General features: G+C 43.5%; 1 protein-coding gene across 4 annotated transcripts; it reads right to left on the bottom strand.

Annotated features, from left to right (window-relative positions):
* Nucleotides 1-17,796: 17,796 nt before the first annotated feature.
* HNRNPR (heterogeneous nuclear ribonucleoprotein R) lies at nucleotides 17,797-67,361 on the bottom strand (the record flags this gene model as incomplete). 4 transcript variants are annotated; one of them, XM_084652424.1, is made up of 11 exons in its annotated part: nucleotides 17,797-19,021; nucleotides 19,201-19,322; nucleotides 26,473-26,622; nucleotides 33,511-33,716; nucleotides 36,821-36,956; nucleotides 44,160-44,336; nucleotides 53,188-53,301; nucleotides 55,989-56,096; nucleotides 56,521-56,639; nucleotides 58,979-59,147; nucleotides 67,204-67,347. In XM_084652424.1, the coding sequence occupies 11 exons, from the start codon at nucleotides 67,279-67,281 to the stop codon at nucleotides 18,412-18,414; spliced, it is 1,989 nt and encodes a 662-aa protein (XP_084508550.1). In that variant the 3' UTR covers nucleotides 17,797-18,411. The 4 variants fall into 4 exon arrangements, with proteins under 4 accessions (XP_084508550.1, XP_084508553.1, XP_084508552.1 ...); XM_084652427.1 differs by having other exon boundaries at nucleotides 17,798-19,021; nucleotides 58,979-59,144; nucleotides 67,204-67,359; XM_084652425.1 differs by lacking the exon at nucleotides 58,979-59,147 and having other exon boundaries at nucleotides 17,799-19,021; nucleotides 67,204-67,361.
* Between the last annotated feature and the right edge of the window lie 4,728 nt (nucleotides 67,362-72,089).

The raw sequence follows: 72,089 nt of genomic DNA, 5'->3' as shown, positions 1-72,089 counted from the left end.
CTGAGCAGGGAGAGGGAGGCATCAGCAGCAGAGGGGCTGAAGCCCCAGCCCACAGCTCTGGAAGCAGCAGATGGGCTGAAGCGCCAGGCTGGAGCCCCACACCCCAAGTATTTAAATAAATATTTAAATAAATGGTATTCTATTATTGTTTAATAGTGTGATTAAAACTGCAATTAATTTTTTTAATCTCACGATTAATTTTTTTAAATTGCTTGACAGCCCTAATTAAAACCCTACATATTATCTGTATTCCCTGTTTCCCAGTGTGATGTCTTCTACATTGAATTATCCAGTATAAAAGGCAGTAAATAAGTGAGTCAGAGCAGAGTATTGGGAATTATGAAACCCAGATTCTATATCAAGTTGACAATGGTCCACAGCATACTGGGCAACACACTAAAAAATGTTGTCTATTTCCCCATTTCTAGAACGGAGAAAATATATACCCACCATTATCAAGGATTTAAGACCTGCCAGAGGAAATATATTCCAGGAGTATTATTGTTAGCCTTGGCTGTTGCCATGAGCTCCTTTTAAAGTTCCAGTTTTATTTTCAAATGAGTCATAAAAGAGCATGTCTTATGCCCTCCCAAAGTGCAGTTTATTTAGCCTGCAGAAGAGAAAAAATGAGGGGAAAATTTGATAGCTGCTTGCAACTACCTGAAAGGGAGTTCCAAAGAGGATGGATCTAGACTGTTCTCAGTGGTACCAGATGACAGAACAAGGAGTAATGGTCTCATGTTGCAGTGGGGGAGGTTTAGGTTGGATAATAGGAAAAACTATTTCACTACGAGGGTGGTGAAGCACTGGAATGGGTTACCTAGGGAGGTGGTGGAATCTCCATCCTTAGAGGTTTTTAAGGCCAGGCTTGACAAAGCCCTGGCTGGGATGATTTAGTTGCGATTGTTCCTGATTTGAGCAGGGTGTTGGAGTTCATGACCTCCTGAGGTCCCTTCCAACCGTGATAGTCTATGATTCAGTTGTTACTAAGAAATCAGTCTTAAGGGACAATCCTTGTGTGGTCTGATGCTCACTTGGGAGTCTGACTCTCCTGGAGACATTAAGGCCTTTTCTAAATAGGAGCAACTTAGTGCTTAATTAAAATATGTTTAAAAACAACTTAGACTGGTTCCTAAAACCCCTATGTAGGAGGTCTTAAATGGATTTAAAGCTTGCTTAAATGGGAGTGCTGCCTATTACCACATTACACTCAGCTGATATAAGGTATTTAAAACCCATTTAAGAACATCCACACTAGTGCTTGCAGTGGTTTAACTAAAATTTTAAATATAACTCTCTAATTTACACTGATGCAAGTTTGCAAGTAAGCTAGTGCCTCCCAACCCTTTGAGTGGGAGAGAAAGATAGCCTCCATGGCAATCCATGACACGTCCACTCCCAGTTCTTTATTCAAGCCTAACTTAACTATATCCAGTTTGCAAATTAATTTCAATTCAGCAGTCTCTCGTTGGAGTCTGTTTTTGAAGTTTTTGTGTTGAAGAGTTGCCACTTTTAGGTCTGTAATCGAATGACCAAAGAGACTGAAGTGTTCTCCAACTGGTTTTTGAATGTTCTAATTCTTGACATCTGATTTGTGTCCATTTATTCTTTTACGTAGAGACTTTATTTTACTTTACTTTATTTTCCACTGCATGCATCCGATGAAGTGAGCTGTAGCTCAGGAAAGCTTATGCTCAAATAAATTTGTTAGTCTCTAAGGTGCCACAAGTCCTCCTTTTCTTTTTGCGGATATAGTTTAACACGGCTGCTACTCTGAAACCTGCACTGAGAACACTCCAACATGGGAGCTGCAGGGCTGAGCAGAATTTTCCCTGCAACTGTGCTTTCTGGCTGCGGTGATGCTGGGCACAGAACTAAGAGCAAGACGACTCAGCTGTGGTCTCAACGCTCCCCCCCACCACTGGCATCCCGGTAGTATGAACAAAGGTGTATGCAGAGTCCCGCAGAGAGGGGTGGAGAACAAGTTAAGGTACCTCTTTACACACACACAAAAAACCCTCCACCCAGAATGGGAGGTAAAAAAAATTCTTTCCCCCCAATGGCTATTAGCCAGGATGGGCATGGATGGTGTACCTAGCCTCTGTTTGACAAAAACTGGGAGTGGGTGACAAGGAATGGATCACTTGATTACCTGTTCTGTTCATTCCCTCTGGGGCACCTAGCATTGGCCACTGTCGGAAGACAGGATACTGGGCTAGTTGGACCTTTGGTCTAACCCAGCATGGCCATTCTTATGTAAGGAGGAAACACCCTAACGAGAACGAAGAGGGATGAGAAATGGGAAAAGGGACAAAAGCTAGTGAAGGGGTACAAGGACAGAATAAGCACTAGAACACACCCTCCTCCAGAACCTGGAACTGAACTGACAAGTCCCAAGTCTCTATCGGCAGAAATGCGGGGTCTCATCCTATTCAGATTCACAGACGATAATGGACTACTAATGCTACTAATTACAGCATTAGCTCAAGCAATAGAAGTTTTTTTTTGCGAAGGGCAACAAAAATGATTAGGGGTCTGGAACACATGACTTACGAGGAGAGGCTGAGGGAACTGGGATTGTTTAGTCTGCAGAAGAGAAGAATGAGGGGGGATTTGATAGCTGCTTTCAACTACCTGAGAGGTGGTTCCAGAGAGGATGGTTCTAGACTATTCTCAGTGGTAAAAGAGGACAGGACAAGGAGTAATGGTCTCAAGTTGCAGTGGGGGAGGATTAGGTTGGATATTAGGAAAAAAATTTCACTAGGAGGGTGGTGAAACACCGGAATGCGTTACCTAGGGAGGTGGTAGAATCTCCTTTCTTATAAGTTTTTAAGGTCAGGCTTGACAAAGCCCTGGCTGGGATGATTTAGTTGGGGATTGGTCCTGCTTTGAGCAGGGGGTTGGACTAGATGACCTCCTGAGGTCCCTTCCAACCCTGATATTCTATGATTCTATGTTTGTGCTGTTGACCCAAGTTGGGAATCAATATGGCTCCATGTGATGGAATATGGTTTTTTTCAGTCTGCTTCTGTAAAAGTAAGGAAATTCCATCCAAAAAACTACATTAAAAGAATGTTATGGTTGCAAAGTCAAGCACTCAAAAGTTAGAATGCCCAAATTAAGATTGCCTGTGCAACTTTAATTCAGCCCCGTTGTGCATATGCATTATGGTACATCTTGAATTATATGATACAACACTTTTTGCCACAGGCCTCCAGCCTTATCCAGTCTATGGCATGACTTCTGCTATGGAAATGCATTAGGACTCCAGGACTCCTGCCTCACTTGTCTCAGAAACTGGAAGGTGCACAGCAGATGAAGCAATAGATAGTGGGAATAAAAGGATGGAATAGCTATGGCTGTTGAATGCTGCCTTGGGGAACTGGATTTTACCCTGTCCCTGCCAGAGAGTTCTGAATAAATCTCCAGCATGTCACTCAAACCAAACTTTTCACAAACGGTTGCTAAGTGCATGTTCCCAATGAGAAATGCCTAGGCCCACATTTGCAGAAGTGCCAACCATTCCCAACTACAAACTACCGCAATGGGATCTGTGCTTTGAGCATATGAAGTGCTAGAAAAATGCCAACTATTCTGAAAATAATCAGGCCTTAGATGCCTTAAGTTGGACATTAAAAATCAGTGGACACTTGACAGTGCTGACTTTAATCTCTATGCGTCAGTTCCCCATCTGTAAAATGGGAATATGACCACCAGTTTCAGAAGGCTGTTGTGAAGATAAATTCACTAAAACATGTGCAACGCTTATACTAGGGGCACTTTAGAGATTAACAAATTTATTTGGGCATAAGCTTTCACTCCATGAATCTGATGAAGTGGGTTTTAGCCCACGAAAGCTTATGCCCAAATAAATTTGTTAGTCTCTAAGGTGCCACAAGGACTCCTCGTTGTTTTTGCTGATACAGACCAACACCGCTACAACTCTGAAACTTATACTAGAGTTAGCAGCATAGAAACATTCATGAAAAAGTTACAGACTTTGTATTTTAGTGCAGGGGGTTTGGGTGGTGTGCAGAAAATAAGGCCTAGAGCCGCACATGGAAAGAGGAGCATGAAAAGTACTGAGTAACTACGCATTCACGGAAACTAGCAGGAGTCTTCAGTTTGGATGAGCTATTACTAGCAGGAGAGTGAGTTTGTGTGTGTATGGGGGTGGGGGGGGGATGTGAGAAAACCTGGATTTGTGCAGGAAATAGCCCAACTTGATTGTCATGCACATTGTGTAAAGAGTTCTCACTTTGGATGGGCTATCACCAGCAGGAGAGTGAATTTGTGTGGGGGGGGTGGAGGGTGAGAAAACCTGGATTTGTGCTGGAAATGGCCCACCTGATGATCACTTTAGATAAGCTATTACCAGCAGGACAGTGGGGTGGGGAGGAGGTATTGGTTCATATTCTCTCTGTATATATAAAGTCTGCTGCAGTTTCCACGATATGCATCTGATGAAGTGAGCTGTAGCTCACGAAAGCTTATGCTCTAATAAATTGGTTAGTCTCTAAGGTGCCACAAGTACTCCTTTTCTTTTTGAGTATTAACTCAGAATGCGCTCACTGACAGAGACTGCTGGTATTATTTCTCAGAAACCATGTGTGGCTCCTGTAGTTATTTCCATTGTGGCTTGCTGTAACTATGTCCTCCACGTGTCAGGTATGGGAGCTACTAACCCACCATTTTGACCGTTCCCGTGATTACACATGATCCTTTGACTTGCTTTGTCTCCAAAAGATTGTCCTACAAGACTACACTTAACAGGTCCCATAACCTTTTATTCCCAGCTCTACACAGCCTATTTGGGGTGCCATGTTTGAAAACAAAAACAAAAACTTGCAGTTGTGTTAACTTGATAAAGGAAAAGTATTTTAGTAAAATGATTTGGATTCCAAGGCCAAAAGAGACCACTGTGATCATCATCATCATGAAAACAGCACCACTCATGCTGCAAAAAACCACGCTGAAGTATAAATACACTAGTAACTGCTTGTAAAGTGACATCTCCAGTCTATGTTTGCATTTGGAGTTGGAGTATTGCTTCAAATCTGTAGCTCCAAGGAATACAACCAGCCACCACTTGTGGTTTTTGACATTGTTTTACTACGATAGCTGTAAAAATTGGCACAGACTTCAACGATGTAGAATTTGATCATACTACATTTCTGCTGTAGGCTATTAGAACTATTAATCTCTAAATGCATACAACTTTAAGACAAGGGGAGTTTATTATCTGCATGTTGTGTGCTTGCTACTTGAGTGTAGTATATATTGTGGTCTGTTTGGAGAGGCTGTGTGCTGAGCCTACCGGCCTGCTAGACAAAGCTGAGAGCTTCTTAATGAGGCTTTGATCCCTAATCCATTTAGTATGCATTAACTGTTAATCAGGGGCAGGGCTACTCAGTAAGAAAACAGGGGTTTAAAAAGCCAGCTCCTAAGTGATCAGAGGAGCTACCAAACAGGGGATTTGTGCAAGGGAGTTCAGAGAGGGAGTAAGACAATAAGGGACACCTAACATTCTCCACACTTAGGCCAATAAACACCAACCAAGAAAAACAAAAAAAACTGCAGGAGTGAAAAGAATGCAGGCAGAAGTCCAGAGTGGAGGCTATCCAGTTTATTGCACTGAATGTGGCAAGTATGATTACATGCCTTATATATGCATTCAGTGCAAGAAGCTCATGACCCTCTGAGACAGAGTACAGGCTCTAGAGACTAAAAGTGACTAAACTGAACAAAAGGAGTTAGAGAGGTAGAGAGGAAACTTTCAGGGACACAGTGGAGGAGTTCCACCCCCAGTCTGACAGCCTCTGTGCTGCTGAGGATGAAAGTCTTGAGGTAGAAGATCCTCAAACTGGAGTGGAGGGAAATGATCCCATTGTTGGGATACTCCTTCCAGATGATGTTTTGGTATCCTCTCACATTGAGGATACCCATCTTGCGAATGGAATCCCATTTATCAGGAAGAGACAGGCAATAGTAACAGGGGATTTGATCATTAGAAATACAGGTAGTTGGATTTGTGTTGATTGGGAGAACTGCATGGTGCATTGCCTGCCGGGCACTGGTTGTGGAACTCTCAAAACATCTAGACAGATGTATGTGCAGTGCTGGGGATGAGCTAGTGGCCATGGTAAACATAGGTACCACTGACATAGGAAAAGGTAGGAGAGAGGGGTCCTGGAGGCCAATTTTAGGCTGCAAAATAAGAGATTAAAAGTCCAGGACCTCCACGGTGGCATTCTCTGAAATGCTTCCAGTTCCACCGGCATAGTGAGAAAGACAGGCAGAACTGCAGGGGCCCAATGCACGTCTGAGATAACAAACTTGTATCCCTTCTCCCAATACTATTAGGAACTGGGAAACCTTTGGGGAAAGGAGAAACCTATATAGGAAGGATGGGTTCCACCTAAACCAAAACGGAACTAGATTACTGGCATTCAAAATAAAAACAGTGGTAGGAGGAGTGGTTTTTTTGTTTGTTTGTTTTGTTTTGTTTTTTAAAAGGGCTAGGGGAAAGGTGCAGAGAAGCACATGGTTTAGACAGACATCCAATAGAGGAGGATATATTAACAGGGATTCTCTATACCCTAGTAAAGAGGAGAGGACAGAAGTTGATAAAGTAGAGGTACAAACTGAACAGAAACAGTCAAATGAAAAAAAGTCTCATTCAATTACATCACATTAAGGGACACAAATATTGACCAATTTTGTAACTGCATGTATACAAATGCTAGAAGTCTAAATACTAAGATGGGTGAACTCGTGTGCCAGATATTAAATGAGGATATGGAGATAGTAACACAGAAACTTGGTGGAATGATGACAATCAATGGGACACTAATACCAGGTACAAATTATACAGGAATGATGGTGTGCCAACCACCTACTAGCGTATGTGAAAGAAAGTCAAATATAGTAAAAATCGAACTATGACATAGAATCTCTCTATATAATAAATTCCATGCTTGAATAAGAAGAGTATAGCAGTATGAACACTGACCACCTGACCAGGATGGTGAAATGCTCAGGTAAATGAGAAAGGCTATAAAAACAGAACACTCAATAATAATGCAAGATTTCAAATATCCCCATATTTACTGCATACATGTCACTACAGGACGGGATGCAAAGATAAAGTTTCTTGACACCATAAATGACTGCTTCTTGGATCAGCTTGTCCTAGAACCCAAAGAGGGGCAATTTTTGATTCAGTTCTAGATGTAGCACGGGGTCTGGTCCAAGAGGTGAATATAGCTGAACCACTCAGTAGTTGAACATCCTTGTTGGGGGGAAAAATACTGAAGAAGCCCACCACAGTAGTATTTAACTTCAGGAAGGGGAACTACACAAAAATGAAGCTAGTTAAATAGAACTTAGAAGGAACAGTCAAAAGAGTGAAATGCCAGCAAGCTGTATGGAAATTTTGAAACCACCATAGAGGTGCAAATTAATTGTATACCCCAAATTAAAAAGAATAGTAAGAGGACCAAATAAGAGTACTTATTAGTTGGAAGAGACATGGGAGGAAAAAGACCTGGGTGCACTGGTTGATCACAGGATGACTATGAGCTGCCAACTTGATGTGGCTGTGAAAAAGGCTAATGGGATTAGGAAAGCCTTAGTACCATAATATGACATGGTGAGACCTCATCTGTGTGCATTTCTCGTCTCCCACGTTTAAGAAAGATAAATTCAAACTGGAACAGGTTCAGAGAAGTGTTAGGATGATCATCAGAGGAACTGAAAACCTACCTTATGGGGGGAGACTCAGAGCTTTGCAAACTTAGCTTAACCAAACAAAAGCTGATGGGAGACATGATTGCTTTCTCTAAATATATCAGAGGGATAAATACCAGGGAGGGAGAGGAGTTATTTCAGTTAAGCACCCAAGTTGCCACAAGAACAAACAAATACAAACCGGCCATCGACAAGTTTAGGCTTTCAGTTAGATCAAGGTTTCAAACCATCAGAGGAGTGAAGTTCTGGAACAGCCTTCCATGGAGAGCAGCAGGGGCAAAAAACCTAACTGACTTCAAGATCCAGCCGGATAAATTTATGGAGAGGATGATACGATGAGACTGCCTAAAATATGTAGTCTATCTACACCTGCTAGAAGCAAAATATCCTTAACAGCCAGAGATTGGGCATTAGACAGGGAAGGTGTGACATACTGTACCTCAATAGCACCCTATACCCACATCTTCATCACTTAAATGTTTATGATATTTTGTACAAAGAATGCTTTGCAAGGCACCATATGAAAAGTCATGATTGCTGAAACTCATTGTTCTGTCAAAATGCATATATCAACATTGCATATGGAATTATGAGATTTTGCTATATGGTGGTTATTGAAATATGCTGAGTCTCAGAGATGCCCACAGCTAGCTCCCCAGTTGCAACAAGGGAGGTGGCACATACTTAGATGTTAAGAGACCCTCACCAGCCATTGACCAGCAGGGCATAGTAAACAGATTTACAATTCAACAGAATTACTCAAGCTCCACACAATAGGGATAGCTTAACTCTCTGACTCAGCAAGGCCCATCCAGACACCTGATGCTTGACTCCATGTTTGAGCTTGTTATTTTTCCAGGCACATGAAGAGTATAAAATAAAATAAGGGACAGTGGCATCATGAGTCCACCACTCTCCGCCTCCATCTCAACAACTGGAAACCAAGATCTTTTGGAAAACAAAGAGAAGCCTCAGCGAACTGAGGAGGGATGGTCCTAGCTAGAATGCTTTCTAGTTAGTATGAACTGTGAATAGAATTCTTCCTGCAACATCCAGTAGGGTGAGAAAAACTGCTTGATTCAATCTTGGTTGGTCTGATACCATTCAGAATATAGACTGGGATTTTACCTATTATTTCTTATGTAACGAACTATGACCTCTATGCATAACACTTAAAATCTTTCTGTGGTTAATAAAACTTACTTTAATGGCCTATCTTTACCAGTGACTTTGTCTAAAGTGCTTGAGGAATCTGCTCAGATGACAAAGGCTGGTGCTTGTCCACTATCTTTTGATGAAGCAGTGAATGAATTAATGACTTTATAATTGTTCAGTAGAAGGTTTTCGGCAGTGTAAGATGGTACATTTCTAGGGTGCAACGCTGGGGGTATTTGCTTGTATTTTTCTGTGTGGGGTTCATGAGTGGATTAGAGAGCATTCATGCAATTCAGCTGGGCGTGTCCCAGCAGCATGTTGTTGACTACGTGATCACAGCACCTTGAAGGGTTTACTGCTTGACCCTAGCAAAACCATCATGAGAGAGCGCCCAGGCTGGAAAGTCAAGAGACTACAGCGGTCCCACAATTCCAGATTGTCCCCTGGGATCTGTCACAGACGATTGATGCGCTGGGCATCACAAAATGGGGAAGAGATGGCCAGCCCTCTGTGGAGATAGAGGTGGTTAGGGACTATTTAGAAAAGCTGGACGTGCACAAGTCCATGGGGCCGGACGAGTTGCATCCGAGAGTGCTGAAGGAATTGGCGGCTGTGATTGCAGAGCCATTGGCCATTATCTTTGAAAACTCGTGGCGAACTGGGGAAGTCCCAGATGACTGGAAAAAGGCTAATGTAGTGCCAATCTTTAAAAAAGGGAAGGAGGATGATCCTGGGAACTATAGGCCAGTCAGCCTCACCTCAGTCCCTGGAAAAATCATGGAGCAGGTCCTCAAGGAATCAATTCTGAAGCACTTAGAGGAGAGGAAAGTGGTCAGGAACAGTCAGCATGGATTCTCCAAAGGCAAGTCATGCCTGACTAATCTAATCGCCTTCTATGATGAGATAACTGGTTCTGTGGATGAAGGGAAAGCAGTGGATGTATTGTTTCTTGACTTTAGCAAAGCTTTTGACACAGCCTCCCACAGTATTCTTGTCAGCAATTTAAGGAAGTATGAGCTGGATGAATGCACTATAAGGTGGGGAGAAAGCTGGCTAGATTGTCGGGCTCAACGGGTAGTGATCAATGGCTCCATGTCTAGTTGGCAGCCGGTGTCAAGTGGAGTGCCCCAGGGGTAGGTCCTGGGGCCGGTTTTGTTCAATATCTTCATAAATGATCTGGAGGATAGTGTGGATTGCACTCTCAGCAAATTTGCGGATGATACTAAACTGGGAGGAGTGGTAGATACGCTGGAGGGGAGGGATAGGATACAGAAGGACCTAGACAAATTGGAGGATTGGGCCAAAAGAAATCTGATGAGGTTCAATAAGGATAAGTGCAGGGTCCTGCACTTAGGATGGAAGAATCCAATGCACCGCTACAGACTAGGGGCCGAATGGCTAGGCAGCAGTTCTGCGGAAAAGGACCTAGGGGTGACAGTGGATGAGAAGCTGGATATAAGTCAGCAGTGTGCCCTTGTTGACAAGAAGGTCAATGGCATTTTGGGATGTATAAGTAGGGGCATAGCGAGCAGATCGAGGGACGTGATCGTTCCCCTCTATTCGACATTGGTGAGGCCTCATCTGGAGCACTGTGTCCAGTTTTGGGCCCCACACTACAAGAAGGATGTGGATAAATTGGAGAGAGTCCAGCGAAGGGCAACAAAAATGATTAGGGGTCTAGAACACATGACTTATGAGGAGAGGCTGAGGGAGCTGGGATTGTTTAGTCTGCAGAAGAGAAAAATGAGGGGGGATTTGATAGCTGCTTTCAACTACCTGAAAGGGGGTTCCAAAGAGGATGGCTCTAGACTGTTCTCAATGGTAGCAGATGACAGAACGAGGAGTAATGGTCTCAAGTTGCAGTGGGGGAGGTTTAGATTGGATATTAGGAAAAACTTTTTCACTATGAGGGTGGTGAAACACTGGAATGCGTTACCTAGGGAGGTGGTAGAATCTCCTTCCTTAGAGGTTTTTAAGGTCAGGCTTGACAAAGCCGTGGCTGGGATGATTTAACTGGGAATTGGTCCTGTTTCGAGCAGGGGGTTGGACTAGATGACCTTCTGGGGTCCCTTCCAACCCTGATATTCTATGAGTCTACTACAGAACTCTTTTCCAGGTGTCTGTCTGGTGGGTCTTGCCAAGATGCTCAGGGTCCAACGGATTACCATATTTGGTGTCAAGAAGGAATTTTCCCCCAGGTGAGATTGGCAGAGCACCTGGAGATTTTTCACCTTCCTCTGCAACGTGGAGGTGGTCACCTGCAGGTTTAAACTAGAGTAAATGATGGATTCTCTGTAACTTGAAGTCTTTAAATCTTGATTTGAGAACTTCAGTAATTCAGCCAAAGGTAATGGGTCTATTACAGGAATGGGTGGGCGAGGCTTTGTGGCCTGCTAAGTGCAGGAGGTCACAGTAGATCACCACAGTGGGTTCCTTCTGGCCTTAAAGTCTGAGAGTCTGCCACCAAGGCTAATCAAAGTAAAAGAAATGGTTAGAGGCAAAAAGGCATTGTTTAAAAATTGGAAGTCAAACCCTACTGAGGAAAATAGATAGGAGAATAAACTCTGGCAAGTCAAGTGTGGTAGCAAAAGTCTCAAAAAACTAACAGCAAAAATTTTTTAAAGGACGTTAGAAGCCAGAAGCCTGGCAAACACTCAGTGGGGCCACTGGATGATCACACTGCTAAAGGAGCACTCAAGACAAGGTCATTGCAGAAAAGCTAAATGGATTATTTGCATTGGTCTTCACTGCAGAGGATGCAAGGGAGATTCCCACACCTGAGACATTTTTACATGACAAATCTGAGGAACAGTCTACAGAGAACTATAAAATCATGACTGGTGTGGGAAAGTAAATAAGTGTTATTTACTCCCTGTCATAACAAGAACTAGGGGTCACCAAATGAAATTAATAGCCAGCAGGTTTAAAAGAAAAGGAAGTATTTCTTCACACAACACAGTCAACCTGTGGAACTCTTGACAGAGGATGTTGTGAAGGCCAAGACTATAACAGGGTTCAAAAAAGAACTAGATAAATTCATGGAGGATAGGTCCATCAATGGCTATAGACAGAATGGACAGGGATGGTGTCCCTAACCTCTGTTTGCCAGAAGCTGGGAATGGGTGACAGGGGATGGATCACTTGATGATTACCTGTTCTCTTCATTCTCTCTGGAGCACCTGGCATTGGCCACTGTCAGACAACAGGATACTGGACTAGATGGACCTTCGGTCTGACCCAATATGGCCATTCTTATGTTCTTAAAAGTGCCTGACTGAAGTGTCAATAGAGGTGGTTTTGGAACAAACTGATAAATTAAACAGTATTATGTCACCAGGATCAGATGGTATTCATCCAAGCATTCTGCAGGAACTCACACATAAAACTACAGAACTGTAACTTACACTTAAATCAGTTTCTGTACTAGATGACTAGAAGATAGCTAATTAAAGCAGATTTTCAAAAAAGGCTCCAGAGGCAATCCCGGCAATTACAGGCCAGTAAGCCTAACTTCAGTACCAGGTAAATTGGTTGAACCTATAGTAAAGAATAGAATGATCAGACACAAAGATGAATACAGTTCATTGGGGAAGAGTCCACACGGCTTTTGTAAAGGGAAATCATGCCTCACCCATCTATTAGAATCCTTTGAGGGTGGCAACAAATGTACACAAAGCTGATCCAGTGAATCTCTCATACATGGACTTTCAGAAAGCCTTTGACATGGTCCCGCACCAAAAGCTCTTAAGCAAACTAAGCAATCTTGGGATCAGGAGGTTTAAAACAAACAAAAGGAAGCACGTCACAAAATGTACAGTCAACTTGTGAAACTTGTTGCCAGAGGATGTTGAAGGCCAAAACTATAACTGTATTCAAAAAAGAATTAGATAAGTTCATGGAGGATAGATCCACCAACGGCCATTAACCAAGATGGTCAGAGATACATGGGTGTCCCATGGCCTCTGACTGCTAGATGCTGGGAGTGGATCACTCAATTGCCCTGTTCTGTACATTCCCTCTGAGGCATCTGATATTAGCCATTGTCAGAAGACAGGATACTGGGCTAGATGGACCATTGGTCTGACCTAGTATGCCCATTCTTATGTTATGCAGGGAAACAGGTATTGCACAAGCCAAGCACAGTACTAACAGGTACTGTACAGGATTCCCACCTCAATCTTGTCAATGAACTTCTATCTTGACATGCAGCACCTTCTATAACTCGTTTCCTCAAAGTTTTGCCAACATACCTCAACTGTGTCACAACACTGTATAGTCGCAGGCTTTCCACGAACAATGCCCATCTGTTCTAGACTGCACGCTGGTTTCGCTAAGTGGTTAAATGTTACCAGGACAGTCCCTAGTTGAGACTTCAACTCATTTTCAGGTGTCTAGGTTCAACAGGGACGTGCACTATGCTCATGCCACCTCTATTTTAGTAAGGTCTCTCAAAACTATGGTTTTGAGTTTAAAAGGCCTAGTGGGAAAAATTATTAATCAGCTTTCTGAGACTGGTGAAGAACCATTTCATATGCTTCCTTAGCTTGTTCCTGATGTACCCAAAATAAGCTTGTTTTAATTCTGGATACACTTTTGAAGTACCTAGAGCCTCCTATGTCTCTAACATCTATAGAATAGTTTGTTTTCAAATATTACACAATACCAAATAATTTGGAAGAGAAAAAAGATCATTTAGCTAAGAAGTCACGCTCACCTCTTGGATATAGACATGATGGATTTAACTTTAAGCATTACCTTTACATTTGGAAACTCTCCGTTGAAATGCTGGCTCTCGACAAATGCTTATAATAAGGCAGAAGAGCCTGGCTCCTCCCTCCACCCCCAAAAGCCCTTTCATCTTACTGAAGAAAATTAGAAAGAAAGTTCTCTTACCGACAACTCCAATGGTTAATGTCCCCTGCGAACCCCACCTAGCAAGTCGACATCATGACATGTCAGGTCAGGGCAGCCTCAACCACGCTTCCCTGATAGTCAGGTAATAAAAGGAAGGAGTTAAAACAGGAAAGTGACACTTACAGGTTTCTGGATAACATCAGAAAATATGATGCAATATATTCTGACTTGTCACTCAGAGCTTCTGGTAACCTCCAAACAAGATGTTAAAATATTTCTCCAGAGGGGCTCAACTACTTTAAAATTTCACAGGTTCCTGACCGATACTCAGTTATTTGACAGATACACCTTGCCCATGTAATCTTTTGCTTTGAAAAAAAAAATTAAAAAAAAAAATACTACGATCAAGATTTTCATTTTAAAGATTAAGATACTCTTTTCTACCCAATAGATTTTAGATGCTAAATTAAAATATACCAGTTTGTCACTGTGGACTTTGTCCAGACAGATTAAGTAAGCCAATTTGTTACACACAAAGCAGCTTCACACAAGTCTTAAGTTAACAGAAGCTCCCTTTTTTTTTTTTTTATATAAAGAGAAACAGGAAAACACGCATCACCCAGTGCACTCTTTCTATAAGGCTCTTGGCCACTCTCACAAATAGTTCACTCGAGTGATTGAGAGCCCAATTTTGTAAGCTGTAGTCATGTAAGTAGCCTTACTCACACAAAATTGTTCTATTTAAATCAATGGGTGAGCCGAGATTACAGATAGGAAATTTTCAGGATTTGACCTATATATAGGAAACAGTAAGAACCCAACCTTGTAGTACTTCACCAAGCAACAACTCCTGTTGAAATGATAGGAGGTTTAGTTTGCATTAGGACTCCAGGATTGGGTGCTTAGTGTAGTACTACTTCTATACTAAGGTGTAACGTTCCCTCACGATACTTTGCATTTGTTTTATTACTAGCCTTATAGCAAGAGTGTTTACTGTATTTTTTATTATTCAAATACAACAAATGGGCTTAGATAATGGGGTCCAAATGCAGAGGGGGCAAAAATATAACCAGGTGTTTATAAATACAAAATCGCATTATTGTGGCTATCTCCTAGATCTTTTGGATTAAGAATTTTGAAAAAATGCTTAAACAGTATGCTTGCTGAAAGATTGTCATCTTGTATCAATATATAATAATGAAATTGAGTCCTGCTAGAATAAATTACAGTACTAGAAAAGACATTTAGCTCTTTGTAAATGAAGACTAACCTTAATGAATTGTTAAAAAAAAAAATTAAGAATTTAACCTTTTCGATGCGAAATTAAGTCTACCAGAACATAACTGCGTTAACATTTTTGCTCAAAAAGTTTTGGAATTACTAGAAATCTGGCAACCTAATTTTTTTTTTTTTTTAAAGTCAAACACCTTCATATCAATGCAGACATTTAAGCAACTGCTATAAATGAGTGATCAAATAATTATAAGAATCCCATTTCATGGCTCCCCCACCAACCCCAGAAGGACACTTGCACGATTGAATTTAAACATGGGTGTGTGAGGTGAAACCCATTTTCAAGATGAAAAATCCTGCCATACATTATTTTCTAACAAATTATGCAGAAGGAAAGGTCAAGACACAGATGTGCAAGAGTAATTTTTTTTTTTAATTTTATTTTATTTACTATTTGGTTCTGTCAAAATGGTACTGGAAAGGTGGTATAAAATTCTTCCTTTGTGTCTGTCACTGAACATGTTATGTTCTTCCATTTTATTATGGTATATTTATGGCAGTATCTTTTGGTGCAGTTCTCTAACTTCAATGTATAATACCACTGATGCGCTAAACTATGGGGAAGAGTCTTCTAAAAAATACGGGTTTTATTTAGAGAGTTTTTGCAAGGTTTAACTGGTGCATTTGGGCATCTACAAGTTGCATAAAGAAATCAATGCAGCTTGTAAATCTTGCAAGTATCAAAATTAACAATTTCATTTTCAATTTGTGTAAAACAGATTACTTCACTTCCAATGTCTATCAAAGCATTAGAATAACTTGTATTTTGGTGTAAAGGTATCCAAAGATGCAGCTTTGTAGTTCAGGCAAACAGTTTTAATGTTATTTCTGTTCCTTGCTATTTTTTGTAACAGATATTAGAGTAACTTTAGCCTTTGTCCCCAAAAACAAACATTTTGACACTTTCCCTCTGTCAAGGGTCTCTAAGCAGTCTGAACTGACCATTAAGTAAAAGTTCTGTTCCTTCCAGGGAGGGAAGGCAGTACTTTAATTTGATTCCAGTTTAGTTTAATCTATACCAGATTTCCTCCCCCCCCCCCCCCATCTTTATAATTTACTAAAATGAAAATACTATTTGGGGATGTGGGATTTTGTTTGGTTACCACAAAGAGATACATCTTTTCATGACAATTACTTTAACTACTTTTTTAGTTTAAAGGTGCCACAAGTACTCCTTTTCCTTTTGCGAATACAGATTAACACGGCTGCTACTCTGAAACCTTTAACTACTATGAAGCCAGACTCTGATAGAAGAGGTTACGATGTATGCTCATGTATTAATAGAATTACAAAGACAGATAGTCACCACAAGCAAAAACCTGCAACCCTTACATAGGCCATACTCCCACTGACTTCACTGCTTGAATAAGGACTACAGGATATGGCCCAATGATTTAAGGCAGGTTTGTATGGTTTTGGGTTTTTTTAAACTGGCATACCATGACTAGAATGAAAGTTAAAAAATGCTTTATGGACTGTTGCATGGCTGATGTTTTCATTGGATCTGTACCCTTTAAGTTAGTACATTGACACAAAGGGCAAACTCATTTTGAGAAGCAGGTATACATTTTCTCACTCCAGTTCAGTCAGGTCAGAAGCCATAAAACCCATGCAAATGTCTACGAGACTCACAAAAAACAAAAACGGTATGTGAGGGAAGAAATAGTCTCTATATTCTGATCTAATACAATTGTTATGAAAGACACCAAACAGCACCGAGAGGCAAAGGGAACGTGTGCCCACTGAAGTTTAATGTCCCCAACAATTTGTGTAATATAGTTTGATCAACATATCTGAGGGAGAGTGTTAATTTGGACATTCCGAAGGTCCGGGAATGATTTTTTTTTTTTTGGTAACAGAAGTTTTAATCCTTTTGTTTTTCTTTCTTGAAAAAGAAGTGTTCACTGGGGTAACAGCACAGCCCAACAGATACAGAATACTCCAAAAAAACATAGCTAGTAATCACCCAGAAAGATGGTGACTAGCATTTTTTTAAATTTAACCCTTTATTAAAAGGTATGAAAATTCTAATGCAAACTGTTCACAATGGCAGATCACTGAAATGCCAGCGACGGAATTAAGCAGAATGTAGAGAACATGTTTGTGTTGTCTGTAGCAAACTCAGTCTATATTGCCACAGCACTTTAACTTACAAGTCTCGACCTTGTCATAAACATTAGCACAAACAAATTTAACCATTTCACCTAAACTAAGACTATTGGGACAGACTGTCTTCCTACATGTTTGTATACCATATAGTACAAAAAGGACAGATACCTATTTCGGGGCTGCTAGAGGCCCCCACAATACATAATAGTAACAAAAAGGAACAGGGGCTAAAAAAATTGCAGTCTCCAAATTCCTTCTCCATATGAGATAATTAAAATTAATAACTGTTAAGCTCTGCAAGAACATTCAGATGCATTTGAACCCTTTCAAAAAGCAAAGTAGTAAGTATCAGAACTAGATGTGATTAGGTTATAGAACACCAATTAAATAACAGTGCCCCCCTTTGGACTATTTGTAATTTCGCCTAGCTTTCAGTCTGATGTCCACAATGCTATATGTTGGAAAGCACAAGAAATTTGAATGAATTTGATCACTCACATAGGCAGTTATACTTTGAAAACAATGTTTCTTCCAAGAATTACCAATGAAATAATGTTTTAGGACACAATTGAATTTGAAATAGGTAATGTTTTGAATAGATTTTTGAGTTTTATTGAAATCTTACATGAACAAGAAATTGGAAATACAATCACATCAAGGAACAAATTGCCACGGCTTTGACGTTTAAGCCAAACAAATTTTGTAGGGCAGATTTTCAAAAAGGTGTGAAGTTATAACAATTTAAAAACACAGTTAACCTACTTCTAGGAATGCAAAACATACAATCATGTTATTTTCAATACAAGAAATCTTAATTTTTTTTGTTTTAATTTCTTAAAACTACTAAGACAAAGCACTAGCTTTTACTTTTATGTACAGCATACTCCTATTGTAGTCTACCCAAAATCCGAAAAAGGAAACTGTCCAAAACCAGAGGTTCTGCAAAATCATGATTGAACAGTGTGCCCATCCTGCTTTTAAACTGCTAAAATGAAGCCTAAAACAATAAAAGCACTGAAACCCCAAATGGAGTTTGGGAATTCTGCAAGCCCAATAATGTCCAAGTGCGTTTATGAAAAAGGAAAATAAAAGACTCGAATATATACACAATAGAGTGATTCTTCAGCCCAATACAAATGGCAGCCAATTGCTACTGAAAGATGAAACATTAAGCCAATTTTTTTTTTAAAGGATGTAGAGCTATAGCCAATTCTATGTTGCCAATATCATTCTCAAGCCCTCCTCACTTGTCTACTTCCACTGTTGCCCATAAGTATCCTGATAAAATTCCTGGTTGTCATTATTGTAACCATAGTTACCGGCATAGTCACCACCTTGCTGGAGCGGCTGCTGAGCGATGGGTTGGGAGCCCCAGTTCTGCTGGTTGTTGGTCTGGCGGCGCTTGGAATCAGGTTGGTTGTACCCATCTGCCTTTCTCTTGCCTCCTACGTTGCCCCCACGGTTGCCCCTGGCTCCACGAGCACCACGTCCTCTCTGCTGCTGTGCAGGACCCCCTCTCCCACCCCTGGCTCCTCTTGGTGGTCCCATGGGTGCCCCCCTCTGTGAATAGCCAGCTCTACCTCTTGGTGGTGGTGCTCCCCGCCCCCTAGGTGGTGGTGGAGCACCTCTCCCACCCCTTCCTCCTCCTCTTCCTCTTATAGCATAGCCATCATCATAGCCATAATAGGGATCTTCATAGCCACCACGGTAGTCATGATAGTCGTAACCATAATAATCATCATAATAATCTTCATAGCCATAGTAATCTGGGGGATAGCCATATCCACCTCTCCCTCCACGACCTCTGCCTCTAATAGGAGGTGGCATACGAGGTGGAGGGTAGTAATAATAGTCTTCATACCTAATAAAAAAAGAAACATGCATTAAATTTGTCTTGTAAGTCTCCTAAACCACCGTTACTTTCTGCTTAAGTTTGACAATATATGGGCTGGGGAAGGACTGCCTCTGTTAGCTTATGTTCTGTAGCAGCATGAAGTTCTGCTATTTGTACATTACAATACTGCAGAAGTGAAGACTTACGCAGTGCTTCTGGAGGCTTGTCTGGCAGCCTGGCGTTCTTTCCTTTTCTTATCTGGTGGTTTAGCTAACACTATTTCAATTTCTTCCCCCTCTATCTCTTTTCCATTCATTTCATTCATGGCCTGTATGAAAGTCAGAAAAACACATTTGAGTTTACTTCCAGTCATCAGAAAAAATTTAAGTCTTTCTAAAAATGTTCACTAGTGTTCCAAAAAAGATGCAATTGAAATTGAAGAGGAAATATAATAAATCCTTTCAGAGATTTCACATTGCAGGATACGTTGAACAAATTAACAGAACTGTCACCCCAAATGTTAACTTCTACATCTATTATGAATTGTTAGGTTATTTGAGCCACCAGAAGTTAAAAACTTCCTTCAACACTCCACTCTTACACTAGTTATAAGGATGACATGTCAATACCATTCTAAATTTTTCTATCATTAACACTGAAACATTTGTTTTGCTCTCCTTGTCTTCGTATGATAAAGTGAAAAACAAAATGAAATTTAAGAGCCCCTCAATAAGAAACCTGATCTTTGCGCAGTCTAGAACTTACTAAAAAGTGAGAAGCAACTGAACTGTACGTTGCATAGACACAATACTCCTATTTTCCTTAAAAAAACATTTCAGATTGGTGTCAGAGTAGCAGCCGTGTTAGTCTGTATCCACAAAAAGAACAGGAGTACTTGTGGTACCCCAGAGACTAACAAATTTATTTGAGCCTAAGGTTTCGTGGGCTAAAACCCATTTCATCGGATGCATGCAGTGGAAAATACAGTAGGAAGATATACCCACCCCCCCATGAAACAATGAGTGTACACTGTAACAAGAGTGATCAGTTAAGGTGAGCTATTACCAGCAGAAGAGGAAAAAAAACCTTTTGTAGTGATAAAAAAGATGGGCCATTTCCAGCAGCTGAGCAGAAACGTGTGATGAACCGGGGGGGGGGGGAGGGGGGGGAGGGGGGGGGAGGAATAAACACGGGGAAATAGTTTTACTTCCTGTAACGACACACCTACTCCCAGTCTTTATTCAAGCCTAATTTAATGGTGTCCAGTTTGCAAATTAATTCCAATTCAACAGTCTCTTGCTGGAGTCTGTTTTTGAAGTTCTTTTGTTGTAATATTGTGACTTTTAGTTGTAATATTGTGCATTTGCTCCAACCCTCCGACAGAGACAAACATCTACAAGATCTCTATCAAGCATTCTTGCAACTACAATACCCACCTGCTGAAGTGAAGAAACAGACTGACAGAGCTAGAAGAGTACCCGGAAGTCACCTACTACAGGACAAGCCCAACAAAAAGTAACAAAACGCCACTAGTCATCACCTTCAGCCCCAAACTAAAACCTCTCCAGTGCATCATCAAGGATTTACAACCTATCCTGAAGGATGACCCATCACTCTCACAGATCTTGGGAGACAGGCCAGTCCTTGCTTACAGACAGCCCCCCCAACCTGAAGCAAATACTCACCAGTAACCACACGCCACAAAAACACTAACCCATGAATCTATCCTTGCAACAAAGCCCGTTGCCAACTGTGTCCACATATCTATTCAGGGGACACCATCATAGGGGCTAATCACATCAGCCACACTATTAGAGGCTCATTCACCTGCACATTTACCAATGTGATATATGCCATCATGTGCCAGCAATGCCCCTCTGCCATGTACATTGGCCAAACCGGACAGTCTCTACGTAAAAGAATAAATGGACACAAATCAGACGTCAAGAATTATAACATTCAAATCCCAGTCGGAGAACACTGCAATCTCTCTGGTCACTTGATTACAGACCTAAAAGTCGCAATATTACAACAAAAAAACTTCAAAAACAGACTCCAGCAAGAGACTGTTGAATTGGAATTAATTTGCAAACTGGACACCATTAAATTAGGCTTGAATAAAGACTGGGAGTGGATGTGTCATTACACAAAGTAAAACTATTTCCCCACGCTTGTTTTTCCCCCCTACTGTTCCTCACACGTTCTTGTCAACTGCTAGAAATGGCCCATCTTGTTCATCACTGCAAAATGTTTTTTCTCTCTCCTGCTGGTAATAGCTCACCTTAACTGATCACTCTCGTTATAGTGTGTATGACAACACGCACTGTTTCATGTTCTGTGTGTGTCTCTTCCTACTGTATTTTCCACTGCATGCATTCGATGAAGTGGGTTTTAGCCCACGAAAGCTTGTGCTCAAATAAATTTGCTAGTCTCTAAGGTGCCACAAGTCCTCCTGTTCATATTTCAGATAGATGCACAGAAGCAAGTTCTCGACTACAGATATGAACAGCATGCCCACCAAAAAAACCACAAACACCTATGAAAACCTGATTTGCATCCACATCAGGCATCTGTACACAGAAAGGTAGTCTTCAGCTTTACCAGACATGTGCACACTGACTACACTTAAAAGATCGGTCCTCTCTCTGAAAAGTATAGGGTAAAAGACGAGCAGAAGGCCATTCTGCTAAGACAGGAATGGCCAACCCGTGGGTCTGGAGCCACATGCGGCTCTTCAGAAGTTAACGTGCAGCTCCTTGTATGGGCATCGACTCTGGGGATGGAGCTACAGGTGCCAACTTTCTAATGTGCTGGGGGATACTCACTGCTCAACCCCTGGCTCTGCCAGAGGCCCTTCCCCCACTCCACCCCTTCCCACCTCCTCCCCCAAGATTGCCATGCCCTTGCTCCTCCCCCATCCCCCCCAGAGCCTCCTGCACACCACAAAACAGCTGACTGGGAGGTGCTGATTGGTGGGACTGCCGGTGGGTGGGAGGTGCTGGGAATGGGGGAGCTGATGGTGGGCTGCTGACATATTACTGTTGCTCTTTGGCAATGTACACTGGTAAATTCTGGCTCCTTCTCAGGCTCAGGTTGGCCACCCCTGTGCTAAGAGATCCCCAGGCAAATGCTGCCCATGGAATCCGCCAGGGATGCTCCACAGCCAAAAAGAAAAGTGAGCCAGTTGTAACCTCCAGAAGTCACACAGGGTTGTGGCTGGAGGGTGGGAAAAGGATCCCTGTGAAAGGGAGGACTTAAGGGGATCTTGGACAGTGTTTATTGTGATCTCTTAAACCTTACTTGAAAGAGGAATCCAACATTTTGGAGAAAGAAAATCTCAGTAATTGAAGTAGACATATAAAAAAACAACTGAAATCTGACTAAATATTTCTTCTGTTCTCATTTGCTCAAACTGTATTCTTGATTTAATGTCATTTGACTAGTTCTCCTGGGCAGTAATTTCTATAAAACACAGCTCCCTTTTGCTTAATTAAAACAGACTCTCTTAATGTATAAGCAACTACAGGATAGAGGTAAACAGGTGTTCTCACAACAAAATTTTTGGTGGACTCAGAGTGCAGCCACCAACTCTCACTGGTGACTGCTCTGACAAATTTTCCTAAAATACTTAATTAACTTTAGAGAAAGCAAATAAATATGCACATATACATGTCCTAATTGTAATTTATTTGTGATGGGGATTTTTTTTTTCCCAGAATCAATAATAAAACCATCCCATCAGGCCCCGCTCCTCTCCTCCCTCCCCCATTGTCCTGAGCTCCCTTCCACAGCCTCGCACCCCACGTTCAGCCCACTCCTTGCCACTTGGCCAGGGAACCCGGTAAGGCTGGCCCTACTGAAGCCCCCTCCCCAGAGTCCCACAGCTGAAGCCGGGCGGTGGGGGCCCAGAAGCCCGCCTCTAGCTGAAATCGGGGGAGGGGAGCTGAAGCCCTCTCCAGAGACCCTGGGCGCTGTGGCAAGGAGCCACTGCTTTGCCCCCTCCCCCATTCATGCCCAGGAGGCTGTTGTGGCCTCAAGGAAAAACCCCTGGTGGTGGCATGCAGCCACAGTGGCCACATTTAAGAAATGCTGAGCTTTGATGGAAAGGAGCTGTACAGGTGAGCCGCATCATACGCGCATTTAACTTACGCGAATTCAACTATACACGCTCTGCAAAAGAAAAAAAAAAAAGATACCTGTAAATAGTGCGGGCGATTCCGCCCACCATTCCACTCAATGAGCGTATGCCCTGGAGTGAGCGTGAGATGGGGAGACGTGAATCTGCTGTTCCCTCAGTCGGTCTCAGTTTCCACATGCTTCTCATAGTGTGAGCATCCCGCCGCGCTGAGTGTGATTCTAGTGTTTAAAGATACATATTTTTCATACAACATGGCCCCTAAATGCAAGCCAACTACTTCATCTGGTGCTCAACTGAAGAAACAGCGATCTGTTCCAACGCTGGAGGAAAAACTGACTGTGTTGGACTTACTGAGAGACCATATGTCAGTCTCCAACATGGCACGTAAATATGGCTGCAACGAATCTAGCATCCGTGCCATCAAGATTCGAAGAGAAATTCGTCAAGCCATGGCATCAAGTGCTCCAATAACTACTAAGGTGACGAGCCAGGTGCATGATAAGACTTTAGTGAAGACTGAAAAGGCATTAAACTTATGGCTGGAAGACATGAACCGTAAACGTGTGCCTATTGATGGCAACACGTTGCGAGAAAAGGATCTTAGCTTCTATGCGCTGTTCAAACCTCCTGCCGAAGAGGGACAGGCTTCTGATGAGAAGGAATTCAAAGCCAGCCAAGGTTGGCTTAACAGTTTTAGGAACCGCTTCAACCTCAAAAACATGCAGACTACTGGTGAAGCTGTATCTGCCAATGAAGAGGCAGCAAAAGCCTACCCTGAACAATTAAAAAAAATCATAGAAGAAGAGGGCTATCTTCCGGAACAAGTTTTTAATGCTGATGAGACTGGGCTCTTCTGGAAAAAAATGCCCAATTGCACTTACATTTTGAAATCAGAAAGACAAGTCCCTGGCTTCAAAGCAGCTAAACACCATGTGACTGTGTTGTTTTGTAGCAACGTGGCTGGGCATTTAATAAAGCTGGACTTGCTCTACAGGACTGCAATTCCCTGTGCAATAGAAGGCAAGAACAAAAATCTCCTGCCTGCATTCTTGCAATCAAATAAAAAGGCTTAGGTGACGGAAGCATTATTTCTGGATTGGTTCCAGAGTGTTTCATTCTGGAGGTCAAGCAGTACCTCGAAGAGAAAGGACTAGACTTTAAAGTGTTGCTGATCGTAGACAATGTTCCTGGCCACCCTGCAGCACTCCGGTTTGCGCATAACGATGTTGAAGTCATCTTTCTCCCTACCAATACCACCTCCATCCTCTCGACCAAAGTGTGATTCGCTGTTTCAAGGCCACGTACATGAGGTTTACGTTCTCACGGATATGTAGTGCTATGGATGCTGATCCCAACCTTAATGTGATGGAGTGCTGGAAGTCCTTCAACATTGCCAATTGCCTCACTTATATTAAACAGGCAATGGATCGCAATCAAGCCTGAAACAGTCAATGCATGTTGGCGAAACCTATGGAAAGAACGTGTGGATGATTTTAAGGGTTTCCCGACCATTGACAAAGAAGCGAAACGCATTGTTCAGGTGGCCAGGCAAGTGGGTGGTGATGGCTTCGTCGACATCCTTGAGGAAAAACTGAAGAATTGAGAGCCATAGAGAAAAACTGACTAATGAAGAGTTAGAGGAACGATGAAATTGTCTACAGAAGATGACAACAACGAACAAGAAGAGCCAGCAAGTTGGAATCTTCATAAATTTACTCAAGCGTTCCAAGCAGCGAAACACTTGAATGATTTAATTTCTGAATATGATCCCTCTATGGAACGAAGCCTCAAAATCACATGTAGTATTACGGACTATTTGAGACCGTATCAAGAAATGTTTGAGCAGCTCAAGAGACAATAGCGACAGTTGCCGATCACCATGTTTTTCAAGGAAAAACAACCAGCAGCAGATGAGCCTACGCAATCAACTTCGAGCTGAACCAGAGCCAACCACTTCATCTACAACTCTCTCCGTCACCCAAGCTCTCCATCACCTCTGTCTCCTGGATCGACATCAAGCCCTGACAACCCCCTGTAATTACCCCCGTAATTAAAAAAATACAGTACTGTAAAATTATATTTGGCATATATACGCTTTATTACATACTGTACACATACATTTATACATATTATTGTACAGGGTTGTATACACAAAACCATGTACAGTATACTGTACTTTATGGGTGATTTAAGGGATTTTCAAGGGTAATTTTGACTATACGTCATTTTCACTTTTAGAACCTAACCCCTGCGTAAGATGCGACTCCACTGTATCCTCATCCCCAGGCATTGGCTCAATAGTAAAAAGCTGAGTGCCTGTTCAGCAGGCTATTGCCAAAAGCTACTTATGAGGAAATGAATCTGCAGCCACCATGCACATTGCTCCAGACATTGGAAGCAGAGCAAGGGCTCAAGTGGATAAGTCAGCAAGCTTCTTCCGACCTCCCATCAATGGGACAGCATGCAGCAAACAAGAGCCAGAAAATTACTTCTGGGGGAATTCTGCGCCCCTGCGCAATACAAAATTTTCACAGAATTAATGTTCTGTGCAAAATTTCCTGTTTCCCTTGCAGAATTGGGGTAGCAAAGCTGCTGGCAGCCATTAGGGACCATTGTACTCTGCAGAGCCCAGCTCTCTAGCTCACGGAACACCCAGCCCTGTGGGGATAGAGGCTCTGCATGCTCTGGCTTGATCCTCATCCACTCAGGGATGGAAGACAGACTGGGAGGCCCAGCTCTGGCAAAGAGTGAGGAAGGGCAGGGCTGCACTGCACCACATCTCCCGGTGGGACAGTGAAAAACCTGAGGGGAGGTAAAGGTTCTGGGAGGGATGGGGTGCAAGTGCCTGGGCTTAGGGGGTGCCCCACAACTGGAACTCGATCATAAAGGTCTCTCTCCCTTTCTACTTCTGGGGGAATATTTTCTCCCCCAACCCCCCATTTGTATCATGGACATATTTGTTGACAGATGTTTTGAAATAAATGACCAAAATAATGTAAACTGGAGTGATTCTATTGTTATTTTGACAAACAAAATATGCAGAATTTTTACATATTGTGTGCAGATTTTTTAATTTTTTGGTGCAAAATTCCCCCAGGAGTAAAAAATGCTTTTTAAAAAGGAATTTCTGCAACAGAAAGTGATTAGAATAAATCACTGGAGTTTTCCTGAAGCAGAAGCAATATCAAACAGACCCTACACTATATAGAATTAAATGTACACCGTAATGTACCATGAAGTTGAGAAAAATAATCTCTTACCAACATACACTTTCTATATATTTTTCACCAAAGGCTACAGTTAGTGTTTAGCCATACAAAAATAAAAACCACAATCCTACCTTTACTGCCGCACCTCTATCCTCAAAGTGAACAAAAGCATAATCCTTCAATTTCTTCACTCTTTCCAGCTTTCCAAACTCTGAAAAGGATTTTTCTAGGATTTCTTCTGTCACTGTAGTGGCTAAGTTCCTCACAAACAAAACTTTCACCTAGTGAAAAAAAGTATCAGACAAAGATGTAAGTAATTCCAGAACTAATCAGACATCAGAGGGAACAAAAGTATTAGCTGACTTCCTGCAAACAAACCCCATTCCTCTATTATGCTCTACTTCCTAATGACATATTTCAGTTGAGTCTTGAAAAATCAGTCACTATTTTCAAAGAAAGCAGGTCATATCCTTTGGGGTTTTCAGTTTAGTTTAGTTGTTTTGCTTGCTGGCAGTTTTCCTTCTAAGTTGCACGGCTGCCCAAGAGTTAACCAAGTACTGGGCACTTGATTAGTAGAGCCACACACATCCAGTGACTTGTGTTAGGGCAATCCTCTCCCCTGCTGCTCTGCAGCTGCATTGCTCCTGCCCTCTGCCTTGGAGCTTGTGGCCAGCTGCTCCCAGGCCCCTCCTGCTTGCTATGCAGAGCTGGGGTGGCCCCCACCCATGTACCCCATCTTTACAGAGAGGGAGAAGGGGAATAGGGCAGTTCAGGAGTGGGACAGAACTGCTTGAGAGTGCCTCTCTGCTTAAAGAGACAGCGCAGTGTCTCATACTTCCCCAGCAGTCAGTGTGCGCGTGCATGCACACCCTCCCCCCACAGTCTCGTCACACTCACCTCCCAACAAATACTTGTGTTGTTACTTTAGTACTTCCTGCAATGCATGTATATTCTCTGTAACTTTATTCTTTCAAAGTGCTGTTATTTTAGTTTTTTGACTGGTCTACGCATTTCATAATTGTATTGCTCTCTTATGCTTAAAATTTAATTCCTTGAGTAACGACTTCTAAAATGCCTAACCTGTACTGGCAAAAAGAAAAGGAGGACTTGTGGCACCTTAGAGACTAACCTATTTATTTGAGCATGAGCTTTCGGGAGCTACAGCTCACTTCATCAGATGCAACCTGTACTGGTGGCTGGAGTAATTATCCCTATGGTAACTTTTTAAAAATATATATTATATGTAGGTTTTTTGTTTCCAGTGGTGGCGCACATCTCACATTTTGGTGTGCATATTGGTGCACATAACAAAATTCATTCCACACGGATAGAAAAAATTAGAGGGAACATTGCTGGCAACCAGTGTCACATGCAACATCAGGGTTTCTGACTGGGAACTCTAGAGTCTGGGTGCACATTCTTCACTCCATTGTTTTTTTGATGACATTAAGGTGGCACAAGAGAAAAGACAGTTACTTTTTCATAACTGCTCTTTTTCCAAGATGTTGCTCATGTCCATTGCGTTGTAGGTGTGTGCGCTCGTCACATGCACCAATGCCAGAAGTTTTCCCTCTCAGTGGTATCCGTAGGGAACCAGCTCCGGCACCCCCTGGAGTGGTGTACATATGCACCAGTATAAGGGGCGCCACCGGCTCCCCTCACCCCCAGTTCCTTCTTGCTAGAAACTCAGACAGTGGGAAGGAAGGCGGGTCACGGAACAGACATGAGCAATACATCTCGAAGAACAGTTACAAACGATGAGAGTCTTTTTTTCCTTCAACGGAATGGACATGAGCAAGCACTTGTAGGTGACTCCCAAGCAGTACCATGGAGACGTGTAGGAGTTTATGGATGTGTCGATTTCATCTCTGGCCTGCTGAGTGATGGCGTAATGTGCCGTGAATGTGTGTACTGAAGACCACGTTATGGCCCTGCAGATGTCCTGGATAGGGACATGCGCCAGGAAGGCAGCCGAAGACGCCTGAGCCCTAGTCGAGTAAGCCTTCACTATCAGTGGAGACACAGCCTGTGCCAATCATTACAAGTACGGACGCAGGTGGTGATCCAATTTGAAATCCTCTGAGAGGACACCGGAAGGCCCTTCATTCTGTCAGATGTCACGATAAAGAGCTGGGTTGATCTGCAGAAGGGCTTCGTGTGCTCCAGATAGAACGCAGGGCGTGTCGGACATCCAGAGCATGCAGCCGCCTCTCCTCATTGGTAGAGAAAGGATTCAGACAGAGCACCGTGAGGAAGATATCTTGGTTGACATGGAAATGCGACACCATCTTAGGCAGGAAAGCCAGATGGGGCTGCAGCTGGATCTTGTCTTTGTAGAATACCGTGTATACAGAAGTCCCACAGAGCCGATGAACACACACACACCCCCCGCCTGTTGACATAGAACATGGAGGTCATGTCTGTCAAAACACCTGCACTACTCAACCGTACAGCTAGGGAAAGAAGACACCGCAGGCTAGAAGAATTGGCCTGAGCTCCCCGACATTTATATGTAACGCAAGCTCCTCTCGAGACCATAATCTTTGAGTCTGCAGCAGACCAACCGATGTGCTCACCAAGCCAAGGTCAGACACATCTAGACCATGGGTTGCAAGCTTGCGAACAGCACTCCTTCCGACACCAACCTTGGGTCGGACCACCACTACAGAGAGGCAAGTACCCTAGGAGGGATTGTGATGACTTTGTTTAGGTGATGTCTGGCCAGGGAGCAGACTGACGGCATCCACATCTGAAAGGGACACAGCCCGAGTCTCACGTAGTCAGACAGACCCAGGCCATGGCGCGCGGATATGCAGTGACTGCTAGCAATCAGATCTGACATTGCCCTGAACCTGGCCTCTGGCAGAAATGCTCTGGCTCGGGTAGAGTCGAGTGCCACTCCAATAAACTCTATCCATTGGATTGGGATTAATGTTGATTTTTGTTCGTTTATCAGCAGGCCCAGAGCTCAACAAGCAGCTTGCACCATCTCAATGCTGCGCTGGACCTGGACCAGCCCTTGATGAGCCAGTTGTCAAGGTACGGACAAATCTCGATACCCCGACGCCCAAGGTAGGCCGCCACCACCAGCATGCATTTCATAAACACTCTTGGCGCTGTTGCCAGGCCAAAACGGAGCACTGCAAATTGGTAGTGGGCAGTCCCAAAAACAAAACTTAGGAACCATCTGATCATGGAATATTGATATGTGAAAGTAAGTGTCTTTCAAATGGAGGGCAGCGTACCAGTCTCCCAAATCCAGGGAAGGAATGATGAAGGCCAAGGAGACCACATGAAACTTCAATTTCTTGAGGCTCTGCAGGTCGCATAGGCCCCCTTTGGCCTAAAAAAAAAAAGGGAGTAAAACCCCTTGCCCCTTAAATGCAGCGGGACTTTCTCCATGGCTCCCACCCACAGAAGGCTCTGCACCTCCTGAGTGAGCAGATGCTTGTGAGAAGAGTCCCTGAAGGAGGACCGGGGGTGAGGGGGGGGAAGAGAATATAGAAATAAACTGGAGGGTATACTGCCCTGCTACTGTGCTGAGGACCTATCGGTCAGATGTTATAGAGGCCCAGGCAGGGAGGAAGGGGGACAGACTGTTGGAAAACAGGAAAGCAGGATCCAGGACACAGACTGGAAGGTCACCCTCGAGTGTACCTGCAAAATGCCTGCTTCCTACCCGGTTGGTTAGAGGTGGAGCTCAAGTGAGCAGAGGATGCCCGCTGGTGGCCTTGCCAGCACTCATAGCCCTTTCCCTTTTTACAAAAGGGCTCTGATCAGGGTTGGCTCCTGAACCAATGGGTCTGTGGCGGCTTAAACAGCTTCCTTGCCGGCCCCGACATGTACAGGCCCAAAGTGCACAAGGTAGCCCTCGAGTCTTTCAGGCGTGCAATTTATTGTTTATTTGCTTGTAAAACAGTGCCAGGCCATCGAACGTGAGGTCCTGGATAGACTGTTGAACCTCCATCGAAAGGCCTGATGACTGCAACCAGGACACCTACCTCATTGAAATGGCTGAGGCCATGGTTCGGGCCACACAGTCTGCTGTATCTGAGGCCGCTTGGAGGGCTGCCCTGGACACAACCCAGCCCTCATCGAGGATAGCCAGGAATTCCTTCCTGGGTTCCTCTGGCAGCAAATCTCAGAATTGACTGCCAAATATTAAAGTCATAACAACAAAGCAAGGCCTGATGGTTGGCCACTCTCAGCAGGATATTGGATGTAGAATAAATTTTTCTACCAAAAAGATCTAACTTCCTTGCATCCTTGTTCTTAGGCATTTTTCCCCGGTTGGCCTTGTCTGTCATGCTCATTGGCCGCTGACACAACCAGTGAGCTTGGGCCAAGGTGGGTATAAAGAGACTCATACCCCTTAGTGGGGACGTAGTATTTTCTCTCTGCCCACTTGGAGATGTGGGTGCAGGAGGAGGGCGTCTACCACAGGGTCTAGTGATTTTTCACCACTCCCTTGTGCACCGGCAATGCCACCTTGGTGGGGGCTCCCACACTCAGTACATCAAACAGGGAGTCTGAGGGCTCTGCCAGCTCCTTGACTTCTAGCCCCAGGTTTGAGGCAACCCTCTTCAGGAGCTCCTGGTGAGCCTTGGCACTGTTCTGGGAAACTGGGTGAGAGGGCCCCCACTATCACCTCATAAGGCAAAGACGACGAAGAGGCAGGTACAGGCAAGTCTGCCAATTCTGTTGCTTCTGCCATGGGAGCCTCAGCCAAGGCTGGCTGATCCTGGAGAGCCTACTCTGACTCTGCATCTGAATCAGGGGATGGGCAGGAGACTGTTTCTGACCATTTGTCGGTTGCCCCCAAGGCCGACCTATGTCCCTGTGATGGTTGGGGAAATCCCCAAAAGTTTCAGAGTTGCCAGGGGGCAGGCCACTGGCCCTGGGGCCATGCTGCCACTGGTGGCCAAGCAGGGAATGCCAGTGCCCTCAATGGGTGACCCTGGCCTGCAGGCAGGATCTCCTTCTCGCTGTCAGAGCCCAAGAAAAGGGACATGTCTGGGGGGGCACGACTGTGCTGTGACTGCCTGTCTACACCGATCCCGTTGGCTCTGGCCCTGGACCTCCGCTGAGGACCTTACGAGGGCGATGGCTCTTGGTGCCATGATCCCAGCGACGACATTCGACGGATCGGCAATGGTACCCAGCGATCGACGCCTTATGGTTAGCAAGCAATGCCACTCCGTCAAGGGGAAATGTGAATGAGTAGACCAGCGTGTTGGAGACCGTCAATGCGCTTGCAGTGAACCACACCAGCAGTCCAGTGATCGGTGACGGGGTTCCAGGGACTAACGTCTTGACTCTCCATAGCTCCCAGCACCAGGGCTCTGGGGACAGGTGCCGCGCCTCTACAGGTCTGTGCTAGCCTTCTAGTGATCACCACCTTGAGCCTGAGGAGTGCGGCCTGGAGTCTGGGGACAGATGCCGGGAACTCTGGCAGGCAAGCCGACCCACTTCCGGTGGCTGGTGGCACAGCTCAAGTGAGCGCTGACGGGGCACCCCCTGAAGTGAGAAGCAGTGTGGCACTGATGGGGACCATTGAAAGGATCCCAAGGCAAGTTTACTCCTCAAACGGGGCACCTCCGTGACCAGCGTGGGCAGCACCAACAGGGACAGAATGTTCCTTGTGGCCTGAAAAGCCTCCAGTGTCGACAGCACCACCAGGTGCTGAATGCCTCTGCCATTCCCCAGGGTGGCAGGTGGGTTTTGGAGTGGGCTCGAGTGCTCAGTGGGGGTCAGAGCCTGACCTCCATCCGGAGGGGGAAGAGCTGTGCCTCACAGATCTTTGCTCTCCTCTGGCCCTCTCCTCCCCTTTACGGGATGTAGGAGAACATCCCCTCCCAGCCTCTCTTTGCTTTTTAGCTGGTACCAGGGATGGGGATCGGTACCGGTGATGGCAGCTCACTCTGCACTGAAGCAGCACTGGCTGGGAGTAGAGTCCGATCTGGTCGGCTCTGAGGAAAGTATAAGGGACAACGCCATAAGGAGTGCTCTGAGACGACTGTCCCGCTCCTTTTTGGTCCACAGTCTGAAGCTCTTGCAAATGTGACACTTGTGGCTAACATGGGTTTCCCTTAAGCACTTCAAACAGCTTCTCTGGGGATCTCGGACTGGCATGGGTTTCTTGCAACAGTCAAGATTTGACGCCCAGGGACCTGGGCTACATCCTATTCGGGACTAACAAATTAACACCTAGTCTACACTAAGGGAACTATAAAACTAACAAATTTCTAACAACTATATACAGGAAGTTCTCAAATGTGCCTAGTTGTGAAGAGTAAGCTTTCTGAGGCAAGGAGATGTTCCAGCACCATCACCGATGGTAAGAGGGAACTGAGGGTGGGGGGGAGCCGGCAGCACCCCTTATACTGGGGCATATGCACACCCCTTCAGAGGGCGCCAGAGCTCTTTCACTATGGATACCACTGAGGGAAAAACTTCTGGCACCGGTGCATGTGGCAAGCACATACACCTTCAATGGAATGGACATGAGCAAGCACTCGAAGGAAAACTTGTCTCAAATCCCTTGCTAGAGATTGCCAATGGAACAGAGCTGGCTCTTATGCTTGCTCCCTCCAGTACGGGGAGGGGGGACGGCTGGAGTGAGATTCTCAAAACTGTGGTCCAAATCACATCTCCCTCATATTCAATGTGCCCAGAGGAAACTGCATAAAGCAGAAAATCCAGCCCTCAATATCTGTGGAAGGTTTTTTTTTTATTAAGCAATAGAACACTACAGAGTTTATAGTGCTGACATAAGCCACATGCCCTGGGGTCAATGAGTTATGGGTGGATTCATCTTCCTCTAAAGCATCCAGTATCTGGCACTGCCAGAGGCAGAATGCTAAAAGAGATAGACCATTAGTCCAATGCAGCATGACAATCCTATCTAACTCTAAACTAATGGGAATGGCCTCTCTAGTAGAAGTGCCCTGTACTGCCATACTGGACAGGCAAGTTTGATTTCTAGTGCTAGTTATTTCCACTCTAGGGGCGGGAGTATTGGGAGAAAGTGCACTGAACTCAGAGACATTAGTCCATCTAACTCCCCAACCAACTGAAGAGTGACATCATTTAGAGGCAGCACCAAACCTGCTGCCACCAAGGTGTAAATAAAATCACCACAGAATGCAGAGTAGTTCTGCCATCCCTACCTTTGCCATGACTTCTGGATCAGGTTCCTCTACAGGGTCAGCCCATTCCACAGTCACAACATTTCCCCAGACTTTTACTTTCCCACTCATCAACCGACGTCGAGCTTGTGCTGCAGACTTGTGATCTTCATATTCCAGGAAGCAGAATCCCCGGTTCTTTTTCTTATCATCAGGTTGATGATAAAGGATTACATCCACCAAACCCTCTGTAAAACCAACAGCTGGACATAGTTTCATAAAATTTAAGGCCAGAAGGAACATCTAGGTCTGACCTCTTGTATATTTCAGACAAATTCCACCCAAATACACCTACACTAAGCCCAGCAACTTCAGTTAAAACCAAAGCATTTTATTCCTTGGGATACTAAATTGGCATGTGCCACAGGTATAAAACAGGAGAAACTGAGGGGCGACCAATGCTTGAGCCTCCTGCAATGACAGGGAGTTTATTAGGTGAGGTATGCGAAAGTAATCCTAGCAGAAGATCCATGCTTCAGGGGAAGACAAAAAAACCCACCAATATTCCTTCCCAACCAAAAAACTGGCAATCAATTAGATCCTGACCATGGAAGCAAGACACCAAACAAGCATCTAAGACAGGATTTTCTATATCTCAAGAGCACAGGCCCACCCCGCCCATCTCTACCCATGGCAGATCTGATGCTTCAGAAGGAGAGAAAAATCCGTATTACAACTGTGTATTGGGGGATAAAAAAAAATCCTTCCTGACCTCTGCAGGCAGCCAGCTGAGACATGAGATCAGCTTATACAGACACCAGAATACAGAGCTACAACAGTTATGAGGATTTTGAGGGAAATGCAGCCAGTCTCATTCTCTACCAAAACCCACAAGGAGAGGGGATGAAGAGAGCAATTAATAGATTCAGAGATTCCACAGTCAGGTAAAACCACCATGCCTATCCAGCCCAACTCCAGCACACAGGCCACAAAACCTCTCCCATAAACTGGATTAGAACATGTATTTCAAGAAATTCTCTAATCTTGTCTAATCTCAAAACCTGCACACATTAAGGGTCCACCACCTTATTGGGTAAACTGATCCACTATTTGGTCACCTGGACTACTAGGAAACTACTAGGAAACACAGCATTTCAGGGTTGAATTTGTGCATGTTCATATTCCAGGCATGTGATCATAGTATGCCTCCATCCACAACATTAAAAAGCTCTACAGTATCACATATCTTTTCCGTGATTAAGTACCCGTAAAGTGAACAAGCCACCTCTCAACATGCTTCCATCCAGTCTCTGCAGACTCAGAAGCTGAACACTGAACTAAGTGCATCCAAGTACCTCCGTCAGACACACGCACACAATTTACCCCCCCCAGAGGACCCCCCGCCCCCAAAAAGAGCCAGGTTCTCAGGAATTGGAACTCTCCAACAAAAAAAACCCCACCATTCCCCTACCCCAGATCCACCTTCCTGAATTCTGCACACCAGACCTATTAATTGTCATAAGTGCATAGGAGGATGGGGCATGTGATGTACAGCCTATTCCATTTCAGCACTGACTTAGAAATTATTAACCAAAACATTTAGTGACAGTTAAGGTTGCAACATGACACATCTAACCCACTCAGCCTTAAAGGAAGAGTCTACTGAATTCCTTGACACTTCCATGCTGTGTTACAGCACAGTTGGTCAGACAATCCAGGAGTCCACAGGACTTTCATTTCCATTCCCCAGCAGATACTGAAAAACAACGTATATCCCAGCTTCTAACCTGTATTCTAACACAGAATTGTGTTGATGCACGAGTACGACACCACATCTATGCAGTCTGTTAATTGCCTTATTACTACTACGGTCACCATTAAGGTTTTGCATTAGAGCAGGGGTGGGCAACCTGCAGTCCGTCAGCGTAATCCGCTGGCAGGCCAGAGACAGTTTGTTTACATTGACCATCCGCAGGCACGGCCGCCTGCAGCTTCCATCAGCTGGGAACAGCAAACCGCGGCCACTGGGAGCTGCAGGCAGCCGTGCCTGCAAACGGTCAACATAAAGGAACTGTCTCACAGCCTGCCAGTGGAATACCTTGATGCGCCGCAGCTTGCCCACCACTGCATTAGAGCGTGATAGGGTACATATTTGACTGGCTGATACGGTTTGGGTCTCAATTCAGGTCAGTAACAAGGGTGGGGACATACATAGAAATACAAAACAGCAGCTGATAGAGGTTCATGGTTTCCAGGTCAAGGAGGCTTCCCCTACACTAAATAGTATTGTGCAGAAGCCTCTCTCAAAATACTTAATCATGCTACTTCTGAAGCCTACGTATTCTGTGTATCAATCCAAGGTGCACCAAACACACATGAAACACTCCTAATACAATATCAATTTTAGTTTATACCTTTTGTTTTATACTTTCTTCATTTCTGAAGAATATTTAACACTTCAATCCCGTCTATCCTAGAACAGAATTCAAGGGATCCTTTCACCATATCCCTCTGAAAAGGACAGAGGATGGACGGGGCAGACCAACTCTTTTCCTCTCTGCTCCATGCAGTTCTTATAACTTGCTACCCTATTAAGGAAGCAATGGGACATTCCCTTCCTGTAGGAGAATTGCATAAGAGATCAATAATTCTGCACCAACTCTCCCTGAATCTTTTCCTCACACCCACTGCTTATGATGGGGGGAGGAGGGGGAAGAAAACAAAACAGGGTCTGCACTGGTACCTGATCTGGCTCCTCCCACCCTTCATCATCAACTCCATATTTTTTGGGCCAAAAGTTGATCATTCCCTCCAACCTCTCAATTGGCTCTAGGTGCTGCTTCCATGACATTCTTCACCAGATGGTCTATATTTAGAGGCTGCTCCAGAGCCTCTCCCTCTATTAGAAGATCCGAGTTTAACCACTCAAAGCCACCCAGAATAAAAATAAGTTTCATTTAATGGTAGATCAACTCTAACCAACCTTGCTCCTCCCCACCCACTTTTTTCTTCTTTTTAAAACAAAAAAGTTCAAGAAAGTGAGATCAGCCTTTTAAAAGTTAGTTTCTGATGCTCAGTTTCCCCCATATAAAAAGTTTTGTTAGCAGTCACATATATAATTCACGTGTGTGAATGCAAAAGAAACATGAATCTTTTATACGGGCTATCAATCTGGAAATTCATACAGCTTATGGTACTTCCCACCAGCAATGAACCTGGAACTCCCATTTGGAAATAATCTTTCATTACAACTGGCATTTAAAATTTACTATCAGTTGCTACCTTGCTATGAGTTAATTCCTGGCACTAATCTTTTACCATACAAACTCTTTGTTAAGCGGAAGCTCTTTACCTGTGACTTTACTGAACTCTTCCAATATGTTTTCCTTGGTCTTGTTCTTTGGAATTGATCCAACAAACAGTCTGTTGTTCGCCACAGAGATGCACACTCCAAGGTGTTTCCCAGGACGGATTTCATAGTTGTCACACTAGGGAATATTAAGAGATGCCACTAGTATATTTCAGTTTTAACTCCTTAATTCAATATGGATCAAAAGGATAGTAAAAAAAATTAAAATTCCTAATAGAGATGTGAATTTAGATATATATAGTAAAGATTATATACTGTAATAGAAATCATGCTATACTGGCCAGAATTAGAGATTGTTGATTTTTAGCTTTCTCAAAAGCCACATAATATAGACAACAAAAAACACATTTTGATAGCTTCTCTCTCTTGCCACCCTTCATATGCTGCTTTTCTTCTTAGGCCAAAAGAAAATTCTTCCTGCATCTGAAGAGTATCCTGAATATTGTGGCTGCTACCAGAATACAAACAGTGATATTATTAGCCTGATATGAAACAGAATCAAATCAATTAAAAGTATGAAACAGTTTGATTTGTATTTCTCACGTTCTTGAACATGCAATCACAACATAAGGTTGGTGGTTTTTCTCAGCAGTTTAACAAAACATGGTATCTATGAATCCTCATTTGTATTTCCTCATTTCCCTAAAGAGCACTTTCCTTAATTTCACAATTCATTTAAGTTTCATGCTCATTATAGTGGCCCAGAGTGATGAGAATATTTTTTCCTTTTGTGAAGTGCCAGACAAAGCTTTTCTAGTTAAAAACTCACTTAACATTTTAAAGCTTTCTAGGAAATGTTTTGTTTGGTTTTTTAGTTCCTATCAGCTAACCCACATTAGTCCCAGTTTTAGTCAAAGCCAGATTACTCTACGGGTGATGGTGGCAAGATGATGAAACATTTATAGGAAAGAGCCTTCTTCCTCTTTTTGCAATTCTCCTCAGTTTATCCAGAATTCCTTTATGACTTTAGTCTAGGATTTTCAGAGGATCCTAAACAAAAAATAAAAACTTAGCAGGTAGGACTTTCAAAAACATCTTCAGGCAGAAATCCCATCCAACTTCCTTAAATTGGAATTTTCAAAGCAGTTTACCTACTTTAAGATACTAACAGCAGCTCAGGAAAACAGATGTTTGATAAAATGCCCTCATAATAAGAAGTAGGTTACTCTGAGAAGTTCAAAAGAAAGGTTTCTCTCTTTATTCACCAGTAGTGCAATTCTTCAAATGGAAAAAAAACCAGTTACCCACCTTTTTGTAATTGGTGTTCTTCGAGATGTGTTGCTCATGTCCATTCCATTCTAGGTGTGCATTTGCCCACATGCACAGTCAGAGATTTTTGCCTTAGCTGTATCCATAGGGCTAGCTGTGGCACCCCCTTGAGTGCCGCGCCCATGTGTTGGAATATCAAGTGCCGCCGCCCTCACACCCTTTCAGTTGCTTCTTGCCAACAACTCCGACAGAGTAGGAGGAGGGCAGGTAATAGAATGGACAGAAGCAACACCTCGAAAAACAGTTACAAAAGGTGGGTAACCATTTTTTCTTCGAGTGCTTGCTCATGTCTATTCCATTCTAGGTGACTCAAGCAAAATCCTCAGAGGTAGGCTTAGAGTTTACCATCTTGCAGTCTGAAGCACTGCTCTGCCAAAGCCAACATTATCTTGAGCTTCCTGGGTCAGCACATTATGCGATGTGAACCTGTGGACGGACAACCAGGTCGTAGCCTGACAGATTTCCTGGAATAGCACTGTGTCAAGAAGGCTGCTGACGGCGCCTTTGCCCTAGTTGAGTGAGCTGTCACAATTGAGAAATTCCTACAGGGGGAGGGATAGCTCAGTAGTTTGAGCATTGGCTTGCTAAACCCAGGGTTGAGAGTTCAATCCTTGAGGGGGCCATTTAGGGATCTGGGGCAAAAATTGGGGATTGGTCCTGCTTTGAGCAGGGGGTTGGACTAGATGACCTCCTGAGGTCCCTTCCAACCTTGATATTCTATGATCTGCCAGGACGTTGCTGGAGCCAGGTAGGTGGGCCACGAACAGACGGACAGCATGCCATGCGCAGAAGTCCCAAAGGCTGAGCACCTCCTGACAAAGGGTCAAGGACCTGGCACCTCCCTGCCTGTTGCTATATTACATCACAGTTGTATTGTCAGTCAGGACCTGCACCATCTTGCCTCTCAGGTGGGGAAAGAATGCCTGGCAGGCCAGGTGGAGGACTGCCCTGAGCTCCCTTGCATTAATATGGTGGGCTAAGTTGTCCTTCAGCCCACAGCCCTATGTCCAAAGCTTGCCCAGGTGAGCGCCTGAGCCCAGATCCAACACATCAGAGATCAGGGTTAGAGATAGGGACAGAGTTGCGAAGGGGACCCCTTGGAGCATCGACCGGGGATCCAACCACCAGCGCAGAGATAGTAGGACTTGGTTCGGTACCATGACCACCCGGTCCAGAGCGTGTTTGCTTGGGGTAAAGACCAAGGCCAGCCACGCTTGGAGAGGCTATAGGTCTAGCCAAGTGTGGGGAACTGCATATGTGCAAGCGGCCATGTGACCCATCAGGCATAGGCAGATGTGGGCTGTAGTGAGTGGGTGGTCCCTCAGACAGATCAATTCTGACAAGGCCTGAAAGCATTCTTCCAGAAGGAAGGCCCTGGCTCGCCTGGAGTCAAGAACTACTCTGATGAACTTAATGCGTTTGACAGGCATTAAAAGTGGACTTTTCCGTGTTTATCAACAGGCCCAGGTTGCAGGAGGTAGAACGCACTAGGTCGAGGCTTCTCCGTACCTATTCTGGAGACCTGCCCTTGATAAGCCAGTCATTGAGTATTGAAACAGATAGATTCCTCAACGTCTGAGGTAAGCTGCTTCTGGCGCCACACGTTTTGTGAACACCCTCAGGGCCAAAGGGTAGTGCAGTGAACTGGAAATGGCACCCTCCTGCCATAAACTGGAAGAAACACCTGTGGCCCAGGAATGCAGAAATGTGGAAGTAAGTGTCCTTTAAGTTGAGAGCAGCCTACCAGTCTCCTGGATCCAGGGAGGTATGATGGAGGTCAGGGAAACCATGTGAAACTTCAGCTTCTTGAGAGACTTGAAGAAGTGACACAGGTCCAGGATGGGTCTGAGGCCCCCTTTTGCCTCCGGCATTAGGAAGTACAGGGAGGAGAAACCTTGTTGGGGAGGGGAAAGAGAGGTAGCCAGAGGTAGCTTTTCCTTTTCATTGGTCAAGGAGAGCACTAGCGAGCCAAGGGGAAGGTGGGTATAAAGATACTCAAACACTTTTGGGCAGGACTAAGTACTTATTTTCGGCCTGTTTTGAGGTAAGGGGGGATGGAGAAGAGTGTTTGCCAGATGGCCCTGGCAATTTTGAAGACCTCTGCATGCACCACAAAAATCAGGGTGGAGGCCGACAGGACACTGAATAAAGTGTCCGTCTGTTCAGCCATCTCCTTCACCTTGAGGCCCAAGTTCTTGGCCACCCAAGGCCTGGTGGGCTATAATAAAAAAAATCATTGGGCATGCTGGCTGTGAAGGGTCCTGCAACTGCCTCATCCAGGGATGCAAATGTCAACTGTCCCACCAGAGGGGGACCCTGGTTGTCGTCCTCCTCCATCGGGGAGGGTGGTTTAGTGGTGGGGACCACCTACCAAGTCTCAGCTTCTGGGTGTCTCTGGTTCCAGGCTCAGTGCCATTGGTGCTGGTGGTTATCACTCCGAGGGAGCTACCAATGAAGGGTCATAGCCATGACTGGAACAACCCATGCGTTTCAACAAGGCCACTGCACCGGCCACTGTCCCTGCCGCCATTGCCCCTATACTGTCTATGCCGGCTCAGTAACACAGTCCCGCCTCTGGGAGTCCATGTGACAAGTTGAAGCGACCCTCGGTTCCAGAGGAACCTCCTTCCAGAGACTACAGAGGGGCTGTAGATGCCAGAGTCTGCCTTGAGCTCACTGATAATGGTGACCAGTGCCCTGCATAGGGGGGCCAGTACCCACACCATGGAGACCCGTGTCGGTGCCAGGGGGACCAGAGACAGGAAGGAGAACGTTGCCACGGCATCAGTGATCGGCAACAAGACGACAACCTGCATGATGGCAATTGGTGCCAGTAGTAGGGGGACCAGCAAGTTCCTCTTGGGAAACTGTTTGGGTGAAGGTGACAGAGGCCACAGTGCCAGCGACCAACGGCAAGCATCTGGCAGCCTGGACAGAGGCTCTGACGTGCATTGGCACAGTGGTGGAGAGCACACCATCATCTCGGGGGATCTGTGGCGCTCCAACACTCACTTGCCCTCTTGGGGAGCCTTCGCCAAAGCTTGCAGCACCTGCTGCGCTAGCTGTGCGGGCAGAAACCTGTGCTCTTTCAATGCGTGGGAGCATGTGTTGGCATTGGTGCCGGCAAGGAAGATAGTCTAGTACTGCTCGCAGTAGTCAGGGGAGGACCTTTTGCTGGGCTAACAGCTGGAGAAAGCTGACGGCGGGGCTCTAGGGTGAGTGCATGGTCCTTTCACTGCTGTCCCCTTGCTTTTCTTCACTGATGCTGAGGAGCTGTGCTTCCACGCCTTCTTTTTCTGTACTGGTAACAGAGAGCGGTGCCGGGAGGAGCCCAGTGCCGGTGTACTTTTTATCGATGCTGAGGTGCTTGGTGACTCATGCCGAGGAGACCTGGATTGCAGATGGACTCCATCAGGAGAGCCTGGAGCTGAATGTCCCACTCTTTTTGTGTGGGGGGCCAAAAGTTCTTACAGATACAGTACTTGGGACAACTGCCGTGAGGGTCACTAACAGGTATAGGCCTGTTACAGTCTGTTCAGGGCTTGAAACCCAGAGACCGGGGCATGCCCCACCAGGGGAACCTGCTGGAACCTTAACAATTAAGGTATTAATGGGTACTTAACTACATACAAGGCCTTAAGGCACAAAGTCAAAGGGAGAAAAACCGCTCGTCCTTGTCAAGCAAGGAAAGGCGCTCTGATTGACCACCACGGGCAGTAAGAAGGAACCAAGAGGGCACAAGGCCGGCGGCGCCCGATATATCCACGCATGGATGCGGAACTCAAGGGGGTGCCACAGACAGCCTTCCAGATGCCACTAAGGCAAAAATCTCTGACGACCGCGCACATGGGCACGCGCACACCTAGAATGGAATCACAATGAGCAAGCACTCAAAGAGCAGTTTATTGAAGGGACAGATTAATATCTGATCCAAATTCATTTGAAAATTTGCTTTCAATACAAATAGAGTGATTCATAATAAACTTCTAATTTTCTATTAACTATTGTAAGTGAACTCAGAATCTGCTTTTCAACAAAGTGTTGATTATGGTTTTTTGTGGTTTTTTTGTTTGTTTTTTTTTAATCAAACCTGATCCCACTCCCATTTAAGTCATTAAAGATTTTGTCACTGATAACAAAAGCAGAATCATACCCTATGAGTGAAGCCTACACAATTCAACATTGTCCCATACTACTTGAAGTGCAATGATCTTAATTCAAACTGAATGGAAACTCAAATCTTTGCTAAAAATAATGAACACCAAGCTCTAAGACTGATTTTTTCCAGTATCTTACAATGGTTTTTGGAAGTGTTAACTTCAAAGCTTGACTTTTCATGACCTCTTAGGGCTATGAATTTCAGCTCCATATTATTGGAAAAGATGAATTATGCATGTCCTGCTAGGAATTTGAGTCCTGGAAGAGCCCAAGATAATCTTATACAATCATATGTTTGTTCAAAGTTCTTAGATGATGACTGCTGAGTTCTTTCCAGTGAGGCTAATAGGCGGCAAGTGTTTGCTTGAAACCTCACCTGTTAACAGGTGTTGATCCTACCAGGAAAGGGTTAAGTGGGTTTCGATGAACCTGGAGAGAGGCTACATAGCAGCAGTAGTATTCCACCTTTTCAGCCTGAGAGCCAATCACTCCCCACCCCGCCCCGCCAAGTGGGATGAATTCTCTGGCCCGCTCTGCTCCATTTGGACTACTTAGGCAATACAAGGAGAACAGAAGGCACCTGCAAGTCACCTGTTAAGGATTTACCCAAGAGCGAATAGAACCAAAGTATTCAGTTCCTGTGATTCTCATCCTGCAGCCCCAGCACAGAGGATATTATTGGGCTGTGGAGGGACAGGTCATACGTAAGTGTACAGCTTCCATTCTAGTTCTCCACAGCTGGCATATGGTCTTTTGGGGACAGCTGTCAACTAGCAGTCTTCACCCTTTCCCTCTCTTGGGCTATCCCTCATGTTTTTGTGAGGGAAGGGAGTAATCCCTTACTAGGAGTTCCTCTTGACTCAGCCTGAGCCTATCAAGTATCTATCCTGCTCTCCCTGATGTCAGGAATCTAGAGGAAGAGCTGCTGTACCTCAGCAGGAAAAGGTAAAGCAGCTGAGTAGAGCTCTCCTGGGACTGCAAAGGAAGCAGTAGGAGACACAGTGTTCCCATCCGCCCCTCTGTAGTGAGAAGGCAGATTCAAATATTTCAATGTCATAGTGAAACTTGATTGCAAAACAGCAGCGATGTCACATGAAGTTGCCCTGTGATCTTATGAGGTTGTCTCTTCAGATGGCCATAGACTGAGGAGGATTAGATGACACCTTCTCCAGCTTCCAGAAGAAAGGGAGATTGGGGCACTGAGTCTGCCATTTCTCCTGAGGTCTCAGTTCTCTTACTCTGTTCTGGCTGTTGCCTGCACCCCAGAACTAAGTTCATTTTTTAATACAGAATCAAACTGAAGTTTTCTTAACACTACCGGTCTAGATTGGGGCTTAGCAGCCTTAACAGTAGAACCCTAGAAACGGCCAAGTCCAGGGAGAAAATCTGAGCTAATACTTCCTTAAAAAAACCACAGTAAGAGTTTGGATTCTTTGTACTGTGGGGAACTGTGCTGACATAACAGGTAGTGAAAGTCACTGCTCACAGGTGAAACCTAGTACGTCATACTTTATTTTTCCTACAACTCTTATATTGTGATTCAATTTAGAGGCCCAAGCAGGCTGAAGCCTCACTGTACCAGGACTGTCCCTAGGTGCAGAGCCCCAAACCAAAGATATAACAGGTGGAAGAAAAAGCATGTTTGCATCTGTACATAAGGTGTTGGGGCTGCAGAAGGAGTAACACAGTATGTTTTACCACAGACTGGAGGTGCACACAATTTGAAACCAATCAGCAGCAATAATCACAGATCAACCACACAGCCACAGTCACATGGCAATTCACTGCATGAACTATAGCAGAGCTGAGCTTTGAGGAGGGATTTTGAAGAAGGTATGTTAAACTTGGTGGAGTAATACTATTAACCTGCTGTGTCTAGAATGAATTAACTCACCAGTTTGACTGCTTCTTGTGCTGAGTCTTTGCCACAGAAGGTAATAAAAGCATAACCTCTGTTCTGACCAGACAGAGGATCCATCATGAGGCGCAGATCCCAAATTGGACCAGCCTTCTCAAAGAGTGGCACCAATTCATCCTCATACAAGTCTCTGGGAATCTTGCCAACAAAAACCTGGAGAGAAAACAAAACCTCTTTAAAAGCCTTTGCAGATTCTGACCTGGAATTGGCACTTTAAATGAAGTTCTCTGGGAACAAAAACTGCATGAACAATAAATTTATGAACAACTATAGAAGAAACCCCTAGTTACGGCTGTAATACTATCTATCCATTATAGACTCATTTCACAATTAGGATATGTCTACACTTAAACCACTGCAGCAGCACAGCTGCAGCTGTAGTGAGTGGCTAAACTGAAGCAGTTCTCCCATCCCTGTAGTAATGCAGTTAATCCACCTCTCCTAGAGAGGGTAGCTAGGTTGATGGAAGAAATTCTTCCGTCGACCTAGCACCGTCTACACTGGGGGACAGGTCAACTTAACTATGGCAACCAGGGGTATGGATTTTTCACACCAATGAAAGACATAGCTGGGTCACCTTAACTTTTTAGAGTGGACCTATCCTTAAGTTTTCCCAGCCATTCATTCAAGATATTCTATTTTTGGTCTGTCTGGCTTTGCCATTCATAAGTAACATGCCCATTCCAAACCTAAAAATGTATCACACAAAAACAGACAGATTTAAATACGTAATTAATAAGGAAGAGCAGAAAACACTAGAGGTTTAATATATTAAACACAACTGAGGTGATATAGCTATTCACGTCTGAACTTCTCCATTTCCCCGAGTCTAAACTGTAGTAACTTCTGTCAAAAAGAAACAAGTTCTCACCCTTGCTGTACTTGTTGGTTGGTGGATTTTTTGTTGTTGTTAAGTCAAGTTGTAAAGATATACTCATGATGTTTTCTAAATAGTACGTTTAAATGGTGCAGGATGGAAACTAACTTGGCAAATTTTTGCTAAATGTAGTGAATGGTAGACACCCTTAATTTTAAAACTTAGTTTAGGAAGAAGAAAAATTAAGTCAGTTTTCAAAAATTGGTCAAATTTCTCAGAGTCACTTTTGGACGCATATCAAACAGAAATTCAGTACTCACAGTTGAATGTTATTGAGAGCTCTGAGCATCCGAACACAAGTATTATAAGAACAGTTTTGAAGATGCACACAATGTATGCCTAAGCGGAGAGGTATCGAGATTTTACCACCAATTTACAGACACGTGTCCACCCAATTTCTTTTTCAAACAATTTATTTTTTTTTTTAAAATAATGCAGTTTTCTAAGAAAGCAAAGTCTCATGTCTTGAATTTTTTTAAAGCAGTTTTAAAAGAAGTACAAGGGTTTATGAGCAGACTCAAGAACACCAAATACTCTCATCACAGGTATACATATTCTCATGGCCTTTATCTAGACCAAGATTAAAAAAAGATATCCTGCATCACGTTAAGTCTAGGGTGGACAACCTGCTGTTAGCCAAGGCAGTGTACAATTAAACACATACTAAGTCCATGTAATTAAAGGCAAGGCTTAAACTCTATCATCTCAGCACATTAGAGGCAGCGCGCACCTTGTCTACATTAAACTTTGTTAGTCAGAATGAGCTAGCTAACGTTATATGTTTTATCCCAGGGTATGTCTACACCACAGCAGGGAGGTGATTCCCAGCCCAGGTAGACATATGCACACTAGCTCTGCCAGAGTTACCATCTTGACTATAGCAGCATTGCTGCAGTGACCATACCACTACAGTCGTCCTGGTTAACATTGTTTCGTTGTTACATTGCTGATCAATTAGGGAACATGCTCATTTAAAGTTACACAATACTCCCTTAGAATGTTATTTGGCAGCCACCTGCTTTGTCAGTGGACAGAGCTAGCTGGTGGGGGCTTGGAACTAGGGTGGGCTGGCAGCCGCCCCCCCCCCCCGCCCCCGTAATCATACAAGTATCTCTTTTCACAGCAGAAGACTTATCAGCTAGCAAGTCTTAGGGAGAAAAAAAGTGAAACCAAAAAAGCAAAGATACAACAAAGACAAGAACATGCAAAGCACCTTATTTGTGTGTGTTTCTATTCTGCTTCGGTACAGTAAAGGACAGACAATTATTTGTTACTGAGTGAAAAAATCCTACATAAATTACAATGATTTGGACATGTATATGTGCATATTTGTTTTTCCGAAAGTTAAGTATTTTAGGAAAAATTGTCAGCAAGGCCACCAGCAAGATCTGAAACCACCAAAAAATTTGCCGTGAGAATCCCTGCTCTGGATTAAGCAGAGCTAGTACGTGCACATCTACCTGCACTAGCAATCACACCTCCTAGCTGTTGGCTAGACATATGCTAGGATAAAAAGTGAATGACTAACAAGACTGTGAAATCTACTAGACTGTGAAAGAAGAGAACGGTTTCCTCTAATCTCCCTCAGCTTTCGGGTTCAGGGGGGATTCTTTCAACAGAAGGTAGAAGATTCAATAGGCGATTTTCAAGCAGACCACTTCCCTTTAACAAAACCAAGACAACAATTATTTGCTTAATACTCTCAAACAAGAAGGAGCCCCAGGATGATTAAAATACTCCTCTGCCATAGAGAGAGTAACAAAATTTTTTACCACGATGTATTAGAGATAGTGTGATTTGAATACTGCTTCTTATGCAAAGCCCTGATCAGCTGTGGCACTAGCCAGTTCATCAGTACCTAGGAGAATGTGTTAAAAGAGCACAGAGGTTATTTAAGTTAATTTGAGAAAGCATTTTCCCCAACACGCATGCTCAGGGTACTAAAACCACTAATATTTAGAGCGCTGGAGAGGACGGTGCGTACGCAGCAAGGGAGGGCCGACCCTACTGTTGGTGGGGTCCGGCTTAGGGATTTTTGAAGCACTTACTGAGCCATGGCATTAAGTAGCATGCCGCGACTCCCAGGATCATTAAGGGCATTTCAACATCCCCCACTTTAATCTTCTGGTCTGGAAAGAAAGTCCCCACTTGCAGCTTTCTGTACTGGCCCATGTTCCTGAAAATACAGGACTCATGGATATTTTTAGTAAAAGTTAGGAACAGATCATGGGCAATAAAAAAAGAAGTCACAGAAGTCTATGACTTTTACTAAAAACCATCCCTGACAAAATGGGGAGGGAGGAGGGTCCGGCACTCTCCTCCCCCCACAGCCACTGAGCAGCTTCAGGGTCCCTCTGCAGCCACCGGGAGCTGCAGGGCAGCTGGGGACCTGCAGGGGTCTACAGCCTAAACTCACTAATATATTAAAATAATTTAAATGAAATACAAAAAGTATTAAGTTTGCAGCCAACTTTAAAAAAAAAAAAAAAGAAAAAAAGACAGTCAACCCAACGAACTGGTGGAAGTCACTGGCTAAGCGCCTTCAACCAGGGTTTACTGAAGTGCTAAAAGAGCTTTGACAGCAGTGGCCTATTCTGAAGATGCAGGGAGAATATTTTTTCCATTTCAGTTTATTTAATTAGTTCATTCAAAGTTAAGAAACCCTGGATCTGAAAAAGCAGGAATGTTTGTTTTTTTGCATCCAATGTATGAATGGAAATTAGGTGTTAAATTATAAGACCTACTAGTTGTAAAATATTGAAGGACGTGGTGGCCAGAAACAGTTCAATACATAAATTACAGATAAACGTTCTTAAAATCAGGTTTAAATGCAAACATGTTTTGACACATTAAAAAAAAAAGTTATCCAGTGCACTTAAGGTAGTTTTATTTAATAAAAAAATAAAATGTTTGTGCATTTTTAATTGAATTTAAATTTCCATCCAAACAGAGCTGGACATGATACCAAGTACCCTAATTCTGAGCCACAGGACCCACAAGCAACACCTGAAGTTGGGTTCCAACACAGTTTAAGAGTATCATGCACTTAATGGCACACAAACAAAACATGGGGTTTGGTAACTCGGAAGAAAACCAAGTTAAACATACCAAATGTTCTTCACACTTTATCTGAGTTACTTAATAGGTAAAACAGTAGTTTTCACATGTATCTTTAAAAATCCAGACTTAAGTTTTAAGAGTTCTTCCCATTTGGAAGAGAGATATAGCAGTCACTTAATAGCAGATTAGTATATTTAACAAGTTTCCACTACAAGCTCTATTCTCAAGCACTGCTCTATGTTTGGCCTCTGCCAAAAGATGATTTTTTAAAAGTTTCAGCAGAACCCCTTTCTTTTAGAATTGAGAGCATAAAAAGCATTTTCCTCATCATAAAGCAGCTGCCACTTTTCCCACTCAGGGATAACACAAACATCTTCATTATGTAATGTCAAACTGGACTTATAAACAGGATTTGAGGAGCAGTAAGTGCTTTGCCAAGTTTAATGAAGTTCGGCTTAAATTTCATGCAGAGTTTGAAAGTGTAGAACTAAACACGTTCAGTAGACAATTCCATTAAGCCACTAGTTAAACACTTATGTATACGGTATACATGTGTGCGCAGTAGTTAACTAAGCTCCATCTTCCTAATGAGCTTCAGAAGCAGGACAAGTTGATTGGCTATGAAGAAAGCTTTGTCAACAGAACTTGTCAGCTTGTTAGGTGCACATGGTTGTGGTGCTAGCTGCACACAGTGCAAGAGTTTTGCACAATCAGCACAACAGGGCAATGGCAGATGTTATATCCTCAATCCAAATAATACAGTGAGATATTAGCTGCACACTTAGCCTAAAACTATTTTACACAAGTGAATTTGTGACTGACATAGAACTGGGCACTTTTCCTTTAGATATACCTAGGAAATTAAACCAAAAAAAATCCAAAAGGCTTCACAATAAGCACTAAGAAGTTAGGAAATGCAAGAGTTAAAGGTTGATGTACATCTTTAGCTGCCCCTTGTGCAAACAACATCATAGACTTTGCAATCATAGGCTTAGATGCCAAGCATCCAATGTTTTAGAACTAGCAATTACAAGTTTTCTATGTGTTCATATTTTAAGATGTAGAGGAAAGCCCATAAGAGCATTAATATAAAGTGAGAACTTATTGGCAAATTAAGTAATATTCTTGATTTCAGTCAATAGTCACCTATTGCAGCCATCTCACTGTTCAGGTTCTCTTCAGTCTTTTGAAGTCAGTCCCTTGTGGACAAACAAATACTGGTGTACATGAACTGCCTTGAAGTATTCAGTAGGTCACTGGTGACTACATTAAATAAAATTGGTATCAGCACTGTGCCTTGCAGAAGTCTGTTTTTCTAGAATCACCAGTTACAGAGCCACTTAAACATCTACCTCACAGCCCCAGCTAGCTACCAGTACAATCTATGAAGAATTCTTGACTTTGTGTAGTGCACACCAGTCTGTGAAATTGTGTCATAGGCTACTGTAAGATCAATTTCCCAATAGGAGTAGATATACCACACTCCCCCTACTGCAGGGGTGGGCAAACTTTTTGGCCCGAGGGCCATATCGGGGTTGCAAAACTATATGGAGGGTCGGGTAGGGAAGGCTGTGCCTCCCCAAACAGCCTGGCCCCCACCGCCAACTGCTCCCTCCCACTTCCCACCCCGACTGCCCCCTCAGAATCCCTGACCCATCCAACCCCCCCTTCTCCCTGTCCCCTGACCGCCCCCTCCTGGGACCCCACCCCCATCCAACCCCCCCTTCTCCCTGTCCCCTGACTGCCCCAACCCCTATCCACACACCTGACAGGCCCCCTGGGACTCCCACGCCCTATCCAACCCCCCTGATCTGCATCCCCTGACCCCCCTCCCCGAACCCCTGACCCATCCAAACACTCCCTGCTCCCTGTCTCCCCCCCCCCACCCCGGCCAGAACCCCTGACCCATCCAACTGCCCCCTGCTGCCCTCCCCTCCCCCCGAACCCATCCAACCACCTCCTGCTCCCTGTCCCCTGACTGCTGACCCAGGACCCCCTGCTCCCCACCCCCTTATGCTGGAGCCAGCCACGCCACCACGCTATCTGGCAAGAGCAGCGGGCCAGAGCGCTGGTGGCACAGTGCGCTCAGGCTGCGGGAGAGGGGCCGGGGGCAAGCCTTCCCAGCTGGAGCTCAGGGACTGGGCAGGACAATCTCATGGGCCAGATGTGGCCCAGGGGCTGTAGTTTGCCCACCTCTGCCCTACAGCCAGAAGTTTGGCTGTCGGCTAAGAATTTAGCATTTCATGCAGTGTAAAGCTTACACTAGATATTTGTCTTGTATCTCTAGAAGCAATCAAGCTCAATATGTTCTTGCCAGCCTACCCTATTCAGAAGGTGGAGCTTCTGATGAACTCTCATTAGGCCTGATGTATAGTCCATCCCAACAGTCAAGACTAAAAGGTAACAAAACTATAGAAAACTGTAAACGGAGAAAAGGGGATTGCAGGAGGCAAGGGGATGTAACTGTCAGCATCCATTGACAAAAAGGGTATTTCTGGCCAAAAAAAGCAATCTGGGGGTCTAAAAACAAATTTAACAAGACCTCCAGACTAACTGACTGTAGATTTTGCAAAGTCTTCAAATCAGCATTATCTCCTTATTTTAAAGGAGCCTCAACAAGTTGGTTTTCATCCAGGCCCCAATATACAGAAGGTATCAGAAGAGGTAAACAGCAACAGAAAGACAGAGCTGATTACACCAACATGACATTGTGTCCCTAGTGGATTCATGAACAAGGGTGATTGAGTCTTGGGGGACTCCAACTGAGTGCCTTCAGGTAGGAGTCACAATACTGCTATTTAACACTACTCTATGCTGTCCTAAGGAATAAATGGATATTTGTCATTCATACTATGTCATGTAATCACATCAGCAGCACCACACAATGAACTCATTCACCTCTGTGCTTCCATTTCCCCTCCCATGCTTTGCCTTGCCTGTTTAAGTGAGTGTACAATGCCTAACACAACAGGGCCCCAATCTCAGTATAAGTTTTAGCATCACTATAATACCTATAAATACTGAAAAGATGGACGATCCAGCCTTAAAAATAACCATCTCCTTTCCATTTCTAGGCAATTTACCATTATGAATATTACTATTTCTATACACAAATCATTGAGGCCTGATTATATGGAATTCAAGACCCAAGTTGTATCCTTTTGCATATGCATAAGATTGTGAGTTCAATCTTAACTTTAGTGTTTCTTGACTTTTGTTTCACAGTGCCATTTCATGCATTTAGTATACAAGTCAGTTGTGTTAATGCCTAATTCAAACTCCATCCCCGGAGAAGGAGATAAAAGAGTTCCTCTCCATGTATATAAAAGATGGAAATTAGTGCCCATCAGGTTGCCTGTTCTTAAACCCTCTCAACTATACAATGTAGATTCACAGGGGTTACCAATCACTGTACTACTCCCAACCATTCTGCTACACTAGGTAGAAAGGAAGTCTGCAATACCAGCCATTGTATATGGCTACTATGGAGGAGCTAAGAAAAGGAGGTGAGCAGCCAGACCACCACTTATATAACATCAATAGCTTCTCAATGTAAAGGATAATAATAGGCTCCTGATTTACATACCAACATATACAATTTGAAATTAAGTGTCATAAAATGGATACATAAACTCTATTTCTGTAAATAGCTATAGGAGCAGTTTAGCAGTTTCAGCTGTACATCCACATTGCACAGGGTCTTCAATTTAGGCAAACAATGTCAATCTAGGCTAAAATTTGGCATACAAACTGTTAACCAGAGTGTGATGTGGATGTAAAATTCAGTTAAATTTTACGTTTGTGAGGAGGATGGGGGAATTTGGTAACAGCAATCATAAATGCATCGACAGAACAAAAACCAAAGCCACTCCAACCCTAAAATATCCAACTTCATTCAGTTTTCCTTTGTTGAACTGCAACTGCAGGGTGAATTTAGGGCTCTTAAAAGCTGGGGACCTACACCAGACTGAGCCACACAATGCAGGATAATTAAGAGGTCCTTTCACACAGATATATAAAAGTTTCCTTTACTAAGTGTTGTGTCCTCTTGCCTCTTATTTATTTTTTATATATATACACATTTAATTGAGAGTGACTTATTTTCACTTGCAGCAAAATATCAAATTTATTGCAGAACAGCTGGATGTGGACAAGTGATAGTGGACTCAACTAATCAACGTTTATTTACATATTTCAGTCATTTTGGTTAATATTAAAAGGAAATGACAACCACCTTAAAACTAATGTTTTAGCTCGTTGGAAGAGAGATAACACCAATGGGTTCCCTACAGCAATTTACAGGAAGATTCTATTAAGATGCTGTGGGGCAGCTACTGATGCCAATATGTTTACAGTAGATTCAAGACTATTTGAACGAAAAGTACTTCAATTAATTAAATTTGCCTTTTCAATAATTTTGTTAATAGATTTCACTGACAGAACTGAAGTTTTGATAGTAGTCCTCTGAAAGTTTCCAGGATCCTTGTGTAACTGAAACAAAATGTATGTGAACGATCCACAAAATGTAGGCAACCCATCCACAAATACTCATTTAGTATACACTTCAGAGCTCTCTACCTGAACACTTTACTTACATTTGCAAGCATCTTCCCATTTTTTGGGCCACAAATACTCCTTTTCTTTTTGCGAATACAGACTAACACGGCTGTTACTCTAAAACCCATTTTTTGCATGTAGTCTCTAACAAAACCAATTAGTGTCCCTCAAGTTACAGTCACATTGTACAAGAAAAAGGTCAAATGGTTTCTTTTCAATCAGATCTGTTTGGCTAGACTTGTAAGTCATCTGACAGTTTGGTCATCTTATCCTATTTTAAAAGCTTGTTCAACTAGTTTTATTCTCTACACCATCTCTGCTTCTTCTGCCATCTGTGGTTATCTTCTGCAAAAGCAGAACGTAACTGCGGAAAGCCAATAGGATACTGAAGTGTGTCCTTATCTGCAAGACTCTAAGCTTTTACTTGTTGTATTGTTTACTTCTAATTTCCTGAATTTCTTAGTAAAAGCATAACAAAAAGGCCTAGTAGAATAATCTGCACATACTAACCTCTGTTCCAATACCAGGCTGAATGCCTGAATAGACAGTGTCTGGAGGAGGGCCCCCATATTTCCTCTGTCCAGTGGTCACATCCAGAGTATAACCAGTCCTCTCTAGCAAAGCCTGAAAATTGTAAAAAGTTGTTACATTAGATAGTTATAATGATATGACAGTTAATTGGGATTGACATTTCCTAATTTGCACTTTGCCAGTACCATACAGCAAGCTATAGGCCTCCTTAAGAGGCTGTGCAGACCACTGTCAGTGGGCACAGAAGTGTTACGTTATATAGAAAAGTTTACAGCAAAAAACTGTTCAGCTTGCTTTTCAGAAAAGGAAGCCTGAACACACTTCTGTTTTAAGCAAACACACTGACATGGTGTCCCAGAAGCAACATGCAACATATTTCCAGTATTTAGTGCATTCTGTATGACATATTGAACAGCATACTACATATTCCTCCCAAAAGTTGATTGCATTTTTTTTTTTTTTAATTTTGGGTGCCTAGTTTGCCCCCCCGGGGGGGGAGGGGGATGTCGTCTATCAAATTCATGGCTGTGAAAAAAACACATCATGGACCGTGAAATCTTGTCTTTTGTTTACTTTTACCCTATACTATAGGGCCATGCCTGGCATGACTCTTTTCCATCAAAATTCTGTGGTAATATAGATACTTCTGGAAACCTGGGATAAAACACTGAGCACATCTTAAGCAACAGTTATGCGTACAAGTCTACTTAAAATGGGGGGGGGGGGGGAAGTGTGGGTGGATCCACACTTTTTCACAAGTTGGTCAGGGCATAAAGAGCAAATTTCACAGTTGTGTTCATAAGAACGGCAATACTGGGTCCAAAGGTCCATCCAGCCCAGTATCCTGTCTACCGACAGTGGCCAATGCCAGGTGCCCCAGAGGGAGTGAATCTAACAGGTAATGATTAAGAGATCTCTCTCCTGCCATCCATCTCCACCCTCTGACAAACAGAGACTAGGGACACCATTCCTTACCCATCCTGGCTAATAGCCATTCATGGACTTAACCTCCATGAACTTATCCAGTTCTTTTTTAAACCCTGTTATAGTCCTAGCCTTCACAACCTCCTCAGGCAAGGAGTTCTACAGGTTGACTGTGCACTGAGTGAAGAACTTCCTTTTATTTGTTTTAAACCTGCTGCCCATTAATTTCATTTGGTGGCCCCTAGTTCTTATATTATAGGAACAAGTAAGTAACTTTTCCTTATTCACTTTCTCCACACCACTCATGATTTTATAGACCTCCATCATATCCCCCTTTAGTCTCCTCTTTTCCAAGCTGAAAAGTCCTAGCCTCTTTAATCTTTCCTCATATAGGACTCATTCCAAACCCCTAACCGTTTTAGTTCCCCTTCTCTGAATCTTTTCTAATGCGGGCATATCTTTTTTGAGATGAGACCACATCTGCATGCAGTATTCAAGATTTGGGTGTACCATGGATTTATATAAGGGCAATAAGTTATTCTCCATCCCCTTTTTAATGATTCCTAACATCCAGTTTGCTTTTCTGACTGCCGCTGCACACTGCGTGGATGTCTTCAGAGAACTATCCACGATGACGCTAAGCTCTCTTTCCTGATTAGTTGTAGCTAAATTAGCCTCATCATATTGTATGTATAGTCGGGGTTATTTTTTCCAATGTGCATTACTTTACATTTGTCCACATTAAATTTTATTTGCCATTTTGTTGCCCAATCACTTAGTTTTGTGAGATCTTTTTGAAGCTCTTCACAGTCTGCTTTGGTCTTAACTATCTTGAGCAGTTTAGTATCGTCTGCAAACTTTGCCACCTCACTGTTTACCCCCTTCTCCAGATCATTTATGAAAAAGTTGAATAGGATTGATCCTAGGATTGAACCTTGGGGAACACCAATAGTTACCCCTCTCCATTTTGAAAATTTACAATTTATTCCTACCCTTTGTTCCCTGTCTTTTAACCAGTTGTCAATCCATGAAAGGATCTTCCCTCTTATCCCATGACAACTTAATTTACGTAAGAGCCTTTGGTGAGGGACCTTGTCAAAGGCTTCCTGGAAATCTAAGTACACTATGTCCACTGGATCCCTCTTGTCCACATGTTTGTTGACCCCCTCGAAGAACTCTAATAGATTAGTAAGACATGATCTCTCTTTACAGAAACCATGCTGACTTTTGCACAACAAATATAGTTGCATATTGCATACCACCCTTACTTCTGCCAGCAGCTGCCACTCTCCCACTGCCCAGCTCTGAAGGTGGTGCCGCCATCAGCAGCAGCGCAGAAGTAAAGGTGGCATAGAACTTACAACTGTATGAACATATCCACAAAATTTGCGCTTTACGTCCTGCTCAACCTGCAAAAAGTGTGATTTTTCCACAATTTAAGTAGACCCCTATTCATAATAGTTGCTTAAGATGTGTGCTATGTTTATTTCCAAGTTTCCAAAAAAAATATCTATATTACCACAAAATCTGATGGAAAAAAGTCACTCAGGCATGCTCTCTTCAGACAGGCCTCAGTCTAGTCATTCAAATTTACATACGTACAGCAACCAAAGTTTCAAATCAAGTATTTAATTTAAAACACCTGCTAGCTTACTAGTGGAAGCATGCCTCTTAAGTATTTGTCTAATGTGCATTTCCTGACCGTATCAGAGTGGAAAGCTTCCAAACAGTGTTGTATGCTACTTCAGTGTATTGAGGAGGATTTATGAGCACACTCATATTTACCCAGTCTCTTTCTAGAGACAAATATACCTGCTCCTCCATTACAGCTTAATTTTTGTATCTAAATACATTACCTTAATCTTTGCTTCATCTGGTCCCTTTGTTGACTCTTGTACTTTGCTTCCTTGTTTCTCTCTCTGCCTGTAGGTCTTCATAACTCCACATAAAAATGCACTTTTGTTCTGTAGACACAATTTATAAAGTAATTCAATTGAAGCGTATTATAAAAAGCCATCTAAAGCCACTGGATCTTACACATCACAAAAGCCAATGTGTCATGTTAATGTAATAACCAAAATGCCAAAGGAATCCTTAAGAACATCCCAGCTGATGTAAATTATCAGAACAAACTGATGATTGCTAAAGACAATAAGGCTCCAGCTAGCACTAACAGGTCACACATTCACTCAATATATAGTGCTCATTCCAGCATTAGAGGCTTTTGCCTTGCACTCAAAATACAAATATCAAAGATATATGCCAAACTTCCAATTTGGGTTTGAAACATTAGAACACTGCAACATCAAGTATTTGCTTTACGGGAACTCAGAAGTGCCAAAACACCATTACACTTATCTGCTCACACTTCTGGAGCTCTCACCTTACCTGTACATGCGACAGGTCACTTTCTTTAAACTGCTGTAATACAGAGAGGGCGCCTTCTTCATTAAATTCCCTAAGAGCATCAATTGCTCTCTCATCAAGATCGACATAAGCTACCAACCCTAAAAAGTTAAAGATAGAAAAGTTACAGATTTCTGTTTAATTATACAAAAGCAAGATGGCTAACAACTAAGCTATTTGCTTTTAAAACAAGCAACAGTTATACTGCATATTAGTAAATAGAATTATGCATTATTTAATATTAACTACATACTCCTACACAAGTATATGAAAGGATATGGGTATACGAATGAAAAAGTTAAGAAATTAAAATGTATATACCTAGGCACTACAGTAAACTAAGTGCAATATTAAACCAAGAGTAATAGTTTCAGAAGCTTTGGAAATCCAATCTGCTGCAAAAAAACAATGCTACATACCAGGGTTTGAAATAATTAAAACTCTGGCTCATATTTCCAACAGATCTGTGAACCCAAAGCTTTAAGTTTCCTTTCTTTGAATGGAGCCATTCTAAAATACACTGACAGGGAAGCATTGCCTATATCTTACTCACTTGCCTGTACCCTATCCATAATGAAAAGGGAGCCAACTGACTGAGGACCTGAGCCACTTATAGCCACCTCCCGCCTCACCTCAAAAAGCATTAGAGATAGAACAATTTGTTGACTTCTTGAAGTAGGTGGGAAGAGTGGAGATTACAGTGGATTTTCCACTTGGGAAAGTACAAAAAACATTTTGACCCACCCACAGTTTTTAGTATCCAGAAAGACATTTCGAGCCCTGCTATGTACCCCAAGTACACTATTAGCAGCTGTACAGGTACAGACCCAAAGACAGTGGACCAGTTCTGAATCGCATGTTATTTTCAAATTATTTGGAAGTTTTTCCTCTCTTTGGAATATCAGTGGTTTTATGGAAGCTGTGGAGTGCTGCCAGTTACAGACAAAGATTACATTTTCCAAGAAACCTGCTGATATTTAACAGACTTCAGTGTGAATCCACATAGAGAACTCCTCACAACACTGAACATTCTGGAATTTAAATTACTGCACACTCCTTAATCTCCACTGGAGTTCAAAAACACAATAGTACAGAGCACAAAGACTGCATTTCAGAAATGATCCTGCATATTGGAAGGCACCTGTATCATTCACAAGTGAAAAGACTGAGCAGATTAAAAAAAATCCCAAAGTACATCCCCAAATTTGGCTGTGGCATCAAAAGAAACTAATAGAGCTGATAAAACCCTGCATAGTGTAGAACATCTTCAGTTGGCATTAAGGAAATTTGAACAAATGTGTTTTCAAAAGTTACCCATGCAATGAAGTCATACTAGCTAGTCAATTTCTGGGTTAAAATACTCTTACTTGAGAACTCCTCACAACACAATTGCAACACCTTCTAGACTCGAGTCCTACAAGTCCCTTGCCCAGCCATTTACATCTATCCTCAAGCCATGATGTGGATATTATCATAACCCACACTTAGAGAAAGGCATCTCTAAGCAAATAAAAGCTGGTAGAAACTCACTGGACTGACTTCCAAAAGAGATCGCCCACACAAGCCAGAATATCAACATACTGAAGATGGATAAGGTATTATTTTGAACTGCCTTCACTTGGTTTGTGGAATTTTTAGACTGTTTAAAAGGAGAAACTGGCATCCTGTCACTGAGATATTCAGGTAAGTGCATGAAGCAGTTCCATTTATGTCTCTAAATCTGTTCAAAGAACACTCTAAAGAGGAAGAGGAAGTTTCCATTTATAAGACCAAAATAATGGAGGGAAATTATCCTCCAAAAAAAAAAAAAAAAAAAAAACCCCTCTTCCTGCAAAGGGACCCGTTCTTGCTAGGATTTCCAGAGACTATATTATTCAATTTGCTGAATAGCTTACTCCTGGACTGTGTTAAAATGCAGTTAGAGTGAAAACTTCAGTGTAATGACTGACATGGATTCAACTGTTCAGCTGGAACTAGACAGAACATAAAATCCATAGGCAGACTGGAGTTCAAATGTTGTCCCAGTCAAGACAAGCTAGTTGCTTTCCCTACTGAGCCATCTACTCAGCCCTTAAGTGTTCTAAGAGTCACTGTGAGGAGTTGACAGTAGAAAAGTAAAAGCGAAGTGATGACTATTTGGATTAAGAAAAATGTGCAGTTTAGTATGCTGGAACATACATCTTTACTTGTGAAAGTCTAAGACAAACTGATGCACTGTCTCCTGAAGGAACTAGGATGTCATTCAACACTAAGGATGATTCCAATAATTAAAAAGAGTCAGTGTCAAACCCAATTTGCCTTCAGGGAAGTGAAAGTAGCAATACATTCAGAGCTACACAGATCAAACACAGTGAGAATTTTTAAACCTTAATCTATAAAATTTGAAAATGGTATGCCCTCACTTTCATAACCAATCAGAAACAAGAAATGTATATTATACCTGTCTGAAATATTTCATCAAGTCTCTCTGCCACCTTCTGTGGGAGGCCTGCCTCTATCAGTGTCTTGTAGTGTTCTGTGTGAGTTACACTGGAAGTATCCATTGGTTCTTCCTCTTCTTTTAACTGTACCGCATTACCATTCACCTGATTAGCCATTTTATTATGCTGCTGGAAAAAATTCAGGAGCTATATTACATTAAGCCAGAAATAACTAGTTTGTAGGACAATGCATGATTTATCTAAACTAATTGGTATACATGCTGCAAACGACCTGTATCAAAATCGTATTTAATGCTTTTGGGATGCAGCTGATTTAAGTTTCAATAAGTACAGTTCTGTAACATTGTGGAACATGTACATGGAAGAATTTACATTTTTAAAGTACTTCATGTACATCAGATCTAAACTCAACTTTGATTGTCAGTAAGGTATCTGGTTACCATAGCAGCTGGAGTGTACTGGTGTATTACATAACACCCTTCAATTGGTGAACCATAAGCCACATCAAAACTACTGCTATTTTCATCTCCCATTCCTCTAATCTTAAAATGATTATTTCTTATGCAGGGTATCTTAACATATCAATGTCAATACGTTTGCCAACTTTCACATAGTTTCCTGGCTTGCTGTCATGCCTTCTTTCAAACCCAACTTAATGTTACATGAGAGGCCATACTCTTTTGCTCAGCATGCTTCAGAACTCAAACATGGAAAGTGCCATACTACGACATATTACCAATTTCAATCCATAGTGGTACAAATCTGAAAGTGAAAAACCACTTCAGGTAGAATGTTTTAGATTCTGCAAATTGTAGCACAAGGTATTTTGAATTTTACTAGTTTCAAACGCAGCCATGACTGCAGCATCCTGAATTTCTCGTAAGTAAAAGACTTGATGCAACAATCAATAGAGATCGCAAGGATGTACATTCAAAGAGGCACAGCTACTGTCTTAGACCACTCTAATGGGCTTTGCCTAATTCACTGTACAATTTGTCTCAATTTCTCTATTAGCCGGCCAATAGATGTTTTCACCTCAGCTTTCATGGCTGAGATTGCAACCAACTACTTAATTAGGATTGTCAACTGTATAAGATCAGCAGAGATGCAAATAGTGCTGGGCCTTATAAGACATGAAAGAAAAGTTGATGATGCATGTATCAGTGATGGAACGGTAACTACACAGACATATGCAACATGACAGGAGCAATGCAATATGTACTGGAATACATGATTTGAAGATGGTTCAAGAATAAACCTTTTCTAATGTTTAAGCCTCAAGATATCTAGTCAGCTACCACAGAACAAATCTCTTAAATAACTTCACCCAAGACAGACAAGCAACATATCCAAAGCTTCTAAACTAAAGCCTATGCACTGCTCTGAAAATGCACCAGGGCAAATTTGCTGGCTTGAGCCAAATCATTCTTATTAGACAGACAAGAGATTCTGCAATGGATTGAGAGAACTGTGGTGACTGGGAGGGGACAAGACTCAAGTGACAGTCCCTCATGCAAGCTATATAACAAAGCCAACTTCTGCAGCTGCATGATATACATGTATGCACTTAGAAGTTGCTATTAACTTTGCTATTATGCCATTATTATTTTTGCTATTAACAAGCATGTTATCTCTGGAGACACAAATCCACAGTTTGAGAACTGCACAACTAAGCATCTCTGATTTTATCTTCTAGACCGAGTCCCATTGGGTAGATAGAAAGATTAACCTAAATAATCTATACAGAAGCCCCTGGAAACCTATAAGATTGGGTCCCTAAATCCATGAACTACTGGAGCTCATTTACAAAATGTTTCTTAAAAATTTCATGAATATATTGTCTCATACTATAGAATTAGAATTTATAATCCCTATTCCATGATGAGCTATAATGTGTCTTAATTAAAACTCTCTTTAGATAGGTTTTTTTCCCTCTAAAAGCATTTCATAAAAAAATCTGATTTAAATTAAAAAAATCAGATTTCTGGTTTTTTAAAACAGTTGTTTATCCACTCTGATTTAAAGTGACAGTATTACTGTACAAAACATGTCAACAGAACCATGCTTATTCACCTCTACACACAATATTCACCAAACTCACATTATATTAAATCCCAAAACATTACTGCAATGTTAAGTTTGTGCAGTGAATTACATAAAAGTCAATAAATGCTAAATTAAGGCTAGAAATTTGCTCCTTAGGTATCTTTAGAAGCCACCCCCCCCCCCATACCTTGAAATAGTTTTAAAAAATTGTTTCAGGTACCATATCAGCCTTTGAGTCTTGTCTCTTCTCCCCCATCACCCCAACTCCTTTGCCAGTTTTTGTAGCTTGACAATCATTTTACTTTACTTTCTCTCACTTGTAGGGTTTTGCACAAGAAAATACAGGGAAAGTGTGAAACTGATTACACAAAGTAAAAAAGTGAAATAGACAAATAGCCTCAACTACAGTAATTGTTTTACCTCTAACAGTAAAAATGTTCCTAAGTGAGTAGTTTAAATTGATGTCCCTTTAAGAGGCTTTTTTTAAAGCTGGATTAACACTTCAAATGTCATTTTCACACAGTATTCAACTCTCTCCTGATGGAAGATGTTAAGACTTTAGTCATGTTCTCAAGCTTACCTAAAACTTGTGCTGAGAATTATTGGTTGTACACTTTTAGCTGCAAACTTAATGAATTTGCAGTTCCACAGCTAAAGCTTCTCATAAGCTATGAAGTATTACTTTTGTAACCTAATGGTACAAAATATTTAGTGTCACTGTCAGCTTAGTATTTATATAGGAGTGTACAATCCAGTAAGTTTTTGCTACAGTATTACTCCAATGCAGAATGCACTTTTAGTATGAATTTTAAGCCTATTTTACTTCACTTCATGTAAGTCAAGTGTATTCTTCATGCTATACATGTTTATCTTTGTAAAAAGAACTTGAGAATTAGTATGAGATCACATAATTTAGGGCTACTGTAATGCATGTGCACAAACCAGCTAAGTTAAGATTATTCATCCTTAACTATGCATTTCCTGTCATGTGTCTAACTGCAAACTCTTCTTTAAGTGTGGTTCTACTCTGAAACATGAAGGTATTACGGTAGGAGTAATGTGTCTCAGTGATTTCCAGATGAACATGCACACCATTCCAATCACAAGCAGAGATTTTTTTTCCCCCCCATCAGCTAGTTTTGCAAACTCAGATCAGAATCTGAGTGTTAAATGGTGATTTTTCCTCCTTGCTTCACCAACACACAAGCCAAATCATATCCCCTGCAACACCCCTTATGACCCCATTGCCTTCAATGGGGCTGCACAGGTATAACTGGAATTCAAGAGTCATACTGATGCACAAAGAGGAAGGTAATCCAGCTCTCTTCCTCTTAGCTGTGTCAGCTATGCAAAGACACCAGAAGTAAACACCAGTTCAATTTTTGTCACCAAAGAAAGTTACTTGAATATGCTATAAGATCAGTTGATTAAGAAGGTAACATGTTTACTTTCATTATTCAGACTAGAAAAGAACTTTGAAGTGAAGCAAGTTTGAAAAAGGAGTAGAGATGTTGGAGTTTGCACATGGATCATGCCCATGACATGGCTGGTTGGTAGTTTGAGCCATACGTGAAAGCACAAAATGCACATATAAACCTGATTAGGTACACATACAGAAATTGTACAACCCAAGTTTCGGGAGGACAGGGAGATTCTTTAACCCAGATGTATGCAAAGATTATAGATACACTTCCAGAAGGATCATTTACTTTGCTATGCGTGAAATATGTAGAATGTGCAAAGACAGGTGGACTTCAGGATGTGCATACGTATAAAGATGTGCCTATTAAGCAAGCAGCAGTATATAAAGTTTGGGAGCAACTGCAGATTGTAAGTGTGGATGTTTTGTGTAGAATCCATATTGGTGTCCAGGCCATTACCTAACTGCACCATTTTGAAGTTGCAGAATGGTGTTTTACGTAAAAGACTCCATATTGGCACTGCCAACTGTGCAACTAACAACAGCACTGTATAATTTTTGTTGAGTTACTTGCCCACCCATATCTCAAAGTCAAAGTAATTAATCCTCATTGAGGTCTAGCCACATGCAAAGTTGGAACTCTGGGTGTTATTTAGTTACCTGATGTGGGGGAGGAGTTATGCGCAAGTAATTCAAGTAGTCAAACCTGCACTTTCCCCACCAAAATAGTTCTCTTTTAGTATAAATCCCACTACAAGATGATACAGCTGCTGAGAACATGGACTTGTTCCGGACTGCTATTCAGCTTGCTACAACAGTTATGCTACCATGAAGCAGCAAAGCTGTACATAATCAACTTTAAAGTACAGCAGGCATAACTAAAAACCTTATGGATATTCTACACTGAGCCTGCACCAAAGCCATTTCAAAGGGCTTGTCTCCACTTACTGGTGGACCGATGCTGTGGCGCTCAATCCAGGGATCGATTTATTGAGTCTAGGGAAGACCCACTAAATCAACTGCCGATCACTGTCCTGTCGATTCTGGTTCTCCACCAGGATGAGAAGCATAAGGTAAGTCGACGGGAGAAACTCCCATCGACCCAGCATGGTGTAGACACCACAGTAAGTCGATCTAAGATACGTCGATTCCAGCTATGTTATTCACAAAGCTGGAGTTGCATAATTTAGGTTGATTTAGCCTCATAATGTAGACCTGCCCTAAATTACTTACTTTAATCTCCCCACCCCCCGCCATCACCACCTACTAGACAACTAGTGCCTCACTGGAGGTTTAAAAACATTACATTGATAAATCAAAATGGCTGAACTTCAAAATGTTCAATGTATCAAAAAAGGGTTTTTCTGAAACTGAAAAATTATGTGCTACCCCAGTAGCTTTACTGAAGCACAGCAGAACAGATTTATCCCTCCCTTCACCCAAAAAAAAGTTACCTTCAGTCTAAGATCATGTTTCAGAGTAGCAGCCGTGTTAATCTCTAAGGTGCCACAAACACTCCTGTTCTTTTTGCGGATACAGACTAACAAATTTATTAGAACATAAGCTTTTGTGGGCTACAGCCCACTTCATCGGATGCATAGAATGGAACATGTAGTAAGAAGATATATATAATATATTCACATACAGAGAAGGTAAGAGGCTAATTAATTAAGATGAGCTATTATCAGCAGGAGAAATAGATTCAATATGTGAATAGATTCAATATGTGTAATGATCCAGCCACTCAGTGGCTGGGTCATTACACATATTGAATCTATTACCCCATGTTAAGTATCCTCACACCTTCTTGTCAACTGTCTAAATGGGCCATCCTGATTCTCACTACAAAAGATTTTTTCCTCCTGCTGATAATAGCTCATCTTAATTAATTAACCTCTTACAGTTTGTATGGCAACTTCCACCTTCTCTGTATGTATGTGTATTATATATATTTTCTTACTATATGTTCCATTCTATGCATCTGATGAAGTGGGCTGTAGCCCACAAAAGCTTATGCTCTAATAAATTTGTTAGTCTCTAAGGTGCCACAAGTACTCCTGTTCTTTCTAAGCTCATGGACAGTTCAAATCCAAAAGAAGAATTTAAGAAAGATGTGAGGGAATGCAAGGGTTTATAATGGAAGTTGAACAGTGACTTGAATTACTGAAGAACCTCACTAGCCCACACTTCCGACTGGCAATCCAGAAGAAAGTTTTGCAAGTTCCACACACACCAAAAAAAACCTAACTATAATGCATCAGTTTACCTTAAGTCAGTGGTTTTCAACCTTGGTCCAGGACCCAAGGGGCCCGCAGATTATGTCTAAGATTTCCAAATGGGTCAACACCTTCAACTGAAATGTAGGGGGTCCACAAAATGAAAATAAGGTTGAAAACCACTGCCTTAAGCAATACTTGTGATACAAATGAGTAGTTATTTATGACAGTTTCAATTATATAAGATATACTACAAAACATTAATTAGCGTAAAAGTAGTGAACAAGCTACAGGACTACATTTTTGCTCTGAAGTTACTGCCTTCATGCAAATTAAGAGCTTTGCAGATTACCAAGGTCCTAAAGTCTAACTTCTAGTACAGTAAACACAATTGTTACAGTGAGTATTTAACACATCCACCCCTCCAGACCAGCTATTCTTAACCTTTCCCATAAAATGACCTCATGATATGGGAAAGCATAGGGACACCTCCCCCCACATCTAGAGGGAGGTCATTACAACCCCAGGTTGAGAGGCTATGCTCAAGAGTATCTATATAGATGAATACCTGTCATCATGGTATGAATGCCGAAGGCTGTAACTTCACTGCAGAATTAACTCATATTACATTATCTACATTTGAGTCAACTCCCTGTCAAATTAGCCTAACACCTCTCCAGTTGCAAGACACTACTTATGTCAATTGGAGGGTTTCTACCAGTGACCTTGCACTGGGGGTTAGGTCAGTTTAATCACATTGCTCAGGGGTATGGACTTTTTTACACCTCTGAGCGACAGTTATACCGACCTAATTTCCTAGTATATATCAGGCTTCGGTGATTGTACTAGCAGCTGACAAATTGTGCTAACCCCCAACTCCATCCCACAAAAGGGTCAGCCAACTCAAGTTACAAACAGGAGCACACCAAGTTAAGGGTTTGGGTGTGGATGGGACTAAAGTTAGGGACAATACTTGAGTTATCACTCAAATTAACTCTGCAGTGAAGACATGCCCTAACATCCATGAATTTATCTTCCAAAAGGACACTTCAGTTCTCGATCTGTAAAACAGAGGTAATAATCATTTACCTACCACACAGTGATACTGCCAGAATAAATCCAGTATTACTGTGATTCACATCATAACTACCTAGACAGACACTTGAGTAGGGATGTTAAATACTCTTAGGAAACACAGCTTTTAGAATAAAAAGGTTAAGTAGAATTTTTGCTAGTCTGCAAACCCTATAATTTACACAGAAAAGCCAGTCACTTCACAGAAAGGATTAAAAAAGCACTGTAGTTCAAAATTACAGAAGCGTTTTTACTCCTACAAAATATACTGTGTATGACACCAGTAATTGTTCTGTAATACATCACAAATAGGACTCCAAAATGTTTATGTGGCCCTCACAATGCTCTCCACAGCACAAAAGTATCAAAGCTGCTGGAATCTTCTTGCTCAGTAGTGGGAGAGAAGACAAAAAAAGATACAAAGAAAAGTCTAAGCAACTTCCTCTAAATAAACCTATGTTGAACCATACGCCAAGTAGGGTAACTGGCTACATTCACAGAGTAATGGATAACCAGGCCACTAACATACAGTAACTAAATCCACTTTAAAACCCTGTATTTTTATTCAAAATTGTACTGAACAGAAGTTTGGTAAAGTTTACAAAAGAAAATGCAGTTTCATAGTGATCAGGTCCTAGAGAATTTTAGCTCTCTCTCACACTAAGATTTACCATCTAGAAGGAAATAGGTAAGTGGTAACTTGAATTATTTTAAATAGGTTTAATGTGAAATTTAGCTTACTAAAACCCACACTAGCAGAATACTTCCTACGGGTGGTTTTACAGAGAACAGATGTGTCCTCGTCGCCACCCTCATGGCAATACAGATCAATCCGCATTTAGGCAAGAGGTTTCCTAGCCAACCCACGCACACGGGGCAGGGCAGGGGTCTCCCGGGGCCAGCAGCCACGGGGCTCTGCCTGCAGGCAGCTTCCCCGAGCGGCCCGGGCTGCGCCGGGAGCCAGCTGCGCCTCGCCCACAGCGGCTGGAACGCAACGCGGCCGGCGCGAAGCCTCGCACGGAGCAGGAGCCAGCGCCCGCCTCTCGGCGCCCGCAGGCGGCAGCCAGTCCACGTGGTGGAGCGGAGCGGGCCAGTCTCCCGCCACCCGCGCCGCCAGGCCCGACCCCACGCAAAGCGCCCCCCGCCCCCCCACGCCGCCGGGAAGCGGCCGCCCTCCCGCCACGGCGGGCCCCGCGCCCCGCCAGCGAAGCCGACGCCGCGTGCGCGGCTGGCCTCCCCAGCCGCCCCCTTCCCGGCCAGGCGCCCGGAGGCGCCTCTGCGAGCGCGGCCTGCGGCCCCCGCCTTCCACAAGGCCCCGGTCGCCCTGGGCCCGCCTCCTCTCGCGCCGGGCCTCGCTACCGCGCCGGGCTCCCCATGCGGGGCGCAGGCCCGGCCGCGGACTCGCCGCCTCAGAGCGCGGCAGCCCGGCTCTCCCCCCGCGCGGCGGCGGCCTCCCCCCGGCACTCACCGGAGCGCGGCCTGCGCGGCGCGGCTGAGGCCTGAGCAGCGACTGCAAATGGCGCCCGCGCACTTCCTCTCTCCTCATGGACGGCGGCGCGACCCCGGCAACACGCGGGGTTTCCCGGAACTGCTTCCAGGGATCCCGGCATTCGCCAATCAGCATATTGGGCGTCAGACGAGCACCGTTCGAAACCTATGAGAGGTGGGAGGCGGGACACCGGTATTCCCTCCGGCCAATTGGAGGAAACGGCCAGACCTGCCGCGCAGAGCTGCGGGATTTAACGCGGCAGCTGCGGCCCCCCGCTGCCGGGCCAAACAAAGGGAGGCGAGCCGGGCCCCGCCCCGCCCCGCCCCCGCGAGCCGGGCGGCCTCCAGAGCTGGGCGGGGCCGCCCGGGGTCCGGCGAGGCCGCCCCGAGGGGCCTTTCCCCGCCCGGCGCTCCGGGCTCACCGAGGAGGCGCTAGCGCCCCGCTCCTCGCGGCCGGGCGGCCTGGCCCTGCTCAGGCGGTTCCCCCGGCTGAGCGCACCCGGGCCCCAGCCTCGCCCGCCGGTCGGGTCTCCAGGGCTGCCCGCTCCTGCGTTGCCCTTCGCTGGGTTTCTCCAGTTCCGCCACCTCCTTCCTGCAGCGGGGAGCCGGGCGCCGCTGGGGCCTAGTCCGCGCGGGAGACTTGCGCCTCGGGCTTGCTAACAAAACGCCGGCTAACGCGGCCCGGGGTCACGGGCGCCTCCTTGGCAACAGCCGGGCCCGATTGACTCCTGTTTAGCTGGAGAGCCACTATGACCCCCCCAGGTCCCTTCCCACAGCCCCCTGTCCCAGGCAGGCACGCCCAGTCTGTCTGCGAGCAGCTTCCGAAGTGGAGTACTTCGCATTTGTCTGGATTGAATGGCGTCCTGTGTACTTCAAACCATTTCTCCCGTTTGTCCAGATCATTTTGTATTTTAATCCTATCCTCCAAAACACTTGCAATCCTCCCAGCTTGGTCTCATCCACAAACTTTGTGTGTGCACTCTCTATGCCATTATCTCAATCATTGATGAGGATATCGAACAGATATTTGCTTCAGAGGAGCTGCCGTGTTAGTCTGTATTCGCAGAAAGAACAGGAGGACTTGTGGCGCCTTAGAGACCAACCCATTCATTTGAGCCTAGTGACAGGTTTCAGAGTAACAGCCGTGTTAGTCTGTATTCACAAAAAGAAAAGGAGTCCTTGTGGCACCTTAGAGACTAACCAATTTATTTGAGCATGAGCTTTCGTGAGTTACAGCTCACTTCATCGGATGCATACCGTGGAAACTGCAGCAGACTTTATATACACACAGAGATCATGAAACAATACCTCCTCCCACCCCACTGTCCTGCTGGTAATAGCTTATCTAAAGTGATCATCAAGTTGGGCCATTTCCAGCACAAATCCAGATTTTCTCACCCTCCACCCCCCCACACAAATTCACTCTCCTGCTGGTGATAGCCCATCCAAAGTGACAACTCTCTACACAATGTGCATGATAATCAAGTTGGGCCATTTCCTGCACAAATCCAGGTTCTCTCACCCCCCTCCCAAAAACCACACACACAAACTCACTATCCTGCTGGTAATAGCTCATCCAAAGCGACCACTCTCCCTACAATGTGCATGATAATCAAGGTGGGAAAATTGAGAAAACCTGGATTTGTGCTGGAAATGGCCCACCTTGATTATCATGCACATTGTAGGGAGAGTGGTCGCTTTGGATGAGCTATTACCAGCAGGATAGTGAGTTTGTGTGTGTGGTTTTTGGGAGGGGGGTGAGGGGGTGAGAGAACCTGGATTTGTGCAGGAAATGGCCCAACTTGATTATCATGCACATTGTGTAGAGAGTTGTCACTTTGGATGGGCTATCACCAGCAGGAGAGTGAATTTGTGTGGGGGGGTGGAGGGTGAGAAAACCTGGATTTGTGCTGGAAATGGCCCAACTTGATGATCACTTTAGATAAGCTATTACCAGCAGGACAGTGGGGTGGGAGGAGGTATTGTTTCATGATCTCTGTGTGTATATAAAGTCTGCTGCAGTTTCCACGGTATGCATCCGATGAAGTGAGCTGTAGCTCACAAAAGCTCATGCTCAAATAAATTGGTTAGTCTCTAAGGTGCCACAAGTACTCCTTTTATTTGAGCCTAAGGTTTCGTGAGCTATGGCTCACTTCATGGGACGCATTCAGATATTTGCTTGTCACTAGCAGTGCCCTTTGGCCTGCAGTTGTGAAGAAGTCAGGTTCATCTTGTACTGGGTGCTGATCTGGCTGGGCTGCAAAGGGGCAGCAAGTATTTAAGAACTGCTTTGAAGTCTGTGGAAGAACTTTAAGGGCTTGGCTACACTTACAGGGCAATGCTGCAGCAGTTAGTGAAGAGGTCACCTCTGCAGAAGTTAACCCACCTCTGTCAGGGTTCCCTCCCCACTCTGAGCTCTAGGGTACAGATGTGGGGACCCACATGAAAGACCCCCTAAGCTTATCTCCATCAGCTTAGTTTAAAAACTTCCCCAAAGCACAAATTCTTCCTTGTCCTTGGAACGGTATCGCTGCCCCCACCAAGTAAGTTAGACAAAGATTTAGGAAAAGGACCACTTGGAGTTCCTGTTTCCCCAAAATATCCCCCCAAGTCCCTTCACCCCCTTTCCTGGGGAGGCTTGAGAGTAATCAAGGTGAGCACCGACCAGCCTCTTGGGTTTTTAGGACACTAAAAACCAATCCGGTTCTTAAAAGCAGAACTTAATCAATGTGTTTTTTTCAAATAGTCAATGAATACGTTTTTATAACAATTAACAGTCTCAACCCATGTTGATAATTTGTATTGCCATAACCATAGGTGACTAGTTTCTCTATATCGTTCATGGCTGTGACTCAGACCTGAAAGCTATCTCCTTATAGACATCACAGTGGGGGACTATCAAATAATTAAAGATTATATAACAGATACAAAGGGTGTAAATTTAGGATTGGATGGGAAACCTTAATTCTAGTATTTTTAACTACTGAGTATTTGACTTTTGCAATTTTTAAAAGTTCTCAATATAATTGGCAAAGGGCCCTGTGGCACATTATAGACTAACAGACGTATTGGAGTATAAGCTTTCGTGGGTGAATACCCACTTCGTCGGATGCAAGTGGAATTTATATGTAACTTTCTAGGTTTTTCTTCATTTTTAAAGAAAAACCCATTTTATCATGTGCAACTGTAACAACTTCTCACATATAGGTCAACGGTAGGATTACGCCTTTACCACTATAGCATAAGCCTCTACTGCTTGAGCTAAAGGACTCATTACATTAGCTTGCAGAAGCAGTGGCGGCTGTTCTCTTTAACCAGCCATTAGAGGGGATGCAAAATGCAAAGTAACCAGGTGTGTGGGTTACACAAACACTGAAACATTGGGTTATGTAAGCAAGAGGAGACCTATTTTACAGGCAGCATATATAGCGTGCATAGTTTTTCCAGTTTCTTTTTGAGAAACAGTGTAAGTAAATGGCTGAGACTTTGGTTTGTCATATTAGATACCTGCATTCTCTTCTCAGCTAGGGCAGATATTACCTTGTGCAACCGCTGTCTGTAAAATGCTTGCTTCCCTTCTAGGGAAAGTCTGGGGCCTTACAGAACTGTTTTGAAGTGTATAGTGTGACACTGCACCCCATAATGCTTTACAGAAATATGCTTATGAGTGTAAATATGACATAACTGGAATATATTGTATGCTAGCTATGCTATGTAACATATCTTTGCAAAAGTTATGATCTACTGAATATATTCTTCTTATTTGTATGCATGTATCACTTTTATATCTGAAGTTATGAGCATTGGCTCTATTCTTGTATTTAAAGTGTTTGCTGTAGGAAGCACATAAGGCAGATTTAGTCAACATAGTGTGAAAGGGGTTATTCAAGTAATTGGGAGTACTTAACTAGCAATGGACTTTGAGAGATGCCAATCTGCATCTGAGCTTTCCTGGGAATGTTCAAACTAACATGTAAACAATGGCGTCAGCCTGCAAAAAGCTGAATCATTCATAGATGTGGGACTTGCCCAGGTGGCTACAGCCTCATCTTGTTGCTGTGATTCTGCACAGGAGAACAAAGGGGTTTCTGCCCACAAGAGAGAGAATATAAAAGGCCCTGGAAGCCTCTCCATTTTGTCTTCAGCTGGCTCAAGAGATGGTCTCTCCACCCCCAAAGAGGTAGAAGCCCTGAGCCCATGGGCAGAGTTGGGAGACACAGGGGTGTTGCCCCCACCCTGGAAACTACACTGCAAGAGCAGAGCAGTCCCGGGGCAGCTCCACGCACCCCACTCCACTTCCTTCTCTCCTCGCCCCCTGGTCAGGTCGGAGGTGGGAAGCCAGAGCCGGGCAGTGCAGGACAGTTGCTGCTCTGGCTGGTGCCGTGGCGTTCCCTTGTCTCCTGCTGGTGCAGGGGGTTGAAGCTACTCCTCAGCACCCCGTCCCCTTTGTTCAGGCAGCCAGTAAGAGCCACGGGTTGGGAACCTGGCTCCATGGCTGGCTGAGCCCTCAGGGAACAGGGACCACAGGGGAGCCCTCCCGGCACACAGCCCCTAGCTACCCCCATCCCCACACACAGCCCCTAGCTACCCCCCTCCCTGCACCCTAAGCTACCCCTCTGCCCTCACACAGCCTCTCGCTACCCCCTCCCTGCACCCTGAGCTAGCCCCCTGCCTGCACACAGCCCTTAGGTATCCCCTCCCTGCACCCTGAGCTGCTTTCAAACTTTTTGAGCTGAGCCCCCTACCTTTGAGTTATAATTTTTGTTCCCCTCCCACCTGCAACCCACACAGGCTGGGTCGCCTGCTGGGGTGAGTCGGGGTTGGAGGTAACACTCCCTCCACGGATCCCACCATGCAGAGCTGGCT

The sequence above is a fragment of the Lepidochelys olivacea genome (assembly GCF_965140295.1).
Source record: "Lepidochelys olivacea isolate rLepOli2 genome assembly, chromosome: 19".
Classification (NCBI taxonomy): Eukaryota; Metazoa; Chordata; order Testudines; family Cheloniidae; genus Lepidochelys; species Lepidochelys olivacea.
The sequence above is the reverse complement of the archived record's forward strand: the minus strand, read 5'-3'. Positions and strand labels throughout refer to the sequence as shown.